The sequence below is a fragment of the Topomyia yanbarensis genome, unplaced genomic scaffold (assembly GCF_030247195.1).
Source record: "Topomyia yanbarensis strain Yona2022 unplaced genomic scaffold, ASM3024719v1 HiC_scaffold_164, whole genome shotgun sequence".
NCBI lineage: Eukaryota > Metazoa > Arthropoda > Insecta > Diptera > Culicidae > Topomyia > Topomyia yanbarensis.
The window spans coordinates 13,845-78,000 of NW_026683343.1; the positions used below are offsets into that span (position 1 = coordinate 13,845).

A 64,156-nucleotide genomic window follows, 5' to 3' on the forward strand; every position below is an offset into this window, starting at 1 on the left:
TAACTCGACTTTCGTTAGAGTACTTTTATTCAGTCCATCACAATCGTTTAACCAGCTAATGTGGTGATGAGCAATGATTTCGCTGAGTTCCTTTTTGCTATCTTTCGATAACGTGCCACGATTGGCATTCTGTATGATTGCTGAACCAACTTTCGTGGCGCTTAAAAGATTTTTCAACTTGTTCGGTGTAAAAAATCGGCCTAAAGTGCCACCACGAACCGCTCTACCGGTGCTCCCTGTTGCCTTTGCTGAATGTCGCGAGAAATCAATGGCCTGCGAATGTAAAATTAACACTTACTAAGTAAAATGCGTTTTACACGATGTCGGCCTTGTTCCAGTGAAACTCGCGCACACAATACCAACGGCATGGAAAGGGGCCCATATTATTGGCACGAATCAAAACTCGTCGAAATGTCAATTGGCGATAGGTTCATCCGGAGTGTTCATTTGTGTTTACATTTTGCTAGCGTTGCCAATTTCATTTTGATTTCACTACCCAATGTGGCTACGCCACATCGCTTTTGCGAGTGCTGTCCGACTTCGCTACCGCTCAGTCGGACTTAAACTAGGGATAGCCCCTATGTTTGAGTAAGCCGGGCAAACGAGTGGATCACAGGTTCGCTAGTACATCTTAAACAGAGGTTCCTAAAGGGTATCGGATGGTTACCGGAACCCAGTAAAGTTCAACCTAAAATGTGCCGGAATTCTGGTTGGTTCTAATTCGTATTCCGGCTTCGGCTGAAGCCGCAATACGAATTAGAACCAGCCAGCATTCCGGCTGAGCTTAACTGGGAAGTTTCCTAATATTTAATCTAGGAAATAAAAATTTTCTGGCAACGCTCCAGCACCCCGTTGAACTTTTCACCCCTTGGGTATCAGTTTGACGCTACGGAATGAACTTTGTTTACTTTCGACAAGTTTTGATTCGTGCCAACAGTGTTTGCCCCATGGAAAGTGTGGACCAAGGTGTTTAGAATTCTAAGGTGATTCGTTTTTGGCAGTAACTAGGTGAGAAGTGAGGTAAGCGTGCAACTGCGAGGGTGAAAAATGACAGCAAAAAAACTCTGTGTGCAAACTGAAATTCAAGCAATCCGAGACGAATGTTTCATCACTAGTAACTAGTAAACAATGTTGTTTGCGGTCGCTTTTAAAACCAGCATGACTGATCGGTGTTTTAGATAATCGTATCACCTGAGAATAAAAGCTCCTTGGTGTGGACGTTCGAAACATATGAATGCGCGTACGAGAAATGCATTCAACTTATCCTGACGGAACGTGCCGTTGGTGTTCTATTCCATTGAAGAAGGTTAATTCACACGATAAATCTTACTTAGAACAGGACTCGCAGATTTTTGAATATACTTGTGTGCTCTTATCATTGTCTAAGCGATGATATAGAGCATATTTTTAAAAACTTTATTGATTTTTTCAACACAGCAAATTTGTGAGATTAATATGATTTTTGCTTGTGGCGACACTAATTCTAACCCCACCCGCTGAGCTGACAGTAGTTGGGGCTAAAATCCGATGCAGTATCAGAGCATAGGTAAAACAGCACACATTTTCAATTTCTTCCAAATAAATATAATTTCGTTTTTCGTCGAAAGCACCGGACGGGGTTTGAACTGCTTTATTACTTTCGAGAAAGGCAGTCTTCCAATGTATTTCAATGAAAAGCGACATAATGTTTATGAGGGAGATATTATTTTCGTAACATTCTTCTAACATGTAAAATATACCGTAACGAAAGAGATTACCTGTCCAGACGACTCAGCGGTATCTGATGATGATGATGATGATTCACCGAAATCGGAAGATGCATTATTCTCTGTGTTAATCAAATCCATAGATGTTGAAGTTCGTTGTGGAGTGCGTTGTTTTGGTAAATCTGTATTGCTCAGATCTCGAAAAACGGTTCTCCGAGCATTTCCCAAGACATTAGCTGATTCTTCCAAAGAGTCTTCCTGGCAGTGCAATGACTGTTCATTCTGAGGAAGAAAAGTATAACAGTTATTATTTATGATATATTTGCAGTCGCGCACACCAGTGATCGGTACTTGGGGTATGATACTAGATCTAGTATCAACAAATTAATATTATTTTTTATTACCAAATCCGACTCAGGGTCAACAAAATTTGTACTTGCATCCTTCGGAAGATCTGTTGGTTGGTCTTTAGTCGAACCAGCTCGACCGGTGCTATGCAAATCCTGCGAAAAAAATGACGTATAATTACGTTTAAGGTTCAAGGATGCTTGAAACTAAACTTACGTCTGGAGATTGTTGGTCATCATACACCAAAAAGCTGCATTTGTCCATTTGCGGAATGAATGGCGAAGACAATCCCTATGAAAATTTAAGAAAAGAAATCTCGTTAAACGTAACGTTTTCTCAAGCATTTTCTGCACAATCATTCACTCAAATGTTAAAGCAATCGGAAGTAACACACATGGAGGAGGAAAAGCTATTACCGGAGAACTAAATGAATAATCCAAAAAATCCTCAAAGGACCAATTTTGCGTCTATAAATAATGTTATATTAAACTTACCGAATTATTTTTCCAATCAGCAATACGACTGCAAATGAATTCACCATCAACTCCTTGTAGGAGGTCGGACCATTCTTGTGCCGTCATGCAGAAAAACTTTTCCGCTGGTATATTGTTATCTGAATAAATGGAATTCGTTTCAATAAAAACATGCTCATGTTCATATGCTTTATTTATATTTACTTACCACTTATTGCAAATACAATTCGCACTGGTAGCTCTAGTTGGTTCGCAATTTTTAATAAATGGTTGAAATTTTGGTCGATAATGCGCAATTCCATCTTGATTGAATGCGAGGATATACAAAATGGCGTAATGTATCAAATGTCTGTCATTTGAGTCAGCCCTCAGACTGAAAACAGATGTAATGCACGGAAAACCCCGCAATCACAAAAAATAAATATTGCATTTGTTGATTTTTGTTTTTACTGTTTCAACTAAAATTTGCTAGTACAACTAACTGTATTGTTGATTTTCGCATCACCAGTTTGTTGAAAAAAATTGTTGTTTTTGAAGGCTGTCAGTTAGCTTAAAAGAAACAGCAAAAAGGAAAACAAAAATTTGTAACGCCAATTTAACCATTGCTTTGGTTGAAAAGGATGCGTTGATAAGTTTGCTTCTAAAATTTTGAAGTTAACATAAAAGTTTGTTAGTTTCGAAGAAAGATCTACAAATCAGTTGCAAAAACTTGAAGTGAGTAGCCAAACATTACTATTAAAACTCATTGATGTATATTTGCGTTTAATTCATTTTTATCAAGCAGTGAAAGCAAAATATTTTTTTCGATAACTTTAGCAGATACTCAAACACGTATTAAGTCAAAGAGTGTTATTTGTAAATGTAAATGTGTTTGTTAAACAACCGTATCCTAAATCAATCGATCGCAGTTGCTGGGAAATAAACCCTGTAAAACAGAAGAAGTTTCAGAAAATCGTTGTTTGGCAGTAAATGATAGATCGCTTTCATTTCCATTCACAATAATCGGTTTTAGTACGCAGTAGGCAGTTGGATTGCAATCCGTTTGATTATCCTAAGAAAGAATGTTTCGTGTTCTACAAAACAGGTAACAATGTTGATTTTTAAACAAAAAAATATCCACGTATACCCTATCTTTACTTGTATATCATCATTATAGAAATTCGCGAGGATGAGAAAAACCACGGAGTTCATATAAAATACAATCCGAGATAAAACAAGAAAACGCCAATGTTTAAAAAATTCCTTATATATGATAGATAGCACCAGATACTTGCTATTATCGTGTCACCTGGGCTGTACTCATGCTATAGCGGATAGTCGATATTAGTAGTAACCTTTTGAGTTTCATCAATATTACTTCTAGTTAGTTTACAACAATGGGTCCAAAGATTACAAGGTAATGTACTACCCATGATCGCATAGTTGTCCCGTTTTCTATGGGATTTCCTCTTTATGGGACTGATATGCGATCATATGCAGTGTACCTAATATAAAAAGCATATATTACGAACATTAGAATGACAGAACATCCCCTGGAGGCTAAACAGATTTGCTGTGTCCATACGCGCCTAAAACTATCAGCTACTTGTTTCTTAATTGCGTCAATCTAATAGACGACTGCGACTAACTAGTTTAAACTAATTTTGGCTAAGCAGCCGTGAAAACGGATTTCGTATCAAATTTATAGCACCAATGCTACGAATACGATGTCGATGGGATGGTTCGACACACATTGCAAAAGCAAAGTATTTCAAAAAATGAGTAACCCTTCATCAATGCACGCAGAATCTACGCTTTCAAAAACAAAATACTTTCCTTGATGAACATGTGACGGCGGCGCATAGTATCTATTTCTATTTGAATGCATTTATTCCAACGCGATTTTCTTGGAATTGTGAAGCTAAATACCTTTATCTATCTGCTGATAATTTTCACCTTTCGGACATATGGTACAAAGGGTGTTTGATGAAAGTTGCAAAGAAATAAATAAAACTCAAAACGCTATGTACCTTTTTCACATATCCGTCTTCAATCAAATCTCAGTTTTCAGTTTTTTTAATGCCTCGCATACCAATGGTAAAATTTCTACGAAATATCTAAGCAAATAAAATGTAGAGAATGAAAACAATTTTCGCAAGTGCACCAACTTTTTAACAGCTAAATATTCCGTGATATTAAATTTATTTAAACGTTAAACTTCGGATTTGCAATAAAATTTATTATTTTTAAATTAAAGATACTTACAGGGGGAGGTTTGTAAAAGAACAAATTAGAGCTGGCTCTGGAACAAGAGATAAATCAAGGAAGACTACAAACATATTTTCAGCATATACTATGCTAAAAAGCAGCGATGCCAGATGTGAAGACATGTCTTCATTTTGGAGACATTTGAAAGGTCGTGAACAATTTTTCATTTAGAAGGCATTTTTTTCGGATGGATGACCGATTTCTGGCAGAATTCTGGATCAAAATCAAAAACCGATTCAGAATTCTAGTAGGAAGAAGACAAATAAAGACATTTTTCATGAAATGTGCAGACATTTAAAAAATATTTCTGGCATCCCTGCTAAGAAGACAAGATGTACGGTCGAGAATTGTCAATAATGCAAAAGGCCTCGAAAGGGCCTGCTTAGTAGAGCGCTCTAGTTAGAGTGTGGCCAAGAGTAGAGCACTCTAGTTAGAGTGTGGCCAAGAGGCCATGACGTATCCAAACGAACATGAAATTTGACGTATCTCTATTGTGTATTCGTCAAATTCCATGTTCGTTTGGATACGTCATGGCCTCTTGGCCACACTCTAACTAGAGCGCTCTAGCCAAGAGGCCATGACGTATCCAAACGAACATGGAATTTGACGTATACACAATAGAGATACGTCAAATTTCATGTTCGTTTGGATACGTCATGGCCTCTTGGCCACACTCTAACTCCCAGTTAAACTCATTCTGGAACCGGTTCGGATTTCTGAATGGAGTCATTATGGATTCCAAATCAAATGCAACAACCGATTCCGACTCAGAATCGGTTGTTGCATTTGATTTGGAATCCATAATGACTCCATTCAGGATTCCAAATCAAATTCCGAATGGTTTGACCGGGCTAGAGTGCTCTACTGCTTAGCAGTAGTAAACCCATGCAACATATTTGCGCAGCTTAATCATCAAGATGGAGAGGTGGCCACATAATTCTTTGCGTGTTTACGCTACGTATTTCTTTAAGCTGTTCATAAGAGGCCCTTATACGTTCAATATTTTTTGTCAATACTGTCTAGCATAATGGCCGTTATAGAGTAAGCAACAAGACACACGCCACATAAAATATGCACTATGGATTTTGTTCTACTTATTCAGTAGATACAGAACACTAGAATAGGATTGTCGCAGGTGTTCCCATTGCTTTCGCCTCGGAACATGTTTGTTTTGCTTCCGGTATATATCTGTCAAAGTATCGAAAGTCTCTCTAGTACAAGTCTTTGGTCCGCACTTTTGGTACACGCAGAAAAATATGGCCTGCTTGTAACCACAAACCGTTTAGTTGAACTTCAAATTAGTAAAATGCAGAGTTTGACCATTTTTTATTTCAGTCTCGTTTATTCTACTGTGATTTTTATTAATTCAAACCGAAATCGTCCAATGCATAAAATTTGCAGCAGAATAAACGAGAGGCAAACAGAAAAATGATGTGATATTTGCCATGAAACAAATTTCTATGTGGCATACTATTATAATTTCATTAATTTTCACATGATATCTATGCGTGACAGGTAATTTTTATGTGCTACTTCAAATTACAAAAAAATATGTGTGAAGTCAATATATTCAATATAACGAATTTTCTCGGTGTAAATTTTCAACTGTTATTGTTATAAAAAGAAAGAGTTTGTATATACCGCACAAGGAAATGAAATTTTATCAAAATTTAGTACAAGTTTAGACAATTTGTGCATTCTAATTAGTGAAAATACATTAGCCAAGAATGGCCATTGTTTTGCTGGCTAAAAGAAACAAAAATGATTAGTCGCTATGAAACGACGATAGAGGATTTTTTTGCTATTTTTTTATTTGACCCTTTCGACAGGTATATCCCGGAATCGAAACAATGATGTTCCTACCACTGATGCCAGCGACAATCCTAATCTAGTGTTCTGTATCTACTACTTATTCGCACGCTACGAATATAGAACGAAACCCACAGTGATTTTTGTTTGTGGCGCGGGTTCTGTCGCCTATAATCTGAATGCCAAAACGAAAAACAAATTATGTTGTTCGGTTCACACAACTTATTTGAATTTATTCTGAAGTACCACGTTTTTCATCGATTTTAACCACTTGCAGCTAATGGTTGGTTAATCTAAACTAAAGTTTACCGTCAACTTTTTTCTCCAACACTACATAAGATTGTTGAGCCCGAAAATACTTATGTGAAACCTATGTGTGTAATTTTAACCCTTAAATGAAATAATTCAATTTTTCTTTCGTATTACAGTATGCATTTCAGGGTTAAAAAGATACATCATACCAAATGGCTTTAAAACTACATTAATACTAAACATTTCGTATTTTTTAGTATTCTTTACCTAATTAACATAGACTATATTGGCATAATTATTCTATCAAAACACATACCTTTTGGATAAGTACTCTTGATATAAAATAACATAACCCAGGAAAGTTCAGTTGGAAATGAGTCGGAATTCTGACTAGCTACAAACTAGAACCAGCCAGCATTCCGGCTCATTTTCGAGTTGAACTTAACTGGGAAATAAACATACATAAAATAAACAAACAAAGCGACATCTGTGAGTGGAGAGCATTGGAGCAATGCGCTGCTGCATGGGTTTTTTAAAAGCCTTTTCATGAAATGTCAAAATCATAATTGGTTCGTTCCAGACGTTCCAGCAGAGATCCCAGATTTGCAGACAAGTCTGCAAATTCGCAGACTTTTAATTTAAGCTGTAGATTTTTTCGATGATGCAGATATTTGCAGATTTTTTAGTTTTGTTGCAGATATTTACAGATTTTTGAATTTAAAGGCTTTTGGTTACACTAGCTTTCCTGACATTTTTTGTTCTTCCCAGACTTTTAAAATTATTTTTGCAGACATTAGAAAAAAATACCTGGCATCTCTGCGTTCCAGAGTCCAGTACATGCTCTTGCTCATGATATTCATATTGGCGATTCCCATTTTTTGCTGTATTCAAGTTTTTTTTATTCTAATTTTTAAAGTTCTGGTTAGTAAATTCATTGTTTTATAATAATACTATATCTAAAGATATATAACTTTCATTTTCAGAAATATCAATTGTTGAAATATTGAAGGTATCACCCGATTGCAAATGCCGAATAATGTTCCTTCGGAAGCAGCATCACCCCACAGCTAAATAAATAATAAAGCTAAAATATAGTCGAGAAATTAGCGAAGAAGATATCTGGCCTCGTCGCGGTAGCGGAGAAAACTGTACCTTTGGAAATCTGATGATAGATGGGACCATTTGGGATTTCGAACCATTTAAGCTACTTCTATGGAAGCTTTCTGCTTCTAGTTCATAGGTGCAGACCGGATTCTATAGAATCCAGTGACAACCATCCAATTCATCTGCTTCTTAGTGCTATCGAGTGCAACCATCTACAGAAGCAAGCTACCTTAAGTGACATAGCAAATGTTTCGCCGTGAGCAAATCTTGGAGAGTGCAGAAGATTCTACTGCCAATTGTTACAGAATTTCTACACCTTTGTTTAGAGCAAATGACGTCCATTGTTCAACGCTCAACGGAGTCAACGCTTGCTTTCAGAGGGTATAACAGTCCGTTCGCTTAATTTGGCACAACCATCAGTAGCGGATCGTCGCAGGTACCGAACAAAGGTATTAGGTCATTGGTATCCTTGACTTTATCAGGTTAAACATGGCAATTGAGAGAGCCGGTACAGACAGACTATACCATTACGAGGAAATTCCTTCATTAAGCATCACAATACTCTTTTTGCCCCAAAACACATACTCCCCCTCGTACACAGTCCAAAATACTCATTTGCCTCACTTTCTCTTCCATTAATAACTACGCGCCGCTTTTTCGTTTGCTCCTTATCTCTTAGCATATGAGGCTAGAATCTTTCGATATTTATCGAAACAATGTTGAAAAGTTCCATGGTGACGCCATAATAATGTAAAGAGAAAGTGAGCACAACTCTCATTTGGGTTATGCCCTTTTCACATGGTTATCTAGAAATATCTGGTTGTATTATTGCACCTACGGATTGAAGTTAACATTAGTTTTTTAGTAGGAAAATAGTTTTTTACGAGCCCACCGCTCGAGGGACAGATAACTTGTGATACAATTTTTAAAATCAACAAAATTAAACGAATCTCTCCATTAAAATTTAAATTTCAGTGCATTTTACCTTGCGTGTAAGACGCCAGAGCTCTGCAAGAAACTAGCTCTACATCCAATTAAACATCAAACGCAAAAAAAAATCAAGTGTTTTTTTCGCAAAAAATTGAACAAAAAACAGTCCCAAAGACCGTCAAACGATCCGACGCATGCAGAAAAGTAATTAAACAAAAAATCGGTTTGTGTTCTTACGATTGATAAAATATTTAATTACAATCAGTGGCGCCAGCAACGCATATGTGACACATGATCAAAGAAAATATATTTCAATTGATCGTGGAACTTGGCGAGAAATTCTGTTCGAGCGTTATGTTCGTTTGTCTGTGGTACCAGTAGCGATATACACTGAGCAACCTATGATTTTTTCAGTTTCACATTTTGTACCCAAATAATTTTTCTGAGATTGAAAACTATTTTTCAGTGATGGAAACGCGATATATATTTTGGCAAATACTCTTTCACGGATGCAAATTGCTAAATTCCTTCTAAAGCCTTCCCTATATGTCGTTTTGCAATTATGATTCTTTATACAATTTGCAGCTATACTGGTTCCGTCTTTCAGAAGCCCAATGTCAACGTCGGTGTTACAGACAGCACAGGGGTGTTTAAATTTTCCCAGCGAATCCATATTGAATACAAATTCAGAATAAACCATGCTGGTGGAATAAAGCTACACTGGACAACTTCGAGTGAAACTGTTTTGCCGAAAACGAAATTATACTTCTCGATGTTCGGTTGATTGAAACTGGATAATCTTATAATTTATGCTATTAGATATTAAAAAATGCTTATTTTTAAGAGATATTCGTCTGCATTAAATTGATTTTGCCTCCAGATTACAAATATTATTAATTCCTAATCACAAATCCAAACCGGAAACAAAAAATTAATTGATTAGAACAACCAAATCTCTTTATTTCCAACAAATACGTTAGCTGTTACAATTGGTTGGGAATTATTAAATTAACAAAACCATTGATTGAAACAACTAACTTAGTCTTAATTTTCAACTCTTAATAATCTTAAAATCAACAACAACATTAGTAGATACAACTCATTTGATGAGCTAATCCGGATGATGTGTGTCTTTGCTAACTGACAGCATCGCATTTTCAACTAGATTTTATAGTTGTTTCAACCACTATTGTGTTGACACAAAAACAAAAATGACAGTTTAGAAAAATCAACAATCGTTTAGCTGTACCAAATTTTAACCAATCGATTTCAGAAATTTGACTAATAATTTAGTTGCTATGCGATCGAGAGCGTTTCCGTGTGGGAATGATGATCTGTTGACATTTGGAATGATCATCATAAACGTCATAGTTTTCTATTGCTGAATGCAAGCAATACATTTGAAGCTGTATTCATCCTTCAAAAATCGGATGAGTGTTCACTCCGATATAAACATCAAATCATTCGATTTGGCATTAACTTGTTATTCGGATGATTACTCTTCGAAAATGTAATCGTTAGGTTTTCTTGTGGTTCATATGACAAATCATACGCTAATTTGCAACGATTTTTGTTCAGTGTACTGGGCCGACCGGCCCGTGTCATTCACTCGCTGTGGATGCCGGTCGCGTGTGTGACGGTGTGCTGAACGGGGGATATTTTTGAAGCCGTAAAAAAGTGAAAAGTTTTTAAAAAATATTGAATTTTTTTTTTTACGTTGGATTTGGTGGTATTTGAGATACCAATACAGTGTGTATCAATATTAGTACGGTACAGTGCGTGTCAAAAGTGTTGGAACGGCACAAAAATCAAAATCGTCAAAGTGCGTTTTTCTTGCTCGTATTACTATCTAGTGGCTGCGTAGAAGCTAGTAAGCGAGCAGATTCATCACTGCGCACCTACAGTGTGTCCCAAAATTGTGGGAACACTCGTAAACCGTCGACGTTGAGGGGGCAATTAAGGTAGGATCTTTCTTTTTTTGCCTTTTTGCCTATTTGGGGGTGGTACCGGGTGACCGTGCCAAAGAGTATTTTCCAACGTCTGGTGGTGTAATCCAAGATGGCGGCCGCTAGTAGCGGTGATCCGGGTGGGTCGAGAACGAGAAGACTACCAGAGTACATGGACCCAACGAACAAATTTGGTGAACTGACATTCCTGCAGCTGACAGGTAAAGACGGTGTACCATTGCCAAGAAACCCGTTTATCATTGGGAAATCGGTTGAGGTTGCCGCTGGAGGTCCAATTGAAGGTGCGAATACCGAAGCTCAGGGGACACGGTATACCCTTCGAGTTCGGAACCCAGCCCAAGTTGCCAAACTTATGAAAATGACCAAGCTCATGGACGGTACTGATGTTGTGGTTGAATCCCATCCGAATCTGAACGTAAGCAGATGCGTAATTTCCTGCTACGATCTGATTCACTTGGAAGAAAAGGAAGTCTTACAAGAAATTCTAAGCCAGGGAGTGATTCGTGTGCAGCGAATTACACGTAAAGAAGCCGAAAACAGAGTGAATACGCCAGCACTCATCTTGACTTTCTGCAAGACCACATACCCGGAATACATGAAGATCGGTTTGCTTCGCGTCCCAACTCGCCCGTACTTCCCAAACCCGATGCTCTGCTATGGTTGCTTTAAATACGGCCATACGCGTGTTCGCTGTCCTGGCCCGCAACGTTGTCCTAACTGCTCTGGAGAACATCAAAGCGAAGAAAAATGTCGAGCACCCCAGTTTTGTCTAAATTGTAAAGGAGATCACCAACCAACAAGCCGCCAATGTCCAAATTACAAAAAGGAAGTAGAGGTTATAAAAATAAAAATCCGCGACAATTTGACATTCCCGGAAGCGCGCAAACGAGCTGAACAGCAAAATCTAGGAAGTTACGCCCAGGCTGCAGCGCAATCAAATGAGATCCTGAATAAATTGAAAGAACTGGAGCAGACAATGAAGAAGAAGGATGAGCAGATCGTTAAGCTTCTGGCAGAGAACAAACGCAAGGACGAGAAACAACATTCCGCCAGCCAAGAAAAACCACAGCACAGTAAAGAACAAAAACCAACGAATCAAACTGTCGGGCCAATAACACGATCCAGGAACAACTCACCAGCGATAAATACGGACTCAAAACGAGGAAGACCACAGAAACAACAAACCCCGTTCAGCAAACCAACGGCAACCTCACCGGATAACCTAAGCCCACCACCAAAAAAAACCGCTGCCACTACCACCAACGAAACTATGGAATATTCAGACGATGAAATTGAGATTACCGAGACGCCTCCTAGCCAGCCTCTTCGATAATTCTCATTTTCATCAACGTTTGGATACCAACGACAACCAACGCACGAATACTGACCACGAGATAGATCGGTTTGGAAGAGAGGAAAGTGTAGTACTCCTTCCAACGCAAGCACAGCAGGATGAAGGAACTATCCGGGCCGTCATACCCCAACCCGTTGATAGTGAATTCACCTCTGTGGCCGATAGGAACACCGATTTCACCACTACAGCTTGTAAACCAGCAGACCAAAAACCCACGATCGACGAACAGAAGGAGATCAGCAGAACTACACAAAGTCTATCCCCAGTGCCGACCGCAGTCGGTGTTCGTGAGCATAATAGTGTAGTTTGTACGACAGCGGTTGGCACTGTGGGGCTGGACCTTCCTCAGGTCAGTTCCGAAATTGTCAATCCCCTTGCAGGTACTGCTTGTTCTGATGTTCTTCCAGGTGACACGCTCCTTCCACATCACCACACGCTGTCGCCCGGAGAAGGTCCATCGAGATATTCGTTTCGGGATGGAACAGCTGCCAACACAACAGTAGCGTCGAAGCAAACATCGAAAACTACACAAAGTCTTTCCCCAGTGCCGGTCGCTGTCGGCAATTCTGGAAGTAATCGTGTAGTAGTTTCGACAGCGGCTGGCACTGTGGGGCTAGACGTCCCACAGGTCAGTCCTATTCCACCTCGCTTACGAACGGATTCTGTTGCGTTTTATCCTGTTACAGATGTGAACAGCACGAATCGAACGAGTAACCGGTTTGGGGAAGAAGAGAAGAAAGTAGCTTCCCCACTTCATCATGAAGGGATCGACCGGGGGGAAGAGGACTGTCCCTACCTCCCGGATATACAGTCCTCGCAATTCTCCTCCTGGCTTTCCGCCGGTGAAGGCACATCACAACAGCAGTTCCAGAACACCGATCTCCCAACCACGTCGAGGAACCCTATCGGCGAGCCAATACGATCTCGTAGACGTTCGCCATCAACATCGTCGTCGTCAGCGACAATCACCACTCGCAACAGCAAAAGTTTCGCACTGCAGTGGAACATTCGGGGTCTGCGCTGCAATATCAGTGACCTTAAGCAGCTGATCGCCCAATACGAACCGAGCTTGATAGCGTTACAAGAAACAAAGCTGGACAACCGAGTGATCTCAGCAGATTTCGTCGGTAACAACTACACTCTACTACTTGAGACTGGGAGTCGCCGATACTGGCAACAAGGGGTAGGGCTCGCCATTCGGGATGGTGTACCCTTCGAGAGACTTGAGGTCGGTGGCAATATTCAAGCAATCGCTGTTCGGATACAACTGCCACATCAAATGACGGTGGTGTCGATCTACGTCCCTCCCAGTACTCAACAATGTCAAGAGCAGCTGGGAGAATTCTTTGAGCAGCTCCCACGTCCGGTACTTGTACTGGGCGACTTCAACGCGCACCATATCTGCTGGGGTTCCAATAAATCTACTGCACTAGGCTACTTTATCGCCGAGAAAACATTGTCGGAAAGACTAGTCATTCTCAACGACGGATCACATACCCGGATTGATCCAGCTACCGGTGTCACTTCAGCTATTGACCTCTCTATCTGTTCTGAAACTGTAGCCTCGAAATTTATTTGGCGAACTCTCCCGGACACCCATAATAGTGACCATTTTCCAATTCTCGTTTCCACTCCCGGACTGTCACATACTCCAACGAAAAGACAGAAATGGATCTACGACCAAGCGGATTGGACAACTTTCGAACATCTAACCGCCAGCGCTATTCGACCGGGTGCCGAAATATCAATTGACTGTTTCGTTGACCGTTTGATTAAAGCAGCAAACACTGCGATACCCCGCACAACCGGTAGATTCGGTCCAAAAGCGGTTCCGTGGTGGTGTCCGGAGGTTAAAGCGGCCATCAAAACGAGAAGAAAAACACTGAGAGCACTAAGGCGTATTCAAGCAGAAGACCCACGGAAAGCCGATGCACTAAAACACTTCCAAGAGGCGCGTGCAGCTGCACGAAAGTCGATCCATGATGCCAAACAGCGATCATGGGAGGAATTCGTCACGAAGATATCTCCGAGTTCCACTGCGACGGAGATGTGGCAGACAGTGAACAGGTTGAGAGGGAAACGTCAGCATCGACCAACTGTCATCAAGCGATCTAGCGGCTACACGGATAAGGCTGAAGAAGTAGCTGAAGAACTGGCACAACATTACAGCGAACGATCCGCCACCTCCAGCTACTCGCCATTGTTCCAAAGAGAGAAGGAAAAGGCCGAACGAAACCGCGTGAATTTCTCGCCAGATACCGACGATACTTACAACACAGACTTCACTCTGAACGAGCTGCTTTGGGCACTCGATAGAGGACGAAGTGGCTCTTCAGGCCCGGACTGCATCGGTTATCCAATGCTTCAGCGACTGCCGTTGTCGGTGAAAACTGCCATGTTGGAACTATTCAATAGAATATGGCGTAGTGGCGTGTTTCCACCCTGTTGGCGAACTGGAATCATCGTACCAATTCCCAAGTCAAACTCGAATGACGCGGGTCCAGCTGCATTCCGTCCAATAACCCTAACGAGCTGTATGGCGAAGGTTTTCGAGCGAATAGTCAACCGACGGCTGACCACCGAACTAGAGGCGAACGGGCATCTCGGCAAACGACAACATGCCTTCAGGTCCGGTCGGGGCACTGACACATATTTTGCGGAGTTGGAGAGGTCATTACCCGACCGTGACGAGCACTGTCTGATAGCGTCGCTTGACTTGTCCAAGGCTTACGATACCACGTGGAGGTATGGCATACTACGAACACTAAAGAAATGGCACATACGCGGTAGAATGATCAACGTGTTGAACAGCTTCCTGACAGAAAGATCGTTCCAGGTTAATGTAGAGGGTTACTTATCGCCAGCGCATCCGCTGGAAAACGGTGTGCCACAAGGCTCAGTGCTCTCGGTTACGCTGTTTCTCGTGGCCATTCAACCCATCTTTCGCGTGGTTCCGAACACTGTGAAGATCTTGTTGTACGCCGACGATATCCTACTCGTAGTTTGGGGGAAGAAAGACCAGCCGCTTTATCGAAAGCTTCAGTCAGCAGTAAAAGCCGTCCATGAATGGGCAAGAAGTGTTGGATTTACGATATCTGCAACAAAATCCAGCACCTTCTATTGTAGCCCTAATGCCCGTCGTGCACCCAGTCAAGCAATCACGATAGATCGAGTTGCTATACCGACAGAAACACGCCTGAAAATTCTCGGCGTTACCCTCGATCGATCACTCAACTTCGCAGCGCACTGCAAATTGACGAAGAAGGCATGCGAATCTAGGCTGCGCATCCTGAAGATGATCGGTGCCAAACTTCCCCGTGGTCAACGCTCATCCTTACTGCGAATTGGATCCGCAATTATTACTTCGCGACTTTTGTACGGTATAGGAATCGTTAGTAGGGGTGGAGATGCTGTCATCAAAACCCTGGCACCCGCATACAACAAGATGATCAGATATGCATCTGGAGCATACGTCACCAGTCCGATCATAGCCATTATGGCTGAAGCAGGTACTCTACCGTTAGATCTTCTCATTCTCCAAACTGTAGCCCAATTAGCCATCAGAATGTTGGGAAACAGCAGGGAGAATGCTGACCTTCCCCTGGTTTGCCGAGCTTCCGAACGTTTGACAGAAATAGTCGGAACTGCTCTCCCAAACATCTACACCCGAACGCGACTATCTGATCGAAAGTGGTACGACCGCACACCCCAGATCCTTTGGGAAATCAAGAAGCGCGTAAAAGCTGGAGACCCCTCGGGTATTGTTCGTCCAGTTGTTCAAGAGCTCCTGACAAATCATCTCAGCCGTTCAACAATCGTCTACACAGATGGCTCGAAAGACGATACCGCAGTAGGCGCCGGAGTTTTTGGAGAACACTTCCAACAGTCACTTGGTCTTCCACAGCAATGCAGTGTCTACTCGGCAGAGGCATTCGCAATAAAAACAGCGCTAACAACATTCAACACGGTCAGCGACTTAGTAATAATGTCCGATTCGGCCAGCTGTTTATCGGCAATCGAAGCCGGCACATCCCAGCACCCGTGGATCCAGGAAATTGAAAACCTGCTACGAAATCGTTCAATCAAGCTTTGCTGGATTCCAGGTCACGCTGGCATCCGTGGCAACGAGGAGGCAGACAGACTCGCTGGAGAAGCGAGGAACATTGCTCCGTTAGCTATATCTGTTCCGGGGGCAGACGCCGTCAAGCATATAAAAACAGCTATCCGAAACCAATGGTACCGTCGGTGGTCAGCGTCCACTGAAGTAAAACTTCGTGAAGTTAAATTCGACACAGTGAAGTGGACTGACCGCGAGAATTCGGCCGAACAGCGAGTTCTTACCCGGCTTCGAATAGGGCATACTCGGCTAACACACGACTTTCTGCTAAAGAAAACTTCACCACCAGTGTGCGACTGCTGTGGGATCGTTGTAGATGTCCGCCATGTGATCCTCCACTGCAGAAAGTACGACGACGTTAGAAGGAAGCACGACATCGAGTCGACTAGTCTGCGAGCGGCTCTGCGCAACGACAGGAAAAATGAGGAGAGTATGATAAAATTCCTCAGGGAAACTAACTTGTTTAAAATGTTGTAACTTTATACTTTGAATTGTAAATGATAACTGACAACTGCATTGAAAATTTTTTTTCAGGTTAAATATTTTTCTTTCGACACGAATGCACCACTTCTTGGTGTAAAGTGTCGTTAATAAACAACAACAACAACAATTATTATTATTATTATTATTATTATTATTATTATTATTATTATTATTCATCTGAGTTGGAAACACCGTTCCGTACGGTATAAACAGCGCGCATTCGGGAATTAAACACAGTGTTTTTTCGGTGTTCTTCGCGATATTCGCGGTTTATTTTTCGACAAAAAGGTGAACGAAGTGCTTCTCTAGTGGTGAACAGTGAAAGTTTGGTGAAAATCGGTTCAGAAACGGCTGAAAAAAGTGAATTTTAGTTTTGCCCACGCGGTGCAATAGGTAAACAGCCATCGCTGTGCCTACCCGCGTGGTTGCCGGGCCGATCTTGCATTCACTCGCTGGTGGAGTGTGACGGTGTGCTGAACGGACGATATTTTTGAGTCGCAAAAAACGTAAAAAGTTTTTGAAAAATTAATGAATTTTTTTTTTAACGTTGGATTTGGTGGTATTTGAGATACCAGTACAGTGTGTACCGATATTTGTACGGTACAGTGCTGGCCAAAAGTGTATGAACGGCAAAAATAAAAATTGGAAAAGTGCGTTTTTCTTGCTTGTTTTGCTATTTAGAGGCTGTGTAGAAGCAAGCAAGCGAACAGATTCACCACTGCGCATCTACAGTGTGTCCCAAAACTGTGGGAACGCTTCGAAAAAGTCGACGTTGAAGGGGCAAATAGGGTAAGATCTTTCCTTTTCTTCACCTTTTTTGTCCATTTGGGGTTGGTATCGGGTGACCGTGCCACATAGCAGTTTCCAACGTCTGGTGGCGTAATCCAAGATGGCGGCCGCTAGTAGCGGTGATCCGGGAGGGTCAAGTCAAAGAAGATTGCCGGTATACATGGATCCGACGAACAAATTCGGCGAATTGACGTTCCTGCAGCTGACAGGCAAAGACGGTGTACCTTTGCCAAGAAACCCGTTCGTCATTGGTAAATCGGTGGAGGTTGTCGCTGGAGGCCCAATTGAAGGTGCGAATACCGAAGCTCAAGGGACACGGTATACCCTTCGAGTTCGGAACCCAGTCCAAGTTACCAAATTAATGAAGATGACCAAGCTTATTGACGGTACTGATGTTGTGGTTGAATTGCATCCGAATCTGAACGTAAGCAGATGCGTAATTTCCTGCTACGATCTGATTCACCTTGAAGAAAAGGAGGTTTTGCAAGAAATTATAAGCCAGGGTGTGATTCGTGTACAGCGAATTACACGAAAGGAAGAGGAGAAAAGAGTGAATACGCCAGCGCTTATCTTGACCTTCTGCAAGACCACATACCCGGAATACATGAAGATCGGTTTGCTTCGCGTCCCTACCCGCCCGTACTTCCCAAACCCGATGCTTTGTTATGGTTGCTTCAAATACGGCCATACTCGTGTTCGCTGTCCTGGCCCGCAACGTTGTCCTAATTGCTCTGGAGAACATCAAGGTGAAGAAAAATGTCGAGCAGCTCAGTTCTGCCTAAATTGTAAAGGTGATCACCAACCAACAAGCCGCCAATGTCCAAATTACAAAAAGGAAGCAGAGGTCATAAAAATAAAAATCCGCGACAATTTGACATTCCCGGAAGCGCGCAAACGAGCTGAACAGCAAAATCTTGGAAGTTACGCCCAAGCCGCAGCGCAACCGAGCGAAATTCTTAATAAACTAAAAGAGCTGGAGCTGACAATGAAGAGGAAGGATGAGCAGATCGCAAAACTTCTGGCGGAGGCCAAAAGAAAGGATGAAAAAATTGAACAAATGATAGCGTACATACACCAGATGAAACAACAGTCCGCTAGTCAAGAAAAACCACAGCAAAGTAAAGAACAAAAACCAACGAACCAGACAGCCGGGCCAATAACAAGATCAAGGAACAACTCACCAGCGACTAACACGGACTCGAAGCGAGGAAGACCACAGAAACAACACACCCCGTTCAGCAAACCCACGACAATCCCACCGGATAACTTGAGCCCACCACCAAAAAGAACCGCTACCACTACCACCAACGAAACCATGGATTATTCAGACGATGAAATTGAGATTACCGAGAAGCCTCCTAGCCAGCCTCTTCGATAATTTTCATTTTCAACAACGTTTGGATACCAACGACAACCCACGCACGAATACTGACCACGAGATAGATCGGTTTGGAAGAGAGGAAAGTGTAGTACTCCTTCCAACGCAAGCACAGCAGGATGAAGGAACTATCCGGGCCGTCATACCCCAACCCGTTGATAGTGAATTCACCTCTGTGGCCGATAGGAACACCGATTTCACCACTACAACTTGTAAACCAGCAGACCAAAAACCCACGATCGACGAACAGAAGGAGATCAGCAGAACTGCACAAAGTCTATCCCCAGTGCCGACCGCAGTCGGTGTTCGTGAGCATAATAGTGTAGTTTGTACGACAGCGGTTGGCACTGTGGGGCTGGACCTTCCTCAGGTCAGTTCCGAAATTGTCAATCCCCTTGCAGGTACTGCTTGTTCTGATGTTCTTCCAGGTTTGACTGACAACATCGACGACACGCTCCTTCCACATCACCACTCGCTGTCGCCCGGAGAAGGTCCATCGAGATATCCGTTTCGAGATGGAACAGCTGTCACCACAACAGTAGCGTCGAAGCAGACAACGAAAACTACACAAAGTCTTTCCCCAGTGCCGGTCGCTGTCGGCAATTCTGGAAGTAATCGTGTAGTAGTTTCGACAGCGGCTGGCACTGTGGGGCTAGACGTCCCACAGGTCAGTCCTATTCCACCTCGTTCACGAACGGATTCTGTTGCGGTTTATCCCGTTACAGATATGACCAGCACGCATCGAACGAGTAACCGGTTTGGGGAAGAAGAGAAGAAAGTAGCTTCCCCACTTCATCATGAAGGGATCGACCGGGGGGAAGAGGACTGTCCCTACTTCCCAGATATACAGTCCTCGCAATTCTCCTCCTGGCTTTCCGCCGGCGAAGATACACCGCAACAACAGCAGAAGCATCAGAGCACCGATATCCCGGTTGAAATCAGCGCAACCACGTCCCGGTACCAACGAAGCACACCGGCGAGAACCCGCAGGCAATCACCTTCGCCATCAACATCGTCTTCGTCAGCGACTTTCGCCAATCGAGACAGCAGATGCTTCGCCCTTCAATGGAACATTCGGGGCCTGCGAACCAACATCAGCGAGCTTAAACAGCTGATATGCGAGTACGGACCGAGCCTGATAGCGCTTCAGGAAACAAAAGTTGACAACCGAGTAGTCGCAGCAGATTTCATCGGCAACAACTACACTCTTTTGCTGAAAACTGGGAGTTGTCGATACTGGCAACAAGGAGTAGGTCTTGCCATTCGGGATGGTGTTCCATTCGAACGAATTGATATCGACGATAGTATACAAGCTATCGCAGTTCGGATCCAACTGCCACAGCAAATGACGGTGGTGTCGATCTACGTCCCTCCCAATACTCAACAGTGCCAAGAACAGCTGGGTGACTTCCTCGAAAAGCTTCCACGTCCAGTGCTGATACTAGGCGACTTCAACGCGCACCATATTTGCTGGGGTTCTACGAAATCTACCGCACTAGGCCACTTCATCGCCGAAAAAACGCTATCGGAACGATTACTCATCCTCAACGACGGCTCGCACACTCGGATTGACCCAGCTACCGGTATCACTTCGGCCATTGACCTCTCGATCTGCTCAGAATCGGTGGCTTCGAAATTTGTTTGGCGAACACTTCCGGACACCCACAGCAGTGATCACTTTCCCATTCTCGTTTCCATTCCCGGACTGTCGACTATCCCAACGAAAAGACAGAAATGGATTTACGACCAGGCAGATTGGACAACCTACGAGCGATTGACCGCCAACGCTATTCGACCGGGCGTCGAAATATCAATCGACTGTTTCGTTGACCGGTTGATTAGAGCAGCAAACACCGCGATACCTCGCACTACCGGCAGAGTCGGTCCCAAAGCGGTTCCGTGGTGGTGTCCGGAGGTGAAAGCAGCTATCAAAAATCGGAGAAAAGCACTTAGAGCACTGAAGCGTATACCAGCAGAGGACCCACGAAAAGTGGATGCACTGAAAAGCTTCCTGGAATCACGGGCAGCAGCAAGAAAGTCTATCCATGACGCCAAGAAAAAATCATGGGAAGACTTCGTCGCGAAGATATCTCCAAGTTCAACTACGTCGGAGATGTGGCAGACAGTGAACACGTTGAGAGGGAAACGCCAACACCGCCCAACTGTCATCAAGCGGTCCAATGGTTACACGGATAAGCCAGAAGAAATAGCTGAAGAACTGGCGCAACACTACAGCGAAAGATCCGCAACCTCCAGCTATTCGTCGTTGTTCCAGAGGGAGAAAGAAAAGGCAGAACGAAACCGCATAAACTTCTCGCCAGATAGCGATGATATCTACAATTCGGACTTCACCCTGAATGAATTGCTGTTGGCACTCGACAGAGGAAGAAGTGGCTCTTCAGGACCGGACTGCATCGGCTATCCAATGCTTCAGCGACTGCCATTGTCTGTGAAAACTGCCATGTTGGAACTTTTCAACAGAATATGGCGCAGTGGCGTATTCCCACCCTGTTGGCGAACCGGAATCATCGTACCAATTCCAAAGCCAAGCTCGGATGACGCGGGTCCAGCTGCATTCCGTCCAATCACGTTAACTAGTTGTATGGCGAAGGTGTTCGAGCGAATTGTCAACCGACGGTTAACCACCGAACTAGAGTCGAACGGGCGTCTCGACAAACGACAACATGCCTTCAGATCTGGTCGGGGTACTGACACATACTTTGCGGAGTTGGAGAGGTCATTACCCGACCGTGACGAGCACTGTCTGATAGCGTCGCTAGACTTGGCTAAGGCATACGACACCACCTGGAGATATGGCATCCTACGAACACTGCAGAAATGGCAAATACGCGGAAGGATGGTAAACATTGTCAACAGCTTTCTGACAGAGAGAACGTTCCAGGTCAACGTAGAGGGGCATTTGTCGCCAGCGCATCCGCTGGAAAACGGTGTACCACAGGGCTCAGTGCTCTCTGTTACACTATTTCTCGTGGCTATCCAACCCATCTTCCGTGTCGTTCCGAATTCCGTACAAGTGTTGCTGTACGCCGACGATATCCTGCTCCTTGTATGGGGGAAGAAAGACCAGTCGCTCCACCGAAAACTTCAGGCCGCAGTGAAAGCCGTCGATAAATGGTCGAGAAGTGTTGGATTTACGATATCTGCAACGAAATCCAGCATCTTCTATTGCAGCCCTAACGTACGCCGTGAACCCATGCAGGCGATAAAGGTAGATGGTGTAGCCGTTCCGACACAAACGCTGCTGAGAACCCTCGGTGTTACTCTCGACCGATCGCTCAACTTTAAAGCGCATTGCAAAATGACGAAGAAGACGTGCGAATCCAGGCTGCGTATCTTGAAGATGATCGGCGCCAAGCTACCCCGTGGTCAACGCGCTTCTTTACTTCAAATCGGGTCAGTAATTGTCACCTCTCGGTTACTATACGGCATGGGGCTCGTAAGCAGAGGAGGAGATGCCGTCGTCCAAACGCTCGCACCTACATACAACAGGATGGTAAGGTTTTCATCTGGTGCATACGTCACGAGTCCAATTCTAGCCATTATGGCTGAAGCAGGTACTTTGCCGTTCGATCTGCTTGTCCTCCAAACCATCGCACGATTGGCTATCCGTATGTTAGAGAATAGTAGGGATAATGCTGCTCTTCCCTTGGTACATCGAGCTTCCAGTCGTTTGATGGAGATGGTCGGAACGCCTCTTCCAAATATCTGCTCCCGCACGCGGTTAACTACTCGGAAGTGGTACGAAGCCAAACCCCAGATCGTGTGGGACATCAAGAAACGCGTAAAAGCCGGAGATCCTTCGGATACTGTCCGTCCAGTCGTTCAGGAGCTACTGACAGAACGTTTCAGCCGCTCAACAGTCGTTTACACAGATGGGTCGAAAGACGATATCGCTGTCGGCGCGGGAGTTTTCGGAGAACACTATCAACAGTCGCTAGGTCTTCCACAGCAATGCAGCGTCTTCTCAGCCGAGGCATTTGCAATAAAAACAGCGCTAACAGCATACCACACGTCTAGCGATTTGCTGATCATGTCAGATTCGGCTAGCTGTTTATCAGCAATCGAAGCCGGCACATCCCAGCACCCGTGGATCCAACAGATTGAAAACATGCTTCGGAACCGTCCAATCAATCTGTGCTGGATTCCAGGTCACACTGGCATCCGCGGTAACGAAGAGGCAGACCGACTTGCAGGAGAAGCCAGGGGCGTTCCCCCATTGGAAATATCCGTTCCCGGAGCAGATGCCGTTATTCAAATCAAAACAACTATCCGAAATCGATGGTACCAGCGGTGGTCAGCGTCCACCGAGGTGAAACTGCGCGAAGTAAAATTCAACACAACAAAGTGGGCTGACCGCGAGAATTCGGCCGACCAACGAGTGCTAACGTGCTTGCGAATAGGGCATACCCGATTGACGCACGAATTCCTGCTGAAAAAAGAAGCCCCACCGGTTTGTGACAGCTGCGGGGTAACTACTGACGTCCGTCATGTGATCCTCCACTGTAAGAGGTACGACGAAGCCAGGAAGAAGAACGATATTGAATCGTCGAGTCTACGAATGACTTTATGCAACAACAGAGACAACGAAGAGAATTTGCTAAACTTCCTCAAGGAAACAAATCTGTATAAAAAAAATTGAAAAATCTGTATTGTAAATTAATGTTTGTGAAAGCGAAATTGAAACTAACTTTCCGACACGAATGCACCCTTCTGGTGTAAAGTGTCATTAATAAACAACAACAACAACAACAACATTATTATTATTATTATTATTATTATTATTATTATTATTATTATTATTATTATTATTATTATTATTATTATTATTATTATTATTATTATTATTATTATTATTATTATTATTATTATTATTATTATTATTATTATTATTATTATTATTATTATTATTATATTATATCAAATTTATGGAACCGTAAGTAGTATATAATCGAAACTCATGCATGAGGCAGACATCATTTGTCTCTAAAGAACATTTGCAATGTAGCCAATCGTTTTTATGGAGTGCCTAAATTTGAAATACTATCCAACAAAGAATATTTTTTTTACATTCAGTCTAATAACTGATTGCAACCGTGGTAAGGGATTAATGATCGCATCCGGCGATGGTTTGTGAAAAATATATTGCAGTCTTCGGTAAGAGTGTGATGATGAGTTGAGTTACTTATTGAAGAGAAAAAGCAAGTTGTTCGACTATCAACGTATACGCGCCAACGAACGACAAACCCGATGATATGAAAGGGAGCTTAACAAACGTGTAAAACATGACGTACGAAGAGTACATAAAACATGGCGTGAAGCTGATCAGCGTGGTGGCAAATGCAATGGTCGGTAGGGAAGAATTTTTTCGCCTAGTTATTGAAGATGAGAGTCTCCCCAGAACCATCAACGACAGCATAAACGTTAATATCGCAGTAGCCAGAGAAATGGCTATGTGTAATGTGTAATACTTAGTACAACAAAATATTCGGAAACACACCTGTAGACATCTGAATGGTGAAACGATTTATCAAAACAACCAGATTTTGACAAATGGTTATTTCGTTGATGTCGTCGATGTTAGTATCTTCCAAACATCGTCGATTCTGACCATGATGTGCTGGGAGAGAACTGTTTACGTGCTTGGTTAAACAGTGACTGTTGAATCAGGATACTGCAAAAGAATATGTTGAAAAGCTCGACGAACGAATATATGAGCTACTAATCAGAGCTAAACTAAACACAGCAAGGTATCAGGTTCACGAGGCGGTCTACTACAGTCACAAAGTGTTAGGAATCATAAAAGGGCATCTGTGGAATGGCTGGATCGACTTTGAATGACCAATGGCGACAAACGAGAAAATCCAGACTGCGAGTCGAATGCTTACAGCGGCTATACGGGCAACTTACACATTCAAGTGAGAGCCGGTATAAAATTTCATCGGTGTAAGAAGGGGTACCACGAAAGATTTACGAAAGAAGTACGAGGTAGGCTTTTGCTGGAAATTTTACGGGACTATTTTCAGCACAAAAAAGAAAAGTTCTGCGGGATCAGATAGGATCAGGATGAGAAATCTGTTTTCAAATTAAACAAAGACAACTGCCAGTGGTTGTCATAGAATGGACAATCAAATAGAGAATGAAAACACATCTGATCATAAGCCAATTTTCAACTAGATTGCCAGTTTGATTAGGGTCGTTATTATAGTTTGTCAAATATCTTTTATAGCAATAAATAAATGTTACAATTTTTTTGAATTAGCGGATATATGACGGTGAAAAAAAATTATAAAAATTGAGTAGCTAAATGATAGTTTGAATACAACAGAGGCTGTGCAAAACTTACCTCCTCTCTACAGCAATGGGTGTTTCATACGAATATTTTTTACTGTTTACTCGATAACAAATTGTACAAAAAATCCTTATCGACGGACTAAAATCACCAGATCTTTTATTTTTAAAATATTTTCTCTTCTTCAAAAGAAACTTTGCTGTCGGTTGCAATATTCTAGTCAAAGCACTGACTGAACACTGTAAACTCAATTATCACATGTTTTTCGTTCTCAGCGTGCTGAGTATTATTTGTGTGATATTTGTGAATTCGATTACGGAACTTCATATCATTTGATATGTAATTGATCTACAGTAATGCAATTGCGTAATCGGATTTTTGGTTCTATGTACATAGACGAACTTTTGTACAGTGAGCTAGCAAGGATATATTATTGTTGCTAACCCAGCGTGGCAAAAAGCTATAGGCTTTATCAGTAGGGTTAATTATTCCTCCGGGAATGAAGAATTCAGGCTGTTTACTGTTTTGTGTTGATTGTATTGTGTTGTCATTTTCCATTCCCCTTCCTTTTGCCTTCCTTTCCCTTCTCATTAGGAATGCTATAAGGGGACGTGGCTGGGCACAAATCCTCGAATAACATGGGGTGCGTACCAATCGAGTCAATATATACTGATTCCAATTTTCCGAGCAGTTATAAAATAAAGATTGTATCATCCAGAAGGGCAAAGTTCTACTGTTTCTTTTCGTGTACCTGTCGAACCATCTATGCTTGCCTTGTATAAATCCTAAAAATCTAATATAAAACTAATGGCACTATCATAATAAATGAGCCACATGATGCTTGGACAAGTTCCAGTTACGCAGTACTCAAATTATAGGATATAATCTTATTTTTGCATACCGAGTTTGTTGTTGAGCATATTGTAAACATTCGTGAAAAACGACTTTTTCAAATGAAACGCTAGATTTTTGTTTGGCATGTCTTGTCAAAGCAATCAAAGTAACCAACAATGTTCCTAGAATATTTTCACTTTCAACACATTATTTTCCATTGAAGTGGTCCCTTAAACAATTATTTTCCTGTTTGATATGGTGACAAACAATATTCAGGTGTGATTCAATCAGTCAGAGCCGTAGCAACCTAAGGGGCAAAAGGAGGCTTTGCCCCCTCACGCGTTTTGCGCCAAAAGAAATAAAGAATTAATCAAATAAAAAGCAAGAGAGCAATTTATATAGTTTATACTGTGTTAATTAGTATCGAACCGAAATTTCATCGCCGCAATAAATTTAACACGTATAGCATAAAATATAGTTAACACTTCAATGCATAACACTGTTTTAAAACAACATTACGCAAAACATCTCAAAATTATCACAGTAATGTATTGAAACTATGAAACAATTTTCACAAAATTTAAAAAAAAAATATTTGCGCCTTTGAGGGTTAATATGACTCCCATGTTTGGAAATAAAGTCAAATGTGATGTCAGTTGATACAAAAAATATCTATTGCACATTTTTAAAAGACCTATACAACAATAATGTTGCCAAAAACGGATCCCATTTGTTGCCAAAATCTGAGTGTACCGAAAAGGGACCATGCAAAAATCGGAACGTGCCAAAAACGGAATCTTACTGTACTATCACTGAACAGCCTCCAAGAAACATAAAAACACATATCGTCAATACTTCCTTCATTCCATTACACGTTGAATAACCTTGTCAATACGCTCCAGTATTGACAAAACAACTGAACGTGTAAGGACCGCTAATATGGAACACAAACAAGTTGTTGAATCAAACATTCTTCACTATATGATGATTGACAGCAGGAAAAACAAAAACCACCACAAAAAGGATAAGCAATCAAAACATCAGGAAAATAATCTTTAGAACAGATGGATAAATTGTCGTACCCGGAACATCACGTTCCAGATCCATTCTTAACCACTCATCATTCCGAATTAGATCCACATGACATCACTGTGAACAGTCTAGTGAAAGAAACCGATTCCACGCACACCGGCTTGGCCACAAAGTCAACTTACTGTACTATCATACTACAAATTATGACAAACATCAAACTGTCTTGAAAACAAAAACTCCAAAGTCTGTTAATGATTAGCGGCTCTTAAGCGATCAATAATCCATTGTGGTATAACAAAGTTGGGTTGACGATGTGCATCAAAAATATTGAACGCGTAAAGTCCGCTATTCATTTAGAGCATGTTCAGGAGTGTTTCAGTTTTTGATTTATAATTTTGACAGTTCTATAATATAAAACTGAAAATTTTAAAACTGGAACTTTCTGTCCCCAGCAGCAGTTTTAGCGGGCGTTCTATTCAGTTTAAAATTCATGTCTCGCCATGCCTTCAGCGTTACTGCATTCAAATTTATTTTTCCCCAGTCTATCGGTTCTAAGTGTCTGTGCTGGAAACTTTGCATGTATTTAAAACACAGTTCTAAACGTGTTTTAAAATCAGCAACAAATAGAACGGCGTCGTATAACAGTTTTAAATTTTGAAACAAAACTGTTCGAAATAATAAAACAAAACGCTCTGCGGGGGATGTCAATGTTTTAGTTCCAGTTCTACTTTGAAACTCCTATATAAAATAAAACGCTCCTGAACATGCCCTTATACCTATGTGGAATATTAACGATATACAAAGGGACAATCTGCTCGCTTAGCAAATTACAAACACGCACATGCACTCGACTGACACTACACCACTCCATCGATACAAAACACCATGGCAGCGTCAATGCAAACAATCGCAAGCACCGCTCCCGCTCGCATGTGGTGGGAATTGAATCGATTTTCGATTTAGGCGAACATAGATCGCGATCCAAATTTTTGAGGAAGAATCGCATTGCCGAACGGATCCGCTCATCATTGTTCGAATACAATTCCGAACAAGTATCGGAAAGAATCCAAATCGCAGCGATCCAAGGTGAGCGCAAGAGAGAAAAAATACGAACATATGAGATACCATATTCACTTGGCTTTGGTCGATCGGGCGCTCAACAGATGCACACTCATAAACAAGAAAAACAGAATAAAGCATCGGAGGTAGGTGAGTGCGCATGAGCCTACAGTGAGCGTAAAACGATGCGATTCTTCCTATCCTTGGCGGTGATAGTCATTGAGGGGTCCTACTGAGCGGGATAAAAGAATCGTCTAAGAAGGTTCCCCTCAAGATGCGAAGCATTCTAGACCGTAACACGTCTTTTCCACTTCTGAGCTGAGCAGTTTTGTCGTTACTCTCTCCATTATCTGCCGCAGGAACCTTAGACTACAGGATCAACTTTATACTTCTTTAATACCTTGATGAGGAGCGAGTTCGGTATGGAGTTGTATGTCTTCTTGTAATCGATATAGGCCATACTAAGGTTCCGTTGATTACACACTACTTCTCCAACAATGACTGCATCGTTTATGGCTTGATCTTTTGTGTTTTTCTTATATCCCTTCTGCTCCTCTGTCAGGATGCTACTCTTCTCATAGTGGGCCCTTACGTATGTAGTGATGAAGGTGCTCATGATCTTGTGCAGACTTGTTAGACAGGTAATTGGTGTGTCCTTGGGGACGAGAATTGTGGCACCACGGGTGATGAAATCCGGCGATAAACGGGGGTCGCGTAACTCTCAATTTCAGAGATACTGCGAATCCTCGCGTACATCATTGGTTTCGACGGAGACAGCTGACATCTCGTCGATTTCTTCGCCTGCTCATTTCTCCTCGTGCCTAAGCCGCTGTTGCCCTTCGCGATGTTGTACGGGGATCTCCCAAATACTGGTTCAAAAGTTATAACGCTGATATCCGGTAGACCTTCGCTGAAATTAGGATTCTTGTGGCTGATTTGGTAATAGAAGTGTAACGCCTTAGCCATTTTGATAAGACGCTCCGTTACTGTATTAGTGTGTCGTGTTTTTTCGTCAGCTGGCGAGCTCCCAGTATGCGAAGCTTAGTAGGTGCAATGATAGCGGCAGAGTTTTTCGAGATCCGACTCTCCAATCTCCGCTACCTTGGAGATATTTGATTTTCTCGGTGATGTTGAGACGGGTCGCCTCTAGGTGTAAATCGGTGTCGTAAACATCTTACGGTTGCCACTGCAGCACAGAATACTTCCAGGTTCTGCACAAATTCCAGGTGAATTGGGAGCCCTTTATCATTCATGACCTGAAAATCACAGGTCAACTTAAAAGAATACTGCAGCTTCGAGATCCTGGGGCGCAACATTGGATCCGTGTCGCGACATTGCGCAACCGCTTCATCCACATTAAAGACCAAAACACGTAGTAGCTGCCGAAAAACGGGTGGGTCTTCTTTGTTTTTATCTAGTAACGAGCGAGACGATGAAGGAAGAAAGTTTAGAACAGCGCGGAAAAAGTCATATGAGCAAGCTTAGAGTTTGCTGACAACGTAACCCTTTGTGTTCTACCGCAGGAGTCAGAATCGTCTTGGCTCTAAATAATAAAAATAACTTTCCTTCCAGTCCCTTGCTTTTAATATACGTTAAGATTAATCGAAAAAATTGCCCTCTCACGCAAAACAGGATTGCTACGGCTCTGTCAATCAGTACTGTTGTTTAAAATTACAAAAAAAATTGTTTCATTATTGACAGTTTCAACTAATATTTCGTTTGAAACAACAAAGATATTAATTGTGCTTTCCTGTCATTCTCGGTGGCAACCAAACAGCATGGTAAATTTAACCAAACAAACACGTTCAAGTTGAACAAATTCAGGTTAGAATGAAACAAATCAAACGGTAGAATTAACAACCACTAGCGAACTACTGCAACGTAATTCAGTACTTATTATCAGAAGCGTTACTGTTTTTGACCGATTTGATGGATGTTAAGATGTACGATTCGAAATGTAATGTATATTTGTGATGATGTAAAATAAAATATTCCAATATTATTAGTATGCTTCAACGAATTTTTATTTTTTGCCTTTCTCATATAGAAAGGTTATGCAATCACTCTGAAAAACGTCAACCTAATCCCGGCCCGGACGACCGAGTGTCATATCCCATTCGACTCAGTTCGTCGAGATCGGAAAAAGTCTGTATGTGTGTGCGTATGTGTGTGTGTGTGTGTGTATGTGTGTGTATGTGTGTACATGTGTGTGTATGTATGTGCGTATGTGTCAAATAATGTCACTCATTTTTCTCAGAGATGGCTGGACCGATTTGCCCAAACTTAGTCTCAAATGAAAGGTGCAACCTTCCCATCGGCTGCTATTGAATTTTGGATCAATCGGAATTCTGGTTCCGGAATTACGGGTTTCAGAGTGCGGCCACACAGAAATTTCTCATATAAACTATAGGAAAAATTAAAAATAGAATTTTTATTTTTGATGCTAAATGTGTTCAAGGTGCATGAAACGTCGAGATTTGTTGCAAACTGGAAAAAAAATTTGACGACGGTTCACTTTTTTGGATTTTGGCACATTTTTGCCTTTCTCATATAGAAAGGTTATGCAATCACTCTGAAAAACGTCAACCTAATCCCGGCCTTTTTTTTCGACTCGCATATGGTTTCTGGATTTTAACAGGGGCGTAGTTGATGGTTTACGGAGAGGGGTTACACCCCCCCCCCCCTCTACTGTTCACTCCCCTCCTTTAAAAATCTCTTTAAATCACCCCTCAGACCACCACCCCATCCAGCCCTCATACCCCTCCCTTTCAACCCCATCATCTTTAAACCACCACTATATCACAAAGCATACCAATTTAAGCTGGGGAGTCGTTCGTTCATGGGACTTTCGCCCTCCTCACATACCCACCCCCGCATGACAAAATGAGTTAGTAAGCAGATAACATTGATCTAATGCTGATTAGGCTAATGGAGTATGATATTTTTTTGTTTCAAGTGTTTCACCGTCGTAACGTAGCTCATCAAGTTCGTGGCTGGCATGCCATTGTGTATAAGTGCAAAGTGTTCTAAGAATGTAATGGACATTTCCACAATTATGTTGAACATAAAAAGCCTCCGTGCCATAGTTTAGAGAAATGAGAAAGGCACAATTGCACCGCTAGGTGGATTAAAACAGGTTTTTTAATCTTTGTTGTGCACTCTACAACCGGTAGCACTAATCCTCGCGTGAGAATAAAACTTCTCACGCAGTGGGAACAAATATTTTGCATGAACCAACAGGGCTGTTTCGGATTTTAAAGAGATTTGAAAACTGCAACCCTGTGCAGAGGTATCCACTGGACTGGCTTTATTAAATATTACTTGGTATCCCTAAAAATGCAAGGCCTTGTATCTTCCTACGCTTACACTGTGATCTATCTCCGATACAGCTCACTCTGCTGATTTGATGGTTCGCGGACCGAAAATTCTGAGATGTGTCTTCATATCTTCCCGTAAAATGCTTGTGCACTCCCATCTCCAGATTTTCCAATATTTAACCCACATGTTTAGTCAGTGCTTGCTTTTAAATTCGTCTTTTCTTATCCTTTCCGCCAGCAAAAGCTTGGTACCTAACTATAGCCATCGTAAATGTATCGAAAGCTATCGGCGCGACATTTAGCTCTGCTGCCTGTTTTGCTTGTCCCCAAATTCAGTATATTTTGTATTGATGTGCGTTTTTAGGTTCATATTTCCAATTTCGAAAATACAAAATACTTTCGAAGAAATATAACAGAAGAGTAAAAATTTGCTTCGTCGTCAATGGTTGGTGCGATCCAACTCCTTTATAAACAATTAAAAAAAATCTGAAAATTGCTACCTGACTGAGGGGAAGTATTGTTACACTTTCTTTGACATTTTATTGTATCGCCATCTACTTCAAAGTACCGTAGAAGCTTACATATCCATCTTCAATTACTAAGCTATCTACGAGTCTCCAGGTACAGCAATACTGATGAGACGACACCTTCGAAAAATAATGGCTCCGAATGGCACGCATCTCGAATTATTCGGAAACACTGGCGAAAGGGGAGCATTTAGTCCCATCACCAATAGTAGGTATTTTATTGCGATATTGGTTGATGACAGTCCATCCTTTACTCTTTAAGCTTATTTCGTATCTCAAGAGAATGCTCGGGAATGATGTTTAACTGTTTGGGAATGTCAGTGTGATTGCTGCATATAGTTCGTGAGATTATCGCATCATTTTTCTCTTCCTCTCTCGTTCCACCGCCCAACAGATGTTTAAATATAATATCGAAAGGTTTTTCCACCAAAATGTATGCCATTAGCGCTAGAGGTAAGGTGATTAACACAGTTGAACAATACACGATGATCTACAACGAATAGAATACCAAATCAGTAGTATTACTTGATTCCACACATACACACACATATAAATCAGCTTACCACCAGCCCAACCGATATCCTCATAGCTTCATGATGGGTACCGACAATCGCTGCCATTACAATTAAGTGGATCAAGTAGAAGCCAATGCTCAGCCTACTGAGTACCCTATAGAATGCATTCTGCAGCAGATTGGACATCCGAAGTTTCCCAAAAAAGCTACCCGGCTGGGCAAACATGAGCAGCAAGAATCCAACGCTCACAAAGCTAGTTGCGATCAGTCGAACAACTCCGGCGTATATGGACATCCACACGGAAGGTTTGCTAAAGTTGAATAGGTGGAAAAGTGGACCCGGTAGGCAAACTAAGACCAGCATCGGCACTGTGATATACTGAAGCATTGTATACAGCTGGTTCGAAAAAGAAACTTCAAGGATAGATTTGTGTCATAGATCGATTTTTAGTTACCTTTGATTTTGCCAGTAGCTGGTCATCCTTTTGCATTTTGTGATAGATGATCCCTACTAACAACCCACCAAAGTAACACAGGCAGTGCGTTTCCGTCGCTTGGTAGGTTCGCGTCAACCATTCATCGTACCACAGCAGAAATGCTATTGACCTTGAAACAATACAGACATGTAGTTTGGAGAATGTACATCAATTACAGCTGAAGATTACTTCATATTTATTAGCATGATGGCGTCCATTGAGTTGTAGTACACGTTCACCATCGGTAGAATGAATCCGACCACAAGAAGAAAATATATCATTGGTCGCAGCAGACTATTGCATCTGAAATTCGCTAGAAGATAATTAGTATTCTCGATTCTGAAAGGAAATGAGTTACTTCCACAGCACCATTAGCATCGTCAGCCCGACGATGAACAGTTGGATATCAGCCGCCATGTACCATGTATGCAATAGACACTGGTAAAGAAACGAAAATCATTAACGCACAGCATACTGAGTTGTCCAACTATGGTAACAAGTTGTTGAATTGCATACAAGAAGATTATTTAATTGCTTGGAAGCCATCTGCGGTATGCTAAATTTAGACCTCACTTGTCTCACTATTTGAACTATAGAACAGTGCATGAAAATGTTTAACCTCAATTTTTGACAGTTCAGAGAGCTTGTTTACATGGGCTTAGAAGTTTTTTATTCGACTCCAGTGCGAGAAGCATAATTCGAATCGCTTTAAAAATATTAAGACCTTGTAAACAAGTTCACTGAACTGTCATTTTTGCCTTTCTCATATAAAGAAAGGCTATACAATCACTGTAAAAATCGACTTTTTAACCGAGGCCCGGAGGGCCGAGTATCATACACCATTCGATTCAGTTCGTCGAGATCGGCAAATGTCTGTGTGTGTGTATGTATGTGTGTGTGTATGTGTGTGTGTATGTGTGTGTGTGTCATTTAAACTCACACAATTTTCTCAGAGATGGCTGAACCGATTTTCGCAAACTTAGTTTCATATGAAAGGTATAACGCTCCCATAAGCTGCTATTGAATTTTTAGTTGATCCGACTTCCGGTTCCGGAGTTACGGGTTGAAGAGTGCGGTCACACAGCAAATTCCCATATAAACTGGTACCACCATGGTGTTCAAATGATGTAAAACATATTAAAATTGATGTAACATTACTCTAGTTTGCGGGTCTGGATCACTAATGATCAATCAAAGCAGCTTTGACCACATTGGCCACCTATGACGGTTCATGACGCCCTCGGGGAACCCGCCAAGTTCCTAAGCTAATATCACACCCATTCCACAACGAATTCTCTACCGATTTTTACGAACTTAATTTCAAATGAAAGATACAGTAATGCCATTGACTGCTGCTGAATTTCATTCGGTTCTGACTCTTGCTTCCGGAGTTACAGGGGTGTTAGTAAGGATACACTGGAATTTCCCATATAAATCGGTACAATCGTAATACCTCAGAGGCTAAAAACTATTGAAATGGTCACCAAATTACTTCTAATCGTAGATCTAGATCACTGATTGCCAATCAAACATTCTTTGAATATATTGTCCACTATCGACGATTCCGGAAGTCCGGAATTCCGGGCATATTCCACAATTAAAGTCACATCGGTTCATCGGTGATGACTGAACCGATTTTCTCAAACCAAGTCTCAAATGGAAGGCAAAATATGCAGTTGAGTATTGCGTAGCCGCCCCTTCCCCCCCCTCCCCACTTTGCCCTTACACCTCCCTCCTTCATCACTCCCCTCTTCTTGGATCACCCTCACGCCCAGATTTCCTTCATCCACCCCGTATACCGAAATAAGATGAAGGATTTCTGACGCATCCTCCACACCCACTCTACTAAACCCCCATTCCCTACACGTTCAAACGCATTCCACCAACCTTTGCAAATTATAATCATATGAAGATAACATTGAACTCATGCTTATTAAGCTAATTAAATATTATTCTTTTGTCTTTCTCATATAGAAAGGTTATGCAATTGCTTCAAAAACCGATTTTCTAACCGGGGCCCGGAGGGCCGAGTCTCATATAACATTCGACTCAGTTCGCCGGGATCGCAAAATATCTGTGTGTATGTATGTGTGTATGTATGTATGTGTGTATGTGTATGTGTGTATGTATGTGTGTGTATGTGCGGATTTGTTAACAAAATGTCCACATCGGTTACTCGGAGATGGCTGAACCGATTTTTACAAACTAAGATTCAAATGAAAGGTATAATATTCCCATAGGTTGCTATTGAATTTCATTTTCAACCGACATCTTGTTCCGAATTACGAGTTGAAGAGTATGGTTACAAAACAATATTTGTTGATTTTTCCAAATCGGTTTCTCGGAATTTTCTGAACCGATTTTGACAAACTTAATTTTAAATGAAAGGTCCATCAGCTGCTGTTGAATTTTGTGTGGATCCGAGTTCTGGTTTCTGAATTACAGGGTGATACGTACGATCACGCAGCAAATCCCGATTCTAACGAATTCTGCGATGAATGTAAAAAGGTGATTTTTTCCAAAATGTAAACACAACTGTTGAATTTGTAGATCTAGGTCCCCAACAGTCATTCAAAGTCTCTTTGGCCACACTGGCCACCATCGACGGATCCGGAAGCATCCAAAGTCAGAATAACGGTTATATTGGTTTCTCGAAAATGGCTAGATTTGCTCAACTTAGTCTCAAATGAAAGGTGTTGCGTCCCCAGAAACTGATATTAAATTCCATCTCCATCCGACTTCCAGCACCGGAGTTACGGGTTGTGGAGGTCGATCACATAGAAAACTCCGATTCAAACCGATACCGCGATGAATGCAAAAAGGTGCTCTTATATATACTTACCAAGTGTAATAAGAATGAAAGACATTTCCATAAAGTTATATTGTACGAACCAGCTATTAAATCATAGTTTGGAGAAATGAGAAAGGCACAATTGCACCTCTAGGTGGATTAAAACAGGTTTTTCCTTTATTATCATCATTATGAAATGTTCCATAGACAGCTACACTCATGGTACATAAGTGTCGCGGATGTAAAAACTGCAAAACTGGCTATTAGAAAGCATGAAATAACTGATGTAAACATGCGACTAGCAAAATCAAACACACACCGCTCTATAATGGTACACTGAATGAATACACGAAACTGACATATTGTCAGTGTTTTATCAGCTAGTTGAAAACTGTGTATGGAATGTAGAAGGAAAAAAGACGATCATTTAGATCAAAAAACTATTATTGGCGCAATCGGACCTTGTCAAAGAAGGGAATATTCCAAGAAAATCAGGTTTTAAATTAATTCAGTGTGTTTCTATGTGTGTGTGTGTTTTAGAGAGCAAAAAAATGTCAAAAAATACACTGAGCAGAAAAAATGTATAAAAACTAACTCAAAAAACGAGGTAGGCGTGGCGTAGTTGGTAAATCGATTGCCTTGTACGCAGCGCACCCGGGTTCGAGTCCCGACCCTGCACAAAGGATTAGAAATTTTTCATAAGAGTTTTTCTAACCCGAAGAGGCGAATGACCATAAGGTTAAAACCTCTATAATCGAAATAAAAAAACTCAAGAAACAGGTTTGGGAAGCTACCCTGATCCGCTAAAAAGACTACTCTTGCCCGGAACCTGATTACTCCCGGGCACTACATTACGGCATTACTTCGGGGAAGAGAATTCTCCGACGAAAGAAATTCTCCCGAAACCGAGCCAACCAGTGATTTCGGTGGAGTAGGGCGTCCGGTTCGCTGGTGCCCCGGCGACCCGTGACTGGTGGTGTCTCGTCGCGTCCGACTCAGTCTAGTCCCCGAAGGTAAATCTAGCTTACACCGACGGAAAGTTCCCCGGCGAAAGAACTTCTCCCGTTACTGATTCTTGTTTGGTTTCCGCTATAGTTCTCTTGGGCCAACCGGTAGGGTGCCATGGTTGGCCCGGCGATTACCAGTGCAGAATGCTGCCCGGTTCGCTGGTATTCCGACGACCCATACTCTGTCGCAGTTTACACGCTGTTCATCAGACCATTTCCGCTGCAAGGCGGTCATGATCTGCGTCACCACTCTGTTGACCGCGTTCCACGTTTTTACATCGCTTGGTATTCTGTAGATATTAACCTGGTTGATGTCCAGTCTTCCCGTTTCAAGCGTCTTCTTGCGTATCGCTTCGAATCTCTGACATTCGAAGACCACATGCTCCGGTGTCTGCGTCAACGCGTGATTGGATGGACTGTAAGTTGAGGATCAAAGGCCATTTCTTCAACTACAGCATCACTACCCACCCACACTGCCCACACGATGGGAGACCCGATGACGAGAAGGAAGCGTTCTACGCAAAGCTGGATGAGGTGTACGACGGCTATTCGCAACGGGACGTGAAAATCGTCATCGGTGATGTGAATGCTCAGGTAGGACGGGAGGTAATGTTTAGACCGGAATTCGGGCCAAGCAACTCACACACCGTATCGAATGACAAGGGGCCAACGATGCGTGAACTTCGCAGCCTCCCGTGGCATGGTAGTCCGAAGTACCTTATTCCCCCGCAGAGATATCCATAAAGCCACCTGGAGATCACCTGACCAACGCACCGAAAACCAAATCGATTACGTTCTAATCGACGGTCGATTCTTCTCTGATATCACCAACGTTCGTACCTACCGCAGTGCGAATATAGATTCGGACCATTACCTAGTTGCAGTAAGCATGCGCTTAAAACTCTGGACGGTGTACAACACTCGTCTTAGTCGGACGCCAAGGCCCAACATCGCGCAACTTCGGGACGCCGGGGTTGCCCAACACTTCGCACAGCGGCTGGAAGCAGCACTACCCACGGAAGAACAGCTGAGCGCAGCTACTCTTGAAGATAGCTGGAGGGAGATCCGTTCCGGCATAGGAAGTACTGCTATAGCGGCACTAGGTACAGCAATTCCGAATCGAGGAAACGACTGGTTCGATAACGAATGTAAGCAGTTTATGGAGGAGAAGAATGCAGCATGGGCGAGGATGCTGCAGCACGGAACGAGACAGAATATGGAGCGATACAAACAAGCACGGAACAGGCAAATCGCGTTCCTCCGGAGAAAGAAGCGCCAACAGGAGGAACGAGATCGCGAAGCGATGGAGCAACTGTACCGCGTAAACGACACACGGAAGTTCTACGAGAAGCTAAACAGTTCGCGCAAAGGCTACGTTCCGTAAGCCGATATGTGCAGGGACTTAGACGGCAACCTTTTTACGAACGAGTGTGAGGTGATTGACAGGTGGAAGCAGTACTATGACGAGCATCTCAACGGTGAATCAGCAGAGGACGAAGGCGGTATGGCAACGGATCTTGGAGCACGCGCGGAAGACGATCTCTGATCTCCAAGAAGTCAAGGAGGAGATCGGTCGGCTGAAAAACAACAAAGCTGCCGGTGTAGATCAACTACCCAGCAAGCTATTAAAATACGGTCGTGAAACACTGGCTAGAGCGCTGCACTAGGTAATCGCCAAAATTTGGGAAAAGGAGATTCTTCCGGCGGAGGGTGTCGGTAGCCCAATCTACAAAAAGGGTGACAAGTTGGATTGCTGCAACTACCGCGTGATACCACTACTTAGCGCCGCCTACAAGATCCTCTCCAAAATTCTTTACCGCCGATTGTCACGATTTGCAAGGGAGTTCGTGGGGCACTACCAAGCGGGATTCATGGGTTGCCGCGCCACCACGGACCAAATATTCATTCTGCAGAAGTGCCGCGAATACAACGTGCCACCATATCATTTGTTCATCGATTTCAAATCCGCGTATGACGCAATCGATCGAGATCAGCTATGGCAGATAATGCACGAGTACGGTTTTGCCGTTAAGATAACACGATTAGTCAAAGCGACGATGGATCGGGTGATGTCCCTTTGTTGTTCCATCCCTTTGAATCTCGAAGAGGGTTGAGGCAAGGTGATGGTCTATCGTGCCTGCTGTTCAACGTCCAGCTTCTTAGCTTCGCCGATGACATTGGCGTAATGGCACGGAACTTTGAGGCGATGTCGGAACCGTACATCAGACTGAAAGCTGAAGCCAGCAGGATTGGACTTGCCATCAACGTTTCGAAGACAAAATACATGAGAGGAAGAGGTTCTAGAGATGACAATGTGAACCTCCCATCCCGAGTTCGGATTGACGGTGACGAAATCGAGATGGTCGACGAATTCGTGTATTTGGGCTCACTGGTAACCACCGACAATGATACCAGCAGAGAAATTCAGAGACGGATCTTGGCAGGAAATCGTGCCTACTTTGGACTCCGGAGGACGCTCCGGTGGAACAAAATTCGCCGCCGCGCGAAGTTGCTTATCTACAAGACGCTGATTAGACCGGTGGTCCTCTACGGCCACAAGACCTGGACTATGCTCGTGGAGGACCAACGCGCCCTTGAAGTTTTCGAACGAAAGGTGTTGTGTACCATCTATGGTAGCGTGCAGATGGAAGACGAAATGTGGCGTGGGCGAATGAACCATGAGTTGCATCAGCTGCTGGAAGAACCATCCATCGCGCATACTGCAAAAATAGAACGTTTGTGGTGGGCTGGACACCTCGTAAGAATGTCAGACGTGAAGATGATTCTTGAGGGCGACCCTATAGGAACAAGAAAACGGGGCGCACAGCGAGCACGGTGGATCGACCAGATAGAAGACGACCTACGGACCCTTCGAAGACTGCGAGGCTGGCGACAAGCAGCAATGGACCGAGTACATACAGCTTCTGCATACAGCAAGAGGCAAGGCTCTAGCCTGAACGGTAAGGTGAGTATGCTCCGGTGTCTCCTCGATGTTTTCAAACTCCAGGCCTAACGGTTACATTGCGTGCCCGAACCGATGGACATACTTCCATGTGAGGTTCCTATCGGACCATGGCTGCGACAGGTTTGGGATGCTTTTCTTTCTCCGTATTTTCCCATTCCTGCTGCCACCTCGCCATCGAATTTATTTTCATCATCTTCCACACGTTTCTGGTGTTTCTCCGGTTCTAGCACTCGATATCCTCTGCCAAGGTGATGCAGATGGGGATCATCCCGGCGATAGCGCCTACTACCTCCAACGATATTGTTCTGAATGCGCTTGAGACTCATACGGCCATTAACTGAAACGTCCTATGCAGATTTTCGTGGTTCCGCTTGGTTTTCAGCGCCGCATCCTAGGCAGGAACTCCACATCGCAGTATCGATGGCGATACACTAGATAAGAGACGTATCGTGCTGCTTTTAGGACCGCCGATGTTTGGCATGGTCCTCGCTATTGCGTTCGTTGCCTTCGCCGGCATTTCGTAGGCGTAGTCGACGTGATTGTTGAAGCTCAACCGGTCATCGATTATCAGTGTACGCGTAAATGCAATCACGTGCCCTCCGACGATCTGCATCAGCTGAACCGCTTTGGGACCATTCATAAATTACGTAACGCAAAAATTGCCCAAAATTGACTCCCCCCTCCCCCTATGTAACAAATTGTCACAAATTTTTCCATCCCCCCCTCCCCTGTTACGTAACAAATTCCAAGAAAAAATTTTTTTTCTTCGATGGAAACATGTTACGTAACGATCTAGTTAACACCCCCTCCCGCCTATGTCACAACTTGTCACATCTTGTCGTACCCCCCCTCCCCCCTAAAAGCGTTACGTAATTTATGAATGGTCCCTTTGCAGTGGCTGACCAACAACAGCTCCGTCTTGTGGTGAGCTATTTGCAGCTTGATCCCGTTCATCCAGTTCTCGATCGCATCTATTGTCTCCGTCACCGATACCTCCACTTTTTCAAGTGTCTCGCCCATCACCGTTGGTGACACGTCGTTCGTGAAACCCACGATTTTCACTTTCCTGAGCAGGTGCTGTGTTAGGACTTCATGAGGTCCCATTCCAAAGAGTTGTACCAAGAATGGAGCCTCAGGGTTAACCCGCTGTCACTCGCATTGACTTCTGCCCTTCGTTAGTCTCGTACAGCACCACTCTGCCGTGAAAGTAGCTCTTCAGGATCTGCCATAGATAGTCGGGAACCCTCATTCTGTGCAGTGCTGTAGCAATGGCTTTCCACCTATCGTTACCTATCTATCGTTACCATAGCGCAGTATCGATCTCGTCTTCGCTTCCGTTTAGATGCCTTCTCCGAACTCTTGCGCACTGTCCAAATTGCCTCCACTTTCGATATTCTTTTGCGGAATCTGAACTGCGTCTTAGACAGTTCGCGCTCGTCCTCCGAGCATTCCATAGACCTATTGATAATAATTCTTTCTAGAAGTTTTCGGAGTGTATCCAGCAATCATATAGGTTTATACGAGGCCGGATTGTCCGGTGGCTTCCCTGAATTTGGCAGCAGCACCAGCTTCTGTACCTTCCGTGTTTCGGGGAAGTTACCTTCATTTGGACACTTCGGCAGCACCATCCTAAACATGTCCGGGTATACCAGATCACAGCTTTCAGCACAACGTTTGGTATTCATTGCGGACTGGGGGCTTCCTTTGGTTTAAGGCGCTTCGATGCTTCTGCGAGCTCATCGTTAGTCATTTGCCGATCGTCCGTGTTTGCTCCTTCTTCTTTACCGTACTGTGTCGTTGGCCATGTAGATGGATCGTGTTTCGGGAAGAGACCCTCAACGATTATCTTCAGCTTTTTCGGGCACATTTCGCTTGGCGTGGACGAAGCCTTCACGACTCGAGATTGGCGTCTTTTTCTCGGCTCAGCTCCTTGTGGCCGACTGACTTGCTAAGCTTGATCTTCCGTTTTAAAGTATCCCTAGCTTTCAGAAACGCTGCCTTGTGCTTCGCTGTACCTGCTCCGACATTGCTCTCGAAGCCCGCCTTCTGGATCTAACAGAAGCAGCGCGCATCGATCTGAGTATATCGTTCCACCAGTAAGCTAGACGCCGTCTATTGCGTGACTTCAGTTTTCGCGGCATTGTGGCGTCACAAGCCATCACAATCGTTCGTGTTAGATGGGCTGCATTGACGTTCTCGGTCCCGCTGTCCGGCCGAAGTGCCTCAACTGAGAGGACTATGTTGAAGGCTTTCGTCTTCCATTTTCGCTCGCCGGTCATCCTTCGCCGTGCTACATCAGAGTTCCGATAGCTGATATGGTAGCAAATCGCCTGATGGTCGGCATGGGTATACTGCTCGCATACTCTCCTGTCTATGTTTGCCGTCAGTGAAGGATTACAGAATGCGACGTCGATGATAGACTCCATCGCGTCTCTCTGAAATGTGCTAACGGAACCTTCATTGCACAATCATATTTTGCTAGAACTTCCTGCAGGATGCTGGGTACTCTACTGCCCCACTCCCAGGCATTGAAGTCACCACCAATGACTACCAGCTTTCGGCCGATCAACTGCTCAGTAACTGCTCCAGCATTAGGCTGAACTACTCCGCTGTCCACCTTTGAGGAGCGTAACAGCTACGCACAAAGACGCCGTTGATTTTAGCAATCACGAAGCCTTCGTATGAGCAATCTACCACTTCTTGAATGGGTATCGTAGCCGTTCCCTTTCTATCCTTCACTCAGCTACCGTTATCAGCAGGACCCGATACGGCTTTCCAATTAAAATCATGTCACACATCGTTTCTGTCGTGGACTGCCACAGCAGTTGCAGTGCGGTTTCACAGGGATTCAAATTTACCTGGGTTATCTCCATTACCATCTTCTAGAAAGAGCATTTGAAGCCCCGGCTCTGCGTGCAGTCTCTCACAAGATGACCCGTCTACCCGCATTTCTAGCACATTTTTGATCTAGCCGGGCCCTTTCAAGCTACTGCCAAATGCCTAAAACCCAACCACTTAGAACATTTCTCTGTTTGTTGATTCAGTCGTAGTGCGGCTCTCAATCGCATCTCGAACTTTGCCTACCTCAAGCGCCTTGTAAGCAGACATTACCGGTACACGAAACCATCGCTGTCTGAGTTCCTCCGTGCCCCTTCTTTAACCGTCATCGTCGTGGGCACCTCGCTCAGGTTGCTGCTGCTGTGCACCTCTCAGCTGGTCTTCCGTCGTGATCTCATCCAGGTCCTTGCATACAATCACCGTATCCGGCCCTAATGCTTTAACTTCTGCCTCTTCACCCAGCGATTTGGCCAAAATTTCCTGCATAATCGAGCTATTAACCGTGGGATCCTCCGTCAACTCGAAGTGCGTCTCATGTTTTTGGGTACGGCCTGGTTCTTACCACGTTGTCCTCCAAATCCCTTAGCTCTGGATCATCTCTGACATTCTTGAGGAGCGCTGCATACGTCGTCGCGTCATTGGCTTTGATGAGTATGGCTTCTTTCTTGGGCGCTTTCTGATGAGCTGGAGTTTTTCCTTTCTTCTGCTCCACTTTTCTCTCCTACTTCCGCGTTTGCTGCTTCTTGTGTTTCTCCCTCCGACCTACAACGGTACTCCAGTTATATCCCTGTTGAGTGGCATGCTGCACTTCGGCAGTAAGAGTGTTCTCGCGCGTTTGCCTCTTGGGCCGGCTGGTTCTCCGACTGGCGAGGTTCTTGCCCTCTTTGGAGTCACGGATTCCTTTGCTTCGGGGAGGGAGAAGACAGCAGCCTTAGCCGACGCCAATTCTCGTTCAGCTGCATCAGTCAGTCCTCAGCGTTGCCGTGTCATACTTCTTCACGGCAGACACTAGCGCCTTTCGGATTCTGAGAACTATCTCCTTAATTTATAGACATTGTTTCTCGCGTCCACAAACTTGTGGAGCTCCTCCGCCAAGCACTTCGCTGCCACTACTTTTGGCTTCTGTGGAGTGTAACTCATCCCGCTCTGCTCTCTCTGGCTGTTGTTACTGCTTGTTCTTGTTCGCCGCGCCTGTACCGTATGTTGTTTTTCTCCATTTCATTGGGTCCCAACTCCGGGCCACTATCTCCACTCGTTGTACATAGTCACCTCTTATGATCCCATGATTATCTATGAAGCAGGGAGGTCATGCTAGGGTTGAGACTATCCTTCATAGTGTTCAAGGCCGGGTCGCGTAAAATCGGGAATGTTCCAACCGAACCTAGTGCCACCAACTAAATGTTGAGAAGTTTTGAACAACCTGCCAGGGTTTTGTTGGGACGAAGGCAGCCGTGCTGTTAGCCCACTTGCCATTTCAAGTCGGTATCATCCTTCCTTACTCAGGGAGTAGGACACCATACCTGTCAGCCAAAAGTCGCCGTCCAATTCGATATCCGTGTCCTGTCCGTTGACGTTCGCCATGGCCAGTATGTCATAATCAGGACGTTACTGGCGTCGATCCTGATCTGCCGGTTGGCACTCTGGTTGGGCTGGGGTGTCTTTATTGCGATGATCTTAGAGTACTGGAATGTTAGGATCTTGGCAGAAGTGGCACAGACTCGCTTCGTCGGAGTTATAGCTTTTTAGGGGTTTAGAAGAGCCCAATCCCAGGGGCGGCGAAATACTTTACGCCCGAGTGGGTAGAAAGCATAGGGTGAGGGGTCCATTAGTAAGGATTGTTTTCCTTTTCCCAATGCACACGCTTACATTACATTCACATTAAATCACGTTCGTTTATGCAAATGGAATTGTGGTACTTTGATGTTTTCAAATGTGTGTAGTGCGAGATATATGCGTTGCTCATCTAAATTTTTCGAAATTGTTCAAAATTTCGAGTGGGTAATTACCCACTCGGTTATTTTCGAGTGGGTAATACTACCCATACTACCCACGCTTTCCGCCGGCTCTGCCCAATCCAACCCCCCCTTCATATCCTAGCAAGACTCCCTATCTCGCAGAAGGTCTGGGGGAAGGTGGAAGGGTCGTTAAGCTCCTAGACTCCTGCCCTTGCTGTCCCCGTCTGTGTAATATTCTACATGCGTTCTTTTCTCCGTTGACCAGTTGGATGCCGTGGCCGAGCTAGCGATTCCATTTGGAGGGTGGCTTCCGGTTCACTGGTGCCCCGATGACCCTATACTGATGGTTTGTCGCATTCGGTACTACTCGACTAGTCTCCGGCGGTGGATCTAGCCTACTTCGGCGAAGAGTTCCCGGACGTTGACTGTACTCTCCCGAAACCGTCGTTCGCTGTTCATCACGCCATTTCCGCTGCAAGGCGGTCATAATCTGCGTCGCCACTCTGTTGACCGCGCTCCACGTGTTTACATCGCTTGGTATTCTGTAGGCGTCATTATCTGGGTTGATGTCCGGTCCTCCCGATTAATAAAAATAGGCATTTTTTCCACCCAGTGCTAAATTGTTACGCTGGTCTATTATACATTAGAATTATCTGCAATCTTCACATAATCAATAACAATGACCGCTGTCAGTCTAACGTCAAAATGAATCGTGGAGTTTAGGCATTCATTTAGTTTCATAATAAGAAGTTGTCTGAAGAATCATGTAGTTCAAAGTACACACCTGCTCTTCGGGTCGATAATAATTGTGGATAAACAGTAAATTGATCCACCACTTCTCCCGGCATATCGTCCTACCCACCGGTATGATTCTGTACGCTGATGGATTCATCTGAAAGTGATCGGAGATCGAGGTGGTGAACAAAATTACCAAGGCATACACCGGCAAGGACCGAAGATACCGATTCACTACTCCCATCCAGAATGGTTTGATGCTGAACCGCTTGCTTTCGGTATATCTGATGAAGTGTACTGTTAGCAGAAGACCACTGATGGCCAAGAACACGTCCACTTCCAGTTGGACGAGTGTTGGGAACATTTGTGTTCCTATGTTCGAGCCGAACTGAAATGCATAACGATTAAGAACTATGTCTGCCATCAACCAAATTTCATTCGTTGCTTTTTACCTTCTCCAGCGCTTCCGGATTCTGGCTGCTAGTCATCACCAGTGCTGCAATCACGTGAGCGAGTGTTATGGTGGCCATTAAATACACACGGATAGCATCCAGGAAGCGCAGGTCCTGCTGGATAGGATCAGTAGTCAGTTTGAATGTGAGTCGATTGATATTTCGCCTCAGGGAGAACGCGGTCAGCAGCTTAGTCTCTGAAAACATTGTGCACACGATTAGTCAGCAGCTTCAGCTTCCGGCTCGGTGATGGCCACATACTTGTACCCTTCAAAGGCATCCGATAGTGATTGGGATCCTTTGCTAGCCAGGAATCGTAGACGGTAGACGCGAGGGCGAGTAGCAAAAGTGATCCAATGGTTGCAAAGAACGCGATATCCAAATAATCTGAAATGGGTAGAGCTTAGATCATCAGAGTTTCACGGTGTGCCCAGAGAGTCGTTATGAACAGAAAATATAGTATCCGAGCACCTTCTTTGTGAATTTCGAAATGATCTATTAGTAGAATCGAAAGATATAGCAATTTGAAGTTTTGTGTCAATTTTCATAAAGCTACAAGCATACACCCATAGGTTTTTTTATTAGCATTGCGAAGAAGGAGTTCATGCTGACCAGGAAGAGCGCGACTGCCAGTGCCTTGGGGAACCCCGTTTGCTCGCAAAATAGGTCTGAATGGTTTCCTCCAACAGCACTCCTGAAACTTCGGACACTGAGGGGTACTGCTTGATGATGCAGCCAAGGTTCCCTGCGGTAGCCCCATTGGTGCAGCTGACAGAGCACTGCTTCGCGCCATATCGAATTGTAGGCCTTGGCGGTGTCTATAATGGCAATTAATATTTCGCCGAGGCAGTCTAGGTGGACGCCTCTGCCGAGTCACTTTCGGATTGCGAATTGACGACGGTAAAGAAGATCCTATTCCTCTAGAAGGGTTAACGGAATTCTAGTCACCATTCTTTTAATTGATTTCCCAATGCAGGGGATGAGACTGATGGGTCAGAAGTCATCCGGGCTTCTGGTTCCCACACATTTCTTCGTGCTGGGGATCATGAGCGCGGTTCTACAGTTGTCCGCTAGAGGCTCGCATCTCCAGATCCTGTTGAATCCGTCCAGTAGCGCTCGTTTGGCAACCGGTGGTAGATGTCTTAACAGGGGATAGCCGACATCGTCGAGTCCGACAGAATTTCCCTGTACTGTACTTAGCGCAGTGGCGAGCTCCACACCGGATAAATATTTGTTGTAATTCTGGTTCCCATATGGCGTGAATATTGTAGGGGTGGGGCATCTATGGTCCTCTTCGTTTTGAGGGTTGCGATCAAGGCGAAGTGTTTTTCGATTTCTTTAGCAATTTCGGAGGATTCAACTGTCGTGGTACCGTTGATTGTTAATGCAAAGCTGTTTTGCCTTATTTTGACACTTAAGGCATTCTTCACAGTTCCGCTGTCGACGAGTCGGAACTTATCCGTCCAGGAAGGGAGCCCAGCTGGCCTCCTTGGCTTTCGAGATGGCCAGCCTAGTCTGATTCCTAAGTCGTCGAAAATCCGCCCATCCATCCCATTGATGACGGTTCGGGGGGAGGGGTATTTTTAAGAACTTGAAGAGCTATTCGTCGATTTTTGATTGCCTTCGCTACTTCTGGGTTCCACCAGTGAACCGCCCGGTTTGGTGGTACTCCGTTCCAAGGATGCATGATTTTGCATATCGCGACGTCGATCCGACCATGAGACATAGATGTTTGCATTGTTGGGTAGGCACGACCATCCTCAGGCTCCGACGATGGAGCTAGACCATATGGTTAGGTCTAAGGTGGTTGTGGATCGGTCCCGGAGAAAGATTACACTGCCGTCATTTAGCGTCACTGCGTCAATGATGGCGTTACCGCGAACGGAACACCTTTATGAGCCTCACGCTGAGTGGTGCGAGTTGACGTCACCCATTAGCAGGAAGGGAATCTACAGTTGCTTGAAGATATTCCGCAATTTGTTTCCGACGTCGTTTACTGCCTGAGAGATGTACATAAAGACCACCGTGCATCTTATAGGAAAGTTGATCGATCTGGCAACCACGTTCATGAGAGGATGAGGTTCTAGAAACGACAATGTGAACCTCCCATCCCGAGGTTGGGTTTCACCGATCCGAACCGATTTGAAAAAAAAAAAATCAAATGATTCTAAAAGTTGAAAGAATGGTCTAGAAACGGAATCATTTGGAATTTCTATATTTATGAAAAAGTACAATTATTTGGAAGAGTGAAAGTTTAAAAATCAGGTTTTGGAAAATACGAGATAGAAATCGAGGTGGTCGACGAATTCGTGTATTTGAGCTCACTGGTAACCACCGACAACGATACCAGCAGAGAACTTCAGAGACGGATCTTGGCGGGAAATCGTCCCTACTTTGGACTCCAGAGGAACAAAATTCGCCGTCGCACGAAGTTGATTATCTACAAGACACTGATTAGACCGGTGGTCCACTACGGCCACGAGACCTGGACTAGGCTCGTGGAGGACCAACGCGCCTTTGAAGTTTTCGAACGAAAGGTGTTGCGTATCATCTATGGTGGCGTGCAGATGGAAGACGAATTCGTGGCGTAGGCGAATGAACCATGAGTTGCATCAGCTGCTGGAAGAACCATCCATCGCGCATACCGCAAAAATAGGACGTTTGTGGTGGGCTGGACACGTGTCGTAAGAATGTCGGACTACGACCCGGTGAAGATGGTTTTCAAGGGCGACCCTACAGGAACAAGAAGACGGGGCACACAGCAAGCACGGTGGATCGACCAGATAGAGGACGACCTTCGGACCCTTCGAAGACTGCGAGGCTGGCGACAAGCAGCAATGCAGCGAGTGGAGTGCAGGCTTCTGCATACAGCAAGAGAGAACAAGGCTCTAGCATGAACGGTAAGGTAAGTACGATCAGTTTCATCAACTCGGACGGCAGCTCTGGTTTCTAGGCCGAATGTCTGGAAGAGGTTCAACTCTATAGCTGAATCCCAAATGTAACGGTACCCGAGCCAAGGTGATGGTTCCGTATCACCTTTTATGTGAATCTCTTAGATTGCGAGACAGATGGAGGCTGAGCGTGTAATCATGCATTGGAGGTCACCTAGGTTTGCTCTCAGACCATTGGTGTTCCACTGGATGGTGGGTCGGAGCTACGACTGGGACTACGATTCCTCGCCGGTCTATTGCTGGGTCCCATTCGTTTGGTCCTTGTCGAAATCGATAGGACGAGTGGCGTTGAGACACTCGCGGTTTTGTCTTCAGACAGCATTTGGCCCGTTTGGATTTGCACTAAGGGTAAAGACGACAGCAATTGGGATCTGGTGTGTGCTGAGATGGTGGCAACTTATACGGGAGGGACTCGGGTTCCCCGCGCCGGCAACTTCCCGAGTCGGAAGTGGCGCAAGGAAGTGGTTTTTTTTGCTGTACGGTGAGCAGGTTTATTTATAAGGGGATTGATATCTGCTGCTTTCTTTGATGACGCTGAAGTTTGGCGTTAATTCGGCTTATTTTGTACCGTAGGACCATGAAGGGAGGAAGAGTGCGACAGATGGGTCCGGTTGGGTTACGGGATTGGTAGAACTTACCCGAGGAGGCCCGGATTCCCCGCACCGGCAACCGTAGAGGACTCATCGGGGGCTCCAGCATTTCCCGAGTTGTCGGCGACGCGGGAAAGCAGGCTTTTTTGGTATACGGTATAAACGTTGTGTTGCAGGTTGTTTTGGGTTTGATGTGTTCTTCTATGACTTTGATGGTTGGTGTTGATGCGGCTGTTTGTGTGCCATAGGACCCTATAGAAAGGAGAATGCGACAGATAAGTCCGAAAGGGTGAAGGGATGCTGGAGCTTGCCCGGAGGCGTCACGGGCTCCCGCGCTGACAACCGTTAGGGATTCATCGGATGTTTCCGACACCTCCCGAGTCCGGGCGACGCGAGGGAGGCACTTTTTGTAGATTTTGTTGTTATTGCTGACCCCGTGTGGATCCGAGCAAACGGATTCTGCTAACAAACTAGTGGAACATGTATGCGTGGCGTTCGCATCGCTGCTCCTGTAGTGGAACCGTACTGGGTGACAGGAGCATCCGGCTGTATGGTTTGGGTAACGGGGATAACGGTCGATGTCACTGTGGTATGGTCGATTGGAGGTGGAATCCAAAGTGTTGAGTTCTTTGTGTACTCTTGGTCGGGTATGCGCGTCGGGCAAGTGATCGTTGTTCTGCGTTTCGATGATTGACAGTCGGGTGCCGTGTGGTGGGTATTGGCTGGAAGGGTTTTTGAGGCAGTCGGTTGTGTGCTGTTGCATTTGGTCTAGAAGTACTTGTTTGGGTAAAGCCCGGATTCGCACCTACAGACGCTGGGGGTGCATCGGGAGGACCCGGAACGTCCCCAGTCGGGGTTGACGCGGGAGAGTTCTTTGTTTTGTTTGTTGAATTTTATTGCTCTTGTTGATTGCTGACTGCCGGGTTGAGCGTTTGCGAGATGTTCAATGGGTTGTCAGTATCCGATGATGCTGTTGAGCTGGAGCGAGGCCAGGACATAGTGGGGTCATTATTGAGTGTAAGCAGAGTCATGTCGGGGGTAGCTTTGGAGTTGGGTCTTGTCCGTGCCACTTTTTCGGGCGTCTTTTTCTTTTTGGCTATTGGACCTTCTAAGCTACGGTAGGCTGAACGGGCCGACGGGAATTCCGGCTGCGGGGGCTGCTTCTATCAACTTTCCCTTTTTGACTTCCGTTCAAGTATGAGTGTTTTCGTTGGTGTTCTTTCAATAGACTAATGCTTGTAAAGCTCGGGGATGGCTTGCCGGAGTTTGATTATCTTAGTGGAGGCTGCTTGCAGCTGTTTGGCCTGCTTGGCACAGTCTTCCTTGGGAATTTCGATCTCCTGATCTTTATTATCATCTGCGCTTTAAGCTTTGCTTTCCTTCAGGGTTGCTAGCTTTATTTGCAACTGGGCTATGGTTGTGTTCCTTTCGTCGTCCATGGTGGTTCCTTTGGTGGTGCTGGCATAGCTTGAGCTTTGTGGTCGTTTGATTGTCAGAGCTCTGACTTCGGGAAAGGATAGGTTATTGTTGATTTTTGCTTTGGTAATAATTTCCTCCTCAATAGTCGTGTCGAACGTCTTTGTTCGCAGTTGATGCAGATAATTTTCAATTAAAAAAAAGTCACTAAATAACGATAAGTGTTATATTTAAGAATAATTATGTTATCTAGTACTTGAAGCAGAAAATTAATAAGTCTATCTGTTCAATAATGAAATATTAATTAGAATCAGTTATCAAACAGCTGAGATATGGTCATTTGAAGTAAGCATTCCTATTTTTACACGAATTCTTACTCGTTTTACTATAACGTTAAGTAGATAACTCCATTTGACTTTTTTCAGTGCAGTATTCAAATAACATGTTTTGTACAATATAAATATGTAATTGTTTGTGTTTTGTTATGTTATAAAACACTAGTTCGAATATTTTATACTTTTATATTTAGCTTTAACTTTGTGCGATAGCGTCTTATTCGGCTGGCTGTTCCTACTTGAATCACTACCTGTGTGGTTATGATGATGTGTGTATATGTAATGTTACTGCAGGAAACATACGAGGGGTCACTACATAATGCAACATCTTCCCTCAATAAAATTTAAAGATTTAGTTGGTATTCCATCAAACGGGCCGGCAGGCGTGTCTCTCTTTTTTTTGGGGAAGACTCTTTTCCTGAGCTGGTTAGTTTTTGGTTTGCGTATCACTGTCATCACTGTTCACTGTACTAAACGCACTCTGCGGTAAATTGTTCGAATCCAACAATGCAACCGGTGTGTTAGTTGAATCGGTAGAATCTTTTTGACGTGTGTTTTTGTCATAATCTTTATTGTTTTGTTGTTCTCCACCCGCTGAGTTCTATGGATTATTTGCTGATGCTGTGGCTGCGATGCTCGCGGTTTCAGATGTACAAGACTTCGCCGATACTTATTACCTCCCACATCTACTAGGTATGAGCGTTCATTCAAGCGGTTGTTTATGGTCCCTGGAGTCCATATTTTTGATGATGCCGGATCCAGCTGTACATACACAGGTGCACCAACTTGAAGCTCTGGTAAGTAGCGAATATTTTTATCGTAATGCTGCTTGTTCCGCTTACGTTGTACCTATCATAGATGGAACATCTTCTACCACCTTTAGGAGTAAACGATTTGCGCTGGTTAGTACTCCACTCCTAGTCGAACGAGAAAATAGGCGTGCTACCGGACTCGAACCGATTTTATTCGGGATATTTCGCCAGTGAAGTAACGCATACCAAAATTCCGACCCACTTTCCTCGGATTTCTTCAAAAGATATTTTGCAATTTTGACGGCGGCTTCCGACTTCCCGTTTGCCTGCTGATGATGAGGTGCTGACGTGTCTTGCTTGAAGCACCAGTCGGCAGCAAATTGAATCATTTTGGGGTTAACGAAATTGGTTCCGTTGTCAGACAGTACAAGTTGAGGAATGCCGTGACGGGCAAAATTTTCTTTGCAGATAGCGACCACGGAATCTGGCGTTAAGTCCTTCAGTACGTTGACCTAAAAAAAATCCGAATAGTGATCCACCGTTACGAGAAATTTATGCTTTATTCCTTTGTAGTCCGCGAAGAACACGTTCAACCAAACCATCTGGAAAGGATACATTGAAATCTGATGGGTTTTCATCGGTGGATTTACCTGCGATGCGGCGAATTTTGCGCATACTGCGCACTGCCTTACGACGTCCTTAACCTGTGAGCTCATACCAGGCCAGAACAAGTTAGCTCGTGCCACCCTCAAAGTGGCTTCCATTCCGTTATGGCTTGCATGACAATTATCTATAAGCTGTCTTCTTAAAGTATGTGGAACGACAATGCGATCATTACGAAACACTAAGCCGTCCTGTGATGCGAATTCATGTCGATGATTGAAGAAAATTTTTACACCATCTGGTACTTGGTCAACCGATTTGGGCCAACCTTGTTGGATGAACTTGGTTATGATCTGCATCGTCTGATTCGTATGTTCTGCGATCTCTGTGAGTCTTGCATCCGAGACACTGAGAAAGCTACTGATTTTAATTTGGGCAACTTCATCGAGTATTGTGCATACATTTAGTTTCTCGTACGTGTCCGAAATCTCCTGATTCACAACAGGGGCACGAGAAAGCGCATCTGCCACCACGTTATCTTTCACGGTTTCAAATTCCAGTGTCAAGTTATACAGCTGCAATTTCAATAACATATGTTGCAATCGTTTTGGCGATGGATGAAGAGGCTTGTTGAACACGTTTATCAATGGTTTGTGATCCGTTTTGATAATTGCTCGAGGGTTCTCTACGATTATCTGATCAAATTTGGTGCAAGCGAAGACAATTGCCAGGAGTTCCTTCTCTATTTGGGCATAGTTTCTTTCGGTGGATGTCAGTGTTCTTGATGCGTAAGCTATGACACCGTTTTCTTTGAAAACTGTCACTCCTAATCCAAAGCAGCTGGCATCGCATTCGATGGTTAATGGTTTTGTAACGTGCCTATATCGGATACAAACGATTTCACTTGCTAAAATTCATTCTGTTCAGCTGACGACCACTGGCAAGGTTCGGTTTCCAAGATTAGCTTGCGGAGACATGTGAGATTAACACTCAAATTGCGAATGAACTTGCTCAGGTAGCTGACCATACCCGCAAATCTGTGGATTTCCTTCTTGTTACATGGGGTTGGGTAGTTTTTTATGGCTGTTATTTTCGTTTCATCCGGTCGTAGACCCTGGGTGGTTAAAACGTGACCGTAGTACCTAATCAATTTCTGGCAAAGATTCAATTTTGAACGGTTTAGTTTGACATTATTTGCTTTGAGTCGATGAAGAAGTTCCTTTAGACAGTGGTTGTGATTTGAATGAATGTTGTTAATTTACTGCTGTCCACGTCTAGAACCACGTGCCAGAATCCTTTTTTCGTGTCCATTGTTGAAAATACACGAGCTTTACCAAGTTCTGGTAGAATTTCGTCCAGTGTAGTGAATTGTAAATTCGGTCTACGCAGTGCCTTGTTCAATAACACCCGATCTAAGCAAATTCGTACGCCTGCACCCGGTCCGCCTCGTTGTACTAAGACCAGATTGCTGACCCATTCGGTGTGGTTGGCTTCCTTGACGATGATTCCGCTTTCCTCCAATGACTCCAGCTCTTTCTTGAGCTCATTGCGCAATGGAATTGGTATACGGCGTGGCGGTTGGATTGATGGTGTCACGTTGCCGTCAAGTTCGAGCATCACTGTTCCCGTAAATTTTCCGTATCCTTCAAAAAGCTCTTTATGTTCGTCAACTATCTGCTGCGCTTCCACTCGATAAGCATGAAGTAATTTTACTGACGAAGTACGTGGTTCCAGCGTACTAAATTCGACTGCTTCACAAAACTTAACGAAACCAAGCTCTCGAGAAGCCCTGGCTGACAGTAGCGGACGATGATCCACATCCACGACTTGCAATATTAGACGATTTTTGCGATCTAAACGACGACACTTGAACTTTTACTTGTCCCATTACCTTTATTGAGCTACCACCGAAGCTTTGCAGTCGAACCGTCGATGGCTGCAAAGACAGTTTACGTTTACCTGTGAGCTCCGCTAGACGAATGAAACCAATTAGGCTAGTATTAGCTCCAGTATCCAGGTCGCAGAGTACTGATTAGGGCGTTGCAAAAAATTTTTTTTTTGAATTCTCAAAGGCCCCCCCCCCCCTCTCATATTGTGACAAATGTCAAAGTAAGCTCAGATGCCAAATTTCACATCATTTGGACAATTTTAGACCCCCGCCCACTTCGCTTGAAATTTTTTGAAATTGGTGTTATGGGAAAATATGGAGGAAAAATGCATTAAATGCTATAACTTTTGAAGTAGCAATCAGAAAATTAAAATTTATACCTTTCTTGAAAGGAAAGGTATTTGAATGAAGATATGTTTGTCTGGGTCATTTTGGCCCCAAAATCCCCTATTTTTAATGATTTTTCTGCTCCGTGATGCAAATCATACATATTTTGTAGTTTTTCTAATGTGAAAAAATCTCAGAAATCGAACGGAACCCTTTTGACTTTAGTCCGAATACGAGAAGTTGTGGTTATAGGGCTTTTTGTCAGTCATATTAAATTTTATCATTTTCTCATGCATATATCTCTATTATTCTTCAATCAATTTTCATAAAATGTAACTTATTGAACGTGTAAAATTCTGAGGAATAAAACAAAAATAAAAACGTTAAAGGTATAATTCAGAAACGTCAAACTTTTTGATATTTACTCTACAAATCTCATTTTTTTCATTATTTGTCCTAATACCTCAACTTCCCCTATTTTTCCAGGAATGAAACTTTTCTCATGTGATCCCTAAGCATATTTAACACTAAAAGTAGTAAATTAAATAAGAATATTGTTGTTAAATGGAGTTAATACGTGCGATTTTATGATCAAAATGTGAAATCGACACTACATGTCAGATAATTTGATGTTCCCGAATTTTACCGGTAACGAATCTATTTTTGTTGTAATCCTATTGATTTTCCACGTTCAACAAGGTATAGTTTATGAAAATTGAGTGAAGAATAATAGAGATATATTCACGAGAAAATGATGAAGTTTAATATGAATGACAAAAGGCCGATTAACCCCAACTTCTCGTATTCGGACTAAGGTCAAAAGGGCTCCGTTCGATTTCTGAGATTTTTTCACATTAGAAAAACTACAAAATATGTATGATTTGCATCACGGAGCAGAAAAATCATTAAAAATAGGGGATTTTGGGGCCAAAATGACCCAGTACCCCACTTTCCCGTATTTTTCTAGAAACAAATATATCTCCATTCAAATACTAAGATTATTTCCTTCCAAAAGAAGTATAAATTTTAATTTTCTGATTGCTACTTCAAAAGTTATTGCATTTAATGTATTTTTACTCCATATTTTCCCATAGTACCAATTTCAAAAAATTTCAAGCGAAGTGGGCGGGGGTCTAAAATTGTCCAAATGATGTGAAATTTGGCATCTGAGCTTACTTTGACATTTGTCACAATATGAGAGGAGGGGCCTTCGAGAATTAAAAAAAATTTTTTTTTTGCAATGCCCTAGTACTGATTTCCAAGACCTGTTGAATTTCAAATCCAGCTCGGCTGTTACACCACCTCCGTTATCCGAGTTATCAAAAATCTTAGATATTTCGTACTCCTGTTCACTTTTGTCTGACGACTCTTCATCTCCGGAATACTCATCATTATCTTCCTTCACCTCCCTGACAGATCGAGATCTCCGGTTCTTTGATTTTTCCGATGCTCTACATACCTTTTCGAAGTGATTTTTTCCATTACATCGGTGACATCGTTTACCAAGAGCGGGGCATGTCTCCTTCGTAAACTCGTGCGCGTCTCCGCAAAACTTGCATCGAAGAGATTTTCACTGTTTGGAACGAGGTTTGCCCTTGCTGACCTTGTTGACTTCTGATTCTGCAGTTGTATATGTCAATTCTTGGGACCTTTTTTCCGTGATTTCTTCTGCTCGGCATAGATCCCTTGCTTTATTCAATGTTATGTCGGGTATAGTCAACATTTTGGTTCTTAGGTGTTGCCATTTGTTTGCTGTTACAATTTTATACGTAATAAGCTCCGATTCTAAAGCCCCAAGTTTGGAAACTTTGGCCAATCTCTTGAGACGAGAGGAAATTCGTCAATTGATTCTCTGAAACCTTGTACAGCCGAAAAAAAGTCTAGCATGTCTACAATAATGTTACGTTTCACGACTACTTTCGATTTAATAGCAAAAAGAGCAGATTCCGTATTCGCCGATTCCTCTGCTGTAGTGACCCGTCGTATGTTTCCTCTGCTGTGAGCTCAAATTGAAATATTTCTTGCCGGCTCACCTATTACTGTTAACAGGAAGCTAATTATTTTGGAATTGTCTCCGGGTGGCCATTGGTCCATTCCAATTGCCTTAGCGTAGTCGTTCCAGCTCTTGACGAAGAAATCGAAGTTCACGTCCATGTCGCCGTCTAAGGCTAACGGCAATGGCTGTGGGACCGTAACATTTGCCGCACTTGATCGTCGCTGTTCTGTTTGTTGTTGATGCTGCTGTAAGCATGACGTTGCTGTTGCTGTTGCCGATGCATTCACTGTCTGCATAAGCTGTTGAAATATGTGGGTCTGGTGCTCCAGAAACATTTTGACCTGGTTAGAATCCATGTCGATGAGGATCTACCGATTTTCTTCACCGAAAAAATGGCCCCCGTCGCGCTTCACACGATTTACTGTAGCGAGTTTTCTACTTATTTTCGCGATTTGCAAAATGACGCCGAAACAAGATTATTCGAAGCTCACACCCCACTTCTGACACCATGTTTTGTTATGTTATAAACCACTGGTTCGAATATTTTATACTTTTATATTTAGCTTTAACTTTATGCGATAGCCTCTTATTCGGCTGGAGGGGTCACTACATAACGCAACAGTTTGTATTTATAAAGGTGAGACCAACCCTATGGGTGTATGCTGATAGTCTTATGAAAATCGACATAAAAATTCAAATCGCTGTATCTTTCGATTTTCCTAATAGATCATCTTGAAATTCACTGAGTAAGTGACTGGATACTATATCTTTCAAATTCCGAATGCCAAATTTATGGTAAATTTTTTCTGTTAATAACGGTGTTGGGCACACTGTGTGTATCAGTGACAAACCAACCGGTTTTTCTAGTCGAATTTGTGGAGCAATATTCCATTTCTGAGTATACGCTTATATTGTACTTAGTCTGTATTCGGTAGTTTTGACAAATATTCACTATCGTACTATACCGATGTCTGTAATTTTGAATATTTGGCACCATCCAATCATTGATAATGTACTGGAAATAGAAGAAAAAGTTTTATCAATATTAAGCATGGATCTTATATTAGATAAATTGTAATTTAAAAGCATGGGATATTCCAGGAAATTCTATCTTGATATAAGTGTATGTATGTATGTATGTATGTATGCATGTATGTATGTAGTGGTTTCTTACCATCATCAGTTCAAGGCATTACCAGTGGATGTGGGTAGACTTACAGTAGACTGAGTTTGTTTAACAGATAGCTTTCATATTATTGCTGTTACCGAAGAATTTGGCGCATTGGATTGTACACAGAGGCGTTTACGCGCATTCCACGGGAGTAAAGAATTTCCTTCCAAAAATAATATCCTGCCACATAATAAAGAATTTCGCAATTCCAGCTTAAACCCGCCTGATGGTTTGTTTGTGAGAAAGACGCATCTCGCTCATTTCAAACCATCAGAAACTGTAAACGCCTTCCTGTTTTGTTTCCGCTACTTTATATTGATGTATTTTTACTGTTTGTATTGGCGTTTGATATTCAAAAAAGCATCGGATTAAATTCACTTTTTTACCGTCTTTTGAATAATTTACTACTTGCTCAAACGGCAATTTAGCAATCTTCACAACTCCACTAAGATGGTCAAAATCGGTTCTAAACTACCGGAGTTAGAGCAATACTAAGGCAAAAAGGAAATTTTGACGTATTTTAACCCTAGAACGTTGCACTTGAGTTTTCCACCCTAGAACGTTGCACTGGGGTACAAATGTACCCCACCCGTTTGATCGTAATTTTCGCAGGTAAAAATGCAAACAAAAGAAATGTATAATACATCATTTTCTTCGTTTTTTAATTGCGAAAACCACTGTGTGAGTGAAGGTACGGAATTTATTGAATCAATGATACATAAATTGGTTTTAACAAAGAAAAAAAAATAGAAAAATCGCGATTTTGACTTTATTTTACAAAAATTACTATAACTTTGTGAATTTTCAACCTATTTGAAAAAATCAAATGATTCTAAAAGTTGAAGGAATGGTTTAGAAATGGTATCAATTAGAATTTCTATATTTTCAAAAAAGTACGATAATTTGGAAGAGTAAAAGTTTAAAAACCATTTCTTGGAAAATACCTCGAAAAGGGATGGAAATAGAAATGAAAAAAAAATATTTCTGACCAGTAATACATTGATAACATACAACGTTACTGTTATAGCAGTTACTGTGCGCAATTTATACTTGCGAGTTATTGTTTTGAAAAATTATTAAAATATACAATAAATCAATAAAAATCAGCAAAAATGATATTCTAATGATTTTTTTTCTACTTCAAAATTAAGTTAAATTAATTGAATAACTGATTAAAAACGATTATATGACACTAATTGTTACTTACGTACAGCGATGCCAGATTTACAGACATGTCTGTATTTTACAGACTTTTAATGTCTCCTACAGACGTAGCCAGAGATCTACAGACTTTTAAAAGGGTAATAGTGTTTAGTAAAAATAGAATAACTATTTTCGAATACGAGTGATTCCTTCACAATAGAATTCTACTTTCAATCTATTTTTAAAGTAAAATTTTAGTGTAACTAGAATTTACACAACCATCTACAGACTTTTACAGATATTTTCGTTATTCTTCTACAGACATTTCAAAAAAACATGTGGCATCGCTGCTTACGTAGTAAAACAATTAGTATTTAAACTGGTATTGTCACGAGTCACATTTCCACTGACAGCACGAAACCTGACGAAACGCTAACGGCAGCCGAACACTGGGGTACAAATGTACCCCACGCCAACTTTGACACTTGCTTCCACGAAGGCTATAAGCAAACCAACTTTTCCTACTCTTACTAGAAACTCTAAATTGAATTATGGTAGGATCCCAGGTCAGTAAATGCCGAGTTCTAGTCTTCAAATGGCTCAAAAGAAGGCGTGGACTGCATTTGTGTCGCAAAAAACTCCGAAATATGCCTATCTTTCGTGCTCTACAGTAGTATAACAATAATTTGTGATTAGAGGACTTGCCTTTTCGATGGAAACATTATTTACCTTATACTGAACATCGAACTTGGGCTGCAAAAACTGCGCCCTTTGCTGATCGGATAATGTTTTCACTAATTCTTCGCATTGCTCCAAACAGATACCACGGGTCAGAACACTATGTTGATGCTGAAATGGGTATTGTGAATATTCCTGTGAAAATATACAAATGCATCAGGCTCTCTCTCTCAGATTCCAGTTCTAAAGCACCAATGATTACTTCAATAGTTCTCCAAATCAACGATCGGTCGTCAGGTTTCACCACACTTTTAACCACACAGAAAACCCCAGCCGGATTGGATCTGAGGCACTCTTCGATGCTTTCGTACTGAAATAGGGCCGGCATTTTCCAATACTCTGTCACTGTAGCAAGAAAACATAAACCAAAATTGAAATAAAAAATATTAAGATCCGTTCGAAGAATGTAAATGAAGTGAAACGTTGGTCTACTAACTGTTATACTCCACACCGATTTCAAAGCTGCTAGTCACGGGAATCCACTGAACGGTAACAAAAGTCATGAAAAAGAGCAAGGTTTGTCTTATCATTGTGAAAAACAAGCACGATTCTTTGGAATATTCAGAAGAAAAAACGTAACTGGCCGCGGATCAGGTACACACGCGTTTTTTTAAATGTTACGTCTATCACAACGGTCAATCAGAAACGGACTGAACGCCCAGGGTTGCACTACATGGATCGATCGATATACATACATACGGCGGCATAATTCTGATGACGAGCTCGATGAGAAATAACGGGACTGTTTTATCTTCGCGCTATAGTTTTCTGACGTAACCGCCTACGAGTGGTATTCAAATTATGGCCAACAATAGCCTAAAATGTGCGAAGCTACTGACGCATAAACTTTCCATCCGTGATACCTGCCTCAGGCTGCCACCGTCAACCAAATACACGTAAACTAAACGTTGTCAGGTTCTGATTGTCAGCCTTTTTCTCACGGATTCAAATTGCACTGACCAGATGATCACTGCAGTCAGATAAGCTGAACACCATCCATGATTTGCATGCGTTAACATCAAAATGTCGTGCGAGCGGAAAACATGAAAAAGCCCACAAAATGCTACTTATCGTACACACTAGTGTAGCGGAAACCTTCGAGAATTGAATCGGGGGTGTTTGATGCCATCAATCAACGTGCCGAGCGGAAAGTCGTCGATGAAAAGAAAACAGTATGATAGTCAGAATAGAATAGATAGTTCGAAAGTTAACATATATACATTAATTTTATGTTGCTGACCCAGTCTGTGTGTGCTGTCTCCTTTGTAATGATATTCTCTATTTCTAACAGTTCTAGTTCCTTCTTTAGCTTATCGTGAAGAGCGATCGGGACACGTTGCGGTGTTTGGATTGATGGATTAACAGACTTATCAACTTCCAAGGTAACATCACCTTCCAATCTCCCATATACAACGAACAAGTATTTGTGGTTATTCTCTGCCTTGATGCAATGCGCGTTGAGTAACGTTTCGTGTGGTACCATCGAACTGGATCCGCTGAATGAATCTGTTTTACAGAACTTTGCGAAGCCCAGAATTCGTGATGCCTTCGCCGATAGTAAAGTGCGGTGGTCGCCTTTTACTACCTGAAGGACAAGTTGATACCTTCTATTGTTGCGGAGACAAGGGACTTTTATTTGACCGATGACCTCGATCGGGTTTGGAGTCTGAAGTTTTATGGCAGCAGCACTGCATTGTTGACTAAATTAACTAAATATGAATATCCAATCAGACTCGTGTTCGCTCCAGTATCGAGTTCACAGATCATCTTCCTCCATTCCTTATTAAACTTCAACTCTAACTCAGCCAACACACTTCCGTTGTTGCTGAAGTTGTCTAAGATCTTTCGATACGGGTGAGATTTCCCATTTCGGTTAAATGGGCGTCTCACGTCACCCGAAGCGACTCTTCAGAATTGGGTGAGAAAAGTTACATAGAGTGAGGTGAGATTAGTCGTTTCACGTCAGACGCCGCGTAGAATAGGGCCGAACGGCTTCGGATTCACTTGACTCATCCTTAAACTCCCTTACTCGTCTCGAACTTTTCCTGTTTCATCTATCTCCAATCTTACCAACCCTCTCAAAGTGTTTTCTTTTCCTTTGCACCGATGACATCTCTTTCCCAATGCCGGACAAGTCCCTTTCGTAAAGTAGTGATAATCGCCGCAGAACTTACAGCGAGATGATTTGGACTTCGGGTGGAACTTGGACTGGCTAACTTTGTTAACTTCTGATTCAAGTGCCAGTATCGCAAGTTCTTGGCTACGTCTGACGGTGATCTCTTCTGTTCTGCACATATCGATCGTTTTTGCTAGTGTTATATCGGTCATTGCAAGCATTTTTGAGCTCATATGGGGCCACTTGTTCGCTGTGACGAGCATGTACGTAATTAAGTCTTCTTTTATTGCTGCAAGTTTCGCGACTTTTCCAAGGGTTTTAAGACGGGTCGTGAAATCGTCAATGGACTCACGGAACAATTGAGCTGACGAGAAGAACTCCATTCTTTCGATTATCACGTTATGTTTTGGAACGACTTTCTCCCGAATTGTCTCCAATGCAGCTTCTGGAGTGAGACGTTCGGCTTCCGCCAATTCGAAATTGAAGAATTTCTTTCTTGCAGGCTCCCCGATCCCCGAAAGCAGAAAACTTACTTTTTGTTGATTGTCACCTTCTGGCCACTGATCCATTTTCATAGCTTTGGCGTAGTCCATCCAGCTCTTTTCAAAGGAGAAATCCGCTACCGGATCCGATACGTAAACCGTTTATCTGCAGTATATCAAAGTCACCGGTTCATGGTTGGATCTTTGGTCGAATGTTAAGTTTGAATATAATCAAAGCTGCAATTCTAATAATCTCAAGATTCGGTTAAAGGTTTGGTCAAAAGATCTGAAGCCGGTTCGATTGCGTGCTTCATCAATAAAACACTTTAGGTTTGGATCCCCTTAACAAAGCGTACAACTATGACCAGCTATTTTGGAAAATACGATGTGAATGCCTATGTCCTTCGATAGTATCCGCTTGGTAGAATCACAGACTAACAGACATAACACTCGAAAACAATGTTTCGCTCGCTTTAACGGTCGTTTCAAATATATTTGTAGTTGGGACTGTGCCCACATTTGCAATTTTGGTGCCACTGGCATATGAAAAAGCATATGGGGGATAGACCACTTGAGCTTGTGCGACAACTCCTGGCTGCTACTCCGTTATCGATCGGGACTAACTGAAGTTGCACAGGGAATCAGTAGATAATTGTGCTTCGGAGTAGCGAAACATCTTTCAATGTGCAACTCCTGGCAATCCGAAAGTGTTTTTGATCAATACCGGCGCCGGCCAGGCCCGAACGTATATCGCGGATGGAAAGGGAAGGAATGGTTAGTCCGATACTTGCTTTTGCTAGAGGCCGTATACTTACTGCGCACTCCACAAGTATCACGGGAGGAGGATATTTTTGTTAGTAAAAGTATAGAAGTTGGACCTACGTCTTCTTTACCGACGCCAAAGAGGTGATTCCACTACCTGGATTAGATATCGATCCACCCATTTCATGGACCGGGGACTAACGGCTTTACTTCCCTTCCGAAGGAAGACGTGACCAAAGATTTTTGCACCTCAGAAAAATCTCAACGACCTCGGCTGGAATTGAACCCAGGCCAACTGGAATGAGTGGCGGTCACGCTTACCACTCAACCACAGGCGCCCTCCAAGCATATGGGGGATAGACCACTAGTGAAAAAATGTTCCCAAACCTGAGGGGTAGCCCACCACCAAATGAGTGGTTTGGGACCGTGAATAAAATGTGGAGCTAGTGTCCTGAAAAAATTGCCGCATCGATATTTTTTGAGGAAATTCTCTCGTAGTGTTATGTCTGTTAGCCTGTGGTAGAATCGTCAACCGTCTTCAAAAATCATCAGATCTACCTTGAGAAGCAGCTGCTGCGGTTGAAATCAATCACCAGATATCTAATCTATTCCCCCTTCAGTGAAAGCATCAACTGTCAGTCTATTATTCGAGTATGCAATGATTAAACCAGATTTACATTAGAATTCGTGAACAAGATTGTCGCATTGCAGTTCGACTGGTCCTAGGGGCAGATCGATTGTGATGTATTTAAAAAAAAACAGCGAAATTAAATGCATTTCTTTCTATCAAAATTGAAATTCATAATGTATTTTACGTTGCGTGTAGGAATTGACAAGAGATTCGTCTATGTCATTCACGTAAAAATTGTAACAAGGGGGACTTAGACATGAACCCATGAAGTTAATACGAGATGTCAATAAATCACCACGTAAAAAATGTATGTGTCTTTCAGACCACAAATTTAGTAAAAAGTTGTTTAAAATCGATGAATGACCATTGACCATGCTGGACCAAAAAAAAAAAATAATGCCCTCTGCTCTTTGCTAGCACAGGCCATTTGAATTTGTGTGAAAAGCAACGCAAGGCAATCGTTCTGTGTGTAAGCCATTTTTTCGA

The 64,156-nt window shown here is 43.1% G+C and overlaps 3 protein-coding genes across 3 annotated transcripts in view; all 3 read right to left on the reverse strand.

Moving 5' to 3' along the window:
- LOC131694822 (uncharacterized) overlaps nucleotides 1–1,847 on the reverse strand; it is an 8,636-nt gene extending 6,789 nt beyond the window's left edge. The window contains exons 1-2 of the mRNA XM_058983324.1: nucleotides 1,758–1,847; nucleotides 1–273 (exon numbers count right to left, since the gene is read on the reverse strand). The exon at nucleotides 1–273 is cut by the window's left edge and continues 54 nt beyond it. Coding sequence (XP_058839307.1) covers nucleotides 1–273; nucleotides 1,758–1,847 — 363 coding nt within the window. The remainder of the gene's footprint in view (nucleotides 274–1,757) is intronic.
- LOC131694821 (uncharacterized) lies at nucleotides 1,810–2,901 on the reverse strand. Its single transcript, XM_058983323.1, has 4 exons — nucleotides 2,736–2,901; nucleotides 2,549–2,667; nucleotides 2,271–2,345; nucleotides 1,810–2,209 (listed from the first exon to the last, which is right to left on the reverse strand). The coding sequence occupies exons 1-4, from the start codon at nucleotides 2,827–2,829 to the stop codon at nucleotides 2,018–2,020; spliced, it is 480 nt and encodes a 159-aa protein (XP_058839306.1). The 5' UTR covers nucleotides 2,830–2,901; the 3' UTR covers nucleotides 1,810–2,017.
- Nucleotides 2,902–31,972: 29,071 nt separating this feature from the next.
- On the reverse strand, nucleotides 31,973–60,313 carry LOC131694820 (nose resistant to fluoxetine protein 6-like). Its single transcript, XM_058983322.1, has 12 exons — nucleotides 60,116–60,313; nucleotides 59,882–60,024; nucleotides 59,671–59,814; nucleotides 57,483–57,642; nucleotides 46,031–46,156; nucleotides 45,770–45,966; nucleotides 45,367–45,705; nucleotides 33,385–33,464; nucleotides 33,216–33,329; nucleotides 33,006–33,156; nucleotides 32,600–32,947; nucleotides 31,973–32,526 (listed from the first exon to the last, which is right to left on the reverse strand). The coding sequence occupies exons 1-12, from the start codon at nucleotides 60,207–60,209 to the stop codon at nucleotides 32,287–32,289; spliced, it is 2,136 nt and encodes a 711-aa protein (XP_058839305.1). The 5' UTR covers nucleotides 60,210–60,313; the 3' UTR covers nucleotides 31,973–32,286.
- Between the last annotated feature and the right edge of the window lie 3,843 nt (nucleotides 60,314–64,156).

Bases quoted from the DNA above. Each gene is read 5' to 3' on its own strand.
- LOC131694821 (XM_058983323.1), bottom strand. From the start codon at position 2,829: ATGGAATTGCGCATTATCGACCAAAATTTCAACCATTTATTAAAAATT. The intron at 2,668-2,735 runs GTAAGTAAATAT...CCATTTATTCAG, and splicing joins AATTGTATTTGCAATAAGTG to ATAACAATATACCAGCGGAA. The intron at 2,210-2,270 runs GTAAGTTTAGTT...TTTTTTTCGCAG, and splicing joins ATGACCAACAATCTCCAGAC to GATTTGCATAGCACCGGTCG.
- LOC131694820 (XM_058983322.1), bottom strand. From the start codon at position 60,209: ATGATAAGACAAACCTTGCTCTTTTTCATGACTTTTGTTACCGTTCAG. The intron at 32,948-33,005 runs GTAACTAAAAAT...TTTTCGAACCAG, and splicing joins AGCTACTGGCAAAATCAAAG to CTGTATACAATGCTTCAGTA. The intron at 32,527-32,599 runs GTAAGCTGATTT...TATTCGTTGTAG, and splicing joins GGATATCGGTTGGGCTGGTG to ATCATCGTGTATTGTTCAAC.